Source organism: Indicator indicator, chromosome 5 (assembly GCF_027791375.1).
Source record: "Indicator indicator isolate 239-I01 chromosome 5, UM_Iind_1.1, whole genome shotgun sequence".
Lineage (NCBI taxonomy): Eukaryota > Metazoa > Chordata > Aves > Piciformes > Indicatoridae > Indicator > Indicator indicator.
In genome coordinates, this window is record NC_072014.1 from 25,105,014 (window position 1) to 25,165,961 (window position 60,948).

At 39.3% G+C, this 60,948-nt stretch overlaps 1 protein-coding gene across 1 annotated transcript; it reads left to right on the forward strand.

Annotated features, from left to right (window-relative positions):
• Positions 1–14,733: 14,733 nt before the first annotated feature.
• LY75 (lymphocyte antigen 75) lies at positions 14,734–60,099 on the forward strand. Its single transcript, XM_054381125.1, has 35 exons — positions 14,734–14,818; positions 17,012–17,386; positions 18,363–18,536; positions 18,818–18,982; positions 19,570–19,680; positions 21,920–22,060; positions 23,720–23,908; positions 24,511–24,668; positions 25,573–25,683; positions 26,709–26,797; positions 27,123–27,295; positions 27,454–27,650; positions 29,026–29,168; positions 35,217–35,298; positions 35,835–35,906; positions 37,300–37,423; positions 38,652–38,687; positions 38,951–39,126; positions 40,219–40,283; positions 41,507–41,583; positions 42,673–42,809; positions 43,782–43,887; positions 45,735–45,895; positions 46,565–46,698; positions 49,202–49,454; positions 51,147–51,315; positions 52,351–52,512; positions 53,436–53,558; positions 53,982–54,176; positions 54,835–55,055; positions 56,144–56,318; positions 56,835–57,002; positions 58,249–58,371; positions 58,787–58,954; positions 59,914–60,099. Exons 1-35 carry the CDS (start codon positions 14,734–14,736, stop codon positions 60,096–60,098), a joined length of 5,223 nt encoding a protein of 1,740 aa, XP_054237100.1. The 3' UTR covers position 60,099.
• Positions 60,100–60,948: the final 849 nt, after the last annotated feature.

The following is a 60,948-nucleotide window of genomic DNA, read 5'->3' on the forward strand; positions in this document are numbered from 1 at the left end:
TTCTCATGTGGACATTCTTCAGCATTTCTGCAACTGCTATTTGAACAAAGCCCTAACACAGCTAGGAGGTTTTCTGGAGACAGAGGAACATTCAGGGGATGCTGAAAAAAGCTGGAGCCCCAGAAAGTCCACATTGGAGCATGTTCCCAAATACAAGGACACTCAAAACAGATACAAGACTTAACCTAAGGTGCACAGTGCTATGTCAGTGCTAGTGTTTATTATTTTTATGATTGCATTTTAAAGCAATGGTTCTTTTGATCCATGCTAACTGCTGGTCAGGGAAAGAAAAATAAAGCTGACATAGAAAATAACAAAATTTTCTGGCTGGAGGCCAAAACTTCACAAATGAATACTGAAGCCTAATATGTTTTGTTTGACTTCTTTGTTTCTGATAGATGTTGACTGAATTCAGGAGGATGACGGCACTTTGAACAAAACCAGCTGGAGAAGTCAGTTTGCTAATTATTAACCCTCTAGGGAAGGGATTGAATTGTAAATGTGCATATGCAACATTCTGGGAAAATATAAAAAATAACACAGATCTCTTTGGAAAAGAAATACACTGTTCCTTGTATTTTTAGGAGAAAGGGAAGAGACAATTTGTAATAAATGACTGAATTCCTCAAAATGGATAGGAATTCATGTGAGACTCATTTTCTCCCTGTAGTACTACTCAGCAGTCATGAGGTTGAAATAAGTCTAACATTAAAGGATCAGTTTTGGGAATGTAGTTGCATACTTATTGTGACGTAAATCAGAATGGAGGGGGAGAGCAAGAAGGCTGTGGTCAGCCTCTTGACCACTTTGCAATAAGGAAAGGGGGAATTTTCAAAGCTGTAAAGAGGAGAGGAGCATCAAACTGCATACTGTGCCTTAGAAAATACTATTCAAAAGCTACTGTGATAAATATTCAGATACCTTATATAAAAAACAAACAACAAAAAAGGCATAATAGCCTCTGGATAGTAGGCTATGACATATTTAGATCTTGCTCTACCTGGATGCTCTAATGCTTCCTCTATAACCTGGACAGAGAGGTGACTATATAGTATGTGCAGGTATTTTTCCCACGTTTCAGGTGGTTTAAGGGTGGAAGAAAGGGTTAGATATGCATACTACAACAAATTTCAGTGCAGTTCAGTGTTTGACTTGTGGCCAGTCTTAACTATAATTATAGCATGAAATGGAAACAGAAAAAAGAGAGATTAAAGGAAAAAAAATATTTTGATACCAAAAAAAAAAAAAAGTCCAAAGATGAGAGAAGAAAATAAACTTAGGAAAAAAAGAAGTTAAGCACTCTTTGCTTAACATTGGAGTACTTTTCCTGCTTGATATGTTGGTTGCAGTACAGAGGCATCTGCTGTTAACAAGTAAATGCCAAAACAGATGTAGCAGAACGCATTATTGTTTAAAACAAATAGATCATGTGGGATGCTGAAGTGATTTTTGTTTTCTTCCCCATGATTCAGTGTGTAGTCATTTTAGGTGTCAGGTTGTTAGAGAAAAATACTGTTAGGCAAGCTTTTCAAAGTTGAATTGCTTGACAACTAATTTAGTATCAAAGATGTGCATATTTTTTACTGTTTTTCAGTAAGCAGTAAGCTTGTTGTAAGCAATTGCAGTAAGCAATACAGTAGCTGGCAATGTATCTTCTGAACTTGTCCATTCTCTGATTGCAACTCTGCTCTCTGATAGAACTTGTTTGTGTACTGACAGCTATTACAGATGATGAGCTGGAGTAATTATAAAGTGTGGCATTTCCAAAATTCTGTAATCCTACCCCTTCCCCCCACCCCCCCCACCCCGCTTCCTCTCTCCTTGATGGGGCTGATTTAAATTGCAACTGGTTATGTAAAGTGAACACTTACAGCATTTTTTTGACAGAGTGCATTAAACACAAGCATCCCAGGGTGACCACAAATGAGAGACTTAGTATGTTATCATATACTTCAATATTAAAGGGGAAGTCCACCCATTTGCGCAGGAATTAATGCAAGAGGGACCCAACCCTGACTGCTGCTGGTGAGGTGCCAGTTGTATGAGATGCCTTAGATTGTGGCAGCTTTCATGCTGCCCTTGTGAGAAAAAAAAACAAGCAAACCTCCAACCAAGCCGACAAATCCAGCAGTGGAATAATCAAGATGTGTGGGTATGCATCACTGCTTCTTTGCTTAGGCTGTTGCAACACTAATAACAAACAAGTAACCAAACGACATCAGAACAATGGTCAGCCACAGAGTCCATGAATCAACTAGTCCTTATTTTTCTACTTCAGAGAAAAAGTGGGCAAAGAGAAAGGAAAAGCTGTGCATTTTACTGTTATGCTCTTTAGTGGCAGGTACAGGCAAAAGGATTTGCCTGATGCTGAGGACCAGAGGAGAGGTCCAGGCTTTGTTTCTTGGTTTTACTAATATCATGGCATCATCTCGGCCAACTCACCTATTTTTTGCTTTGAGTATTCCAAATATAAAATGGGAAGGAAAAAATTATTCTTTGGTCATCTTCAAGGAGGAATGATTGCCAAGTATCATGCAAGTTGCAAAACCAACATATTATTACTAAAAGGAAACCCCTTTGCAGGTGCAGTCTGAAGTACCTCATTTCATTACTATTTCTGGACTGCTTCTGAGGCCAAACAGATACACGTTTTGCCGGAAGATTGGTGGTAAAATTTCATATCCAAAGCTGCTGTTTTTTGTTTCCCCCCAACTAAACTTGAAGTAACTTTTGTTCTCAGATCAGGCTAATAGCAGGAACAGGAAGAAGCTAAAACAACAATGTAATGAAATGTCTAAACCAAGTCTATTTTCAGTTACGCTTTGGGTTAAAAATGTGAGATTACCATCCCAAACTCATTTCATTACAGCGTTGTTTGGTGTTGTGTTGCAGCATAACAGTCTTTCAAAATCCATGATATTGTTCATAAAATTAAGCTAACCAAAAGCAACTTCTGTTTAAAGTATTTGTGTTTGTTCATGCTTTCTCTTTATGTCCAACATTTGTGTTTAAACATGTTTTGCCAGATGAATGAAATATACTCTGGCTTGGAGTCTCCACTAACTTTAGGGGTTTAAGTCAAGGCTCTTGGCTCCCCTTTAGCTTATTCCTACTTTGCCATGTCTGTCATGGCCTCTCTGGCAGGGCTTGTGGCTATAAAAGTGTGTGGGAGTAAAGGTTAAAGATAAATACTGGGTTTAATTAATATGGTTATTGTTGCCATAAGGATTCATTTCTGAAGTTAGTGGTTGGATCATTCTGGTTTTAAGGTAGGATTACAATCGCATTCCATGTCTGTGCCTGAGTTTAAGTTGAAATCAATATACTTAGCACTTTCTTTCTGAAGACTTCAGATTGTCAAGTCTAGTTAAGGGCTAGACTGATAAGGGGAACATAGTCTAACCATTGGACTTTATACCAATAATAAGTGTTCAACAGATCACAGTAAGAATGGGTGAGATTGTGCTTCAGTAGTAAGAGTGGGGAAAGGGAAGCAGGAGACCTAAATTATACTTTGTGTTCTAGTAAATATTTCAGTGCTTTGAATGAAGTGGATCAGCTCCAAAATGAGACACTGAGAACTTGTTTTAGCCTGGTAATTACTGAATTAATCTGGATCAATGTGGGTTCAGATTTTCAGATTCCTCTTAGAAAAAGGGATTGTATGTGAGTCTTTCGTAGCAAAGATGCCTAAACTGTGCATATATTTGTTAAAAGGGACAACAGCTCCTCTTTCTCTGTCTGGGAGTTTTCCTAGTGGACAAATTTGAGAGAAAACTGAGGAGCTGAAGTGCTCTGCACTGTCAAAACTTCTGTAAGTGTCTCAGCAGCAAAAGGAAGACTAGGGAATATGTGGGCCTGCTGCTTAGTGGGGTGTGGTAACAAAAGACATGGAAAAGGCAGAGGTACTCAATGCCACCTTCATCTCTGTCATTGCTAGTAAGATTTCAGGAATCCTAGGCCTCTGAGACCAGTGGGAGCATCTGGAGCAGTGGGCACTTATCTTCAGTAATGAAGATCAAAACATTTAAACAAATCAAACAAAAATGAGTTAATGGGACCCAATGGGCTGCATCCACAAGTGCCGAGGGAACTTGCAAATGTCTTTGAAAGGTCACAGTTATCAGAGGAAAGTGGGAAGTTCAAGGCAGCTGTCATGCCACATTTTCAAGAAGAAAAGGAGGAATGACGAGGGTGGTCACAGGGTAGTCAAGCTTACCTTGATACCCAGGGAGATGATGGAGCAAATAATTTTGAAACTATTGCCAAATACATTAAGAACTTGAAGATGATTGGGAGTCATCAGTATGGATTTATGAAGGGAATAATCATGACTGGCCAACCTGATAGCCTTCTATGGTGAAGTGACTAGTTTGGTGAGTGAGGAGAGAGCAGAGGATGTTAGTCATTGTAACTTTAACAAGGCTTTCATTGCTGGCTGTCATGGTATTCTCTTTAACAAACTGCTGATCAGACAAGTGGACAGTGAGGTGGATTGAAAATTGCCTGATATGCCAGACTCAAAAGATTATAATCAGTGGCACAAAGTCCAACTGGAGGCCAGTCACTAATGGTGTATTCCTGGGGTCAATAAGCGGGGCCAATACCATTTAACATCCTCATTAATGACAAAGTGTACCCTCAGCAAGTTTCCAGAGTTGAAGACTGGGAGTAGTGGCTGATTCACCAGGTGTTTGTGCTGCACTTCAAGGGATCTCAACAAACTGTAGAGTTCAGCCAAGAACAATCTCATGGAGTTTAGCAAAGGGAAATGCCAAATCCTGCGCTCTTGAGTAATGCTTCCACCCATTACTAGGGGCTGGGGACCAACCATCTGGAAAGTAGGTTTACAGAAAAGGAGCTAGGAGTCATACTGAACACCATCTTGAATATGAGCCATCAATATACCCTTGAGGCAAATATGGCCAACAGCATCCTGGACTGCATTAGAAATACTACCCACAGGTTGATGTGGGTTATCATTTCACCCTACTCAGCACTGATGAGACACGTAGACTGCTGGTTCCAATTCTGGAGTTCCCAGTGCAGGAAAGATGGAGTGAATCCAGCAAACAGCCACTAAGATGATAAAGGGACTAGAGCATTTTTCATATGAGGAGTAGCTGAGAGCTGAGAAGAGGATGGCTCGGAGAGATTTTATCAGTGTAGCTAAATACCTAAAATTGGGGAAAGTAAAAGAGATGGAGAAAGACTTTTCTCAGTGGCATTTAGGGAAGAGACAAGAAGCAATAGGCACAAAATGACACTTGGGAAATTACTTCTAAACAAATGAATAAGGTTTTTTACTGTGGTGGTGGTCAAACACTAGAGCAGATTGCCCAGTGAGGTTATGGAGTCACCATCCATTGAATGCAGCTAATGCATCCAAAATGCAGCTAAACACAGCTCTGGGCAACCATTTCTTGCCTATGAGTATTTCTTCCAGGTACACTGATTGTAAAGAGATTTCTGATGTGCATGCCCACGGGACCTAAATACCAGCCAGAGGTTCTTACTGGGGCTTGTAAATACTGCCTGTGATAGATACAGCACCAGGTTATTCTGCATGACTAGACTGTCTCAACACTGCAGTAACCACAAAGCTTAAGAAACTTAGGACTTCAGAGAGTGAAGTGCTGCTGTTTAATAGAATATATGTAACAATTGATGTTTTAGGGCTATGGGCATGTTATTTCCCTCTCCCCCCCCCCCTGTTTAATTCTTTACTGATTATACAGCATTACTATATTTTTCCTTTTTCAATTTAAAAGTATTGCTAGAGGTAATCATACAGTGTTGTAAAGTTTTACATAAGACACCATAAAGAGCAGACTTACTCTTTGCCAGCCTCAGCAAAGGAAGGAGAGTGGGCTCAAAATTAAAGCCAGGAACAGGTTCAGCTTGGACAAAACTGATGATCTCTACAATTGGGAGTATGTCATACAGAGAGGTGATCCCTGAAGCAACCAAATACTGAAGGCATTGTAGCCTAAAATCTACCCTGAAGTTCAGTCTAGGAGCTTAGTAATGATTAGTGCATGTGCAGAGCACCGCAGATCTGAGTCATAAGGGATCTGCGGTGTTTTGTACTATCTTAATCTTCCACATTCTCCCTGATACAATCTGCATCAAGCACATGAAAGCAGCTCACCAGCAGTACTTGTGCAGTGATGAAAAGCTGATAACAATGCTCTCATAGTTTCTCTCTAATTTATCCATGGTGTCAAGCACAGAGAGAAGTTCTATAAACTCATTTGTATGCACTGTCCACCCACAAACTTTATCTCAAGTTGTGTAAGTGTTGAGTCACAGACAGGTAGTTCTTGTTCAAACCCCAGCCTCATGTAAGCCCTGTACAATAACAAAAACTATTTCAGTCTCCCTTTCAGAATTAATAAGAGTAAGGTACAAATAATTTCTTTACAGCAAAACACCCTTAAAGCAATAGAAAAATGCAAACAGCAAGTTCCAGTTAGGAGTGCCTGCTGATTTGGTCACCTAGTAGGAGCTTTCATCCAGATCAAAAAACTACCAGTGCACCGTCTCAGCCACTGTTGTCTTCATGCTTGCTGACCTCACCAAAAAACTGTCTAGAGGCCTAGACAGCTATACTACATTTAGAGAGGATGTGTTGGCACTGCGCAACTTGATCATATTTATCCAAGTGCACGTTAATTCTATCCTTTATTGTAATTTCTACTGCTTCACCTGGCACTGATATTAGGCTTGCCAGCCTTTAGTATTTTCCATTTTTTCTACGCGTTTCACTCCTGGAATCTCTTTTAGAGATTGATGTCACATTTCCACCCTCCAGTCTCTGGGCACAAAGAAAGCATCAAGAAAAAGGTATGTCTATTAGTAGATCTGTTATTCCTTATCCACACTCCCTTGGAAAGTTTGGATGCCTGCAGATTTGTTACTCTACATACTTTGGATTACAGCTTTTCCCAGTTAGCACACGTTCAGGGCAGTTTCTCTTTACTCCCTCAGAAAGAAGGGTTCAAGTATAGGGATCATTTGCTTATTCCAATGAACACATGCAAAGACATTATTTAGCTTCTCTGGAAATGTTTTGGTTTCTCATCCTTTTTACTTTGCAGTTGTCATTTGCTCAATCAGATTCCAGTGGACTTCTTGATCTAATTTAATATTATCTTAGATTTCTTTTGCTAGCTGCTGCTCACACTTTTTTATTGTTCCCTGTTTATTGTGCTTTCCTTTAACATCAGTTTATGATCCTTCCTGAATTTTTCATTTGGAGATGATTTAATTTTGTTTCTAAGAACTTGTGCTGTGGTGAAATTATTTATGCCTATTTCCTTTTTTTCAGTTCTCAGAACTTTAGTAGATGGCATGCACTGATCCCAGTATGCTGTGCTGTACATCCTTGAGGAAATTCAGGTCCATTCTAAGAGTTTACTGTTCCTATCATCTCCTTCTTGGTTCCTCTTTACAAGCTTCCCCATTTCTACATATCTGTCCCTTTTGAAACTGGGTGCAACTGCTGTGAATGCTTGGCCTTTGCAAGCCTGTGGGAATGTTGAGTACAAACACAGGAACAGTAACTGTGAGCTGAAGATGTAGGACAAGATCTTTCATGTTAATGAGGAACAAAAGCAGAGCTGCATCTCTTTTGTGGCTTTGCTTCCCTGTCCAGCTGCTCTGTGACGTATTATTACCAATGGATTCTAATGTAGTCTGTGTTATATTCCAATGCTGCAGCATCCAGACAACATGGGGGTTACCTGAAGTACAGTTTTGGTTCTATTTTCTGTCCTCTTTGCCATCTTAGCTCTCTTAGCACAGCCCCTCTGTCATTCTGGTCAGGCAGGCAACCTGCAGACTCAGTATTACATATGCTTAAAGCTGGCATTTCAGCCCATGTGGATTGTGTCACCTGCTTGGTCCCTACTTTGTTAATTTGTTTTGATTATAAATTTCACTACTCCATTACCAGTAGAGGTGACTCTTACCTTTTCTGTACGTTTTACATTCTGGTACTGCAATGTCCTACACATTCGTGTAAGACCCTCAATTTATTAATTGGATTTTCAGCATTTGTGTAAAAGTATGTGTTGTTGCAGTGTGTTTTTCCTTCTTCATTTTCCATTTGAAAGGCACTCTGTAGGTTTTCCATTCCTTATTTCTGCTCTCAGGCCTCTCCACTCAAAAAAGGCACAATTTCTAAGCCTTTGCTGATGCCATGCTGAGCTGTGTGTTCCCCACACCTGCTGCTCTTTGGTTTAAAGCTTAATCAACTCCAACCTTTAAATGCCAGCAGTTTAGCCCACAGTGAGTCTACTCTTTTCACACAGGCTCTTTTAATTTCAGAGGTGCTCCCAAGTCCGATGTGAAATTTTACGCTTTATACTGTCCTATCAGCTGCACATTAAAAGTTTGCACCTTTCTGGTCCCATGTAAGTGAGGCCATTTTGGAGAGTGCTATTGAGGAAGATCCTATCTTCACTCTCCCTTCAACAAGCTGAATTTTGGCTCCAGAACATCATGTGAGTGTCGAAACCAAAGGCTCTTCCTCAGCACTTTTGCTTTGTACATTTCAAGAAGAAAACCAAAAAGCTGCTTCATTTAAATTTAAAAACTCTTCCACCTGAATTTTTATTTGCCTGAAAACATTTCCCAAATTATAACTGATGTTCTTTTAAGCCATTCCTCCAAAATACATTTTTTGCAACAAATGTAATGTGGTACAAAATATCAACTGAGTTGCCAGCTCCCACAATCATGATTTGAGTAATAATCCTACACTGGCATAGTGACAATAGAAAACAACTTTTGAGGAGACTAAACACGTTAACACTGGCAGGAAAGCTACTACACCAAGTCACAATTTCCATTAAAATTGCACAGTACAGGTGTCAGCGTCCCTTTTTTATAGTGACAGAAAACAGTATCATCTACCACTTACTTTATGATTTAAGCAGTTTTCAGAACGTTAAGTACTGCTTGTATTATTTTGTTGTTGTTCCAGGAACATGCAGAGATCCCAGCCGGAGTCAAAGCCAAACCAACACCCAGAGAAAAACTTTCCCTGCTATAACCAGACAATGATGCAGAGTAGATGTCCACACTCCATTTTATTTCTTGTTTCTTGAACCCATTTCCAGTATTTCAGCAGGCCTTGTCTAATCCAAGTTTGAATATGCAGCAGGACAGAGATAGAGGAAGCACTACAGCAGTGGCACTTCACATCTGAGTTAAAAAGGAGGCTGGTGCAAGAATAAATGTTTGTAATTCTTTTCATTGTTTTTGAAAGTTACCTACCATGTTTCCATGCAGTGGGAGAAACAGAACAAGTCTCTAAAATGCTATAATGATATCTAGCCTGTTTATTATGACACTTTAAAAGACTCAAATTTAAGGATCCCTGACAATAATAAACCCTTCAAATACAATGAAAGACTCAAAACCTTAGAACTTGTGACAAAAATTCATATAGAGATTGCTAAAGAGATGTAAGAAACACATAGAAGTTCAGCTGAGAGACTGTGTGATTGCATTGTAAGTTTACCATGCAATACGACAGTTTCATAATGTGCTAAAAGGTTAGGCTGCTGCCGCTGAAACAGGAAATCTAAAGCAACAACAGAGAAAAAGCCAATTTCCTTTGTGTTCCCTTTTTGCTAAAGGTGAAATATTCTTTAACATTTAAAAATAATTAAGTCTTCAACATTTAGTTAAAAAAGCAAGTCAGAAAATAATTTAAGTGTCCATGAAGAAAAAGGCCATCCAGTTGGAGTTCATGCAAAACCAAGTTAGTACCTAGGATCTTTCTGTATCAAAATCAGTTGCTGAATACTTTTCACCTTCCCTTTGAATTTTAGTGATTTTTTTTTTTTTTTTGCATGGCCATAAGTATGCCTAACTCAATCAAACCAAACTTGTGCATATGTCAAAAAATAATCATTTGGCTTTTAGCTATACTTACAGTAAGTGTCGCAATTGTCCAATTTTCCATTAAACTATCTTTAAATATGCCCAGGGCTGGTATTTTAAATGGCTTGCAGGCACTTTAATCAAAACAGTCATGTTCTAATATTAAACTTAGAAGCAGAGTTTAGGTAGGACTGAAGTCTTTATCTGCTGGCTGCTTTGTGGACACCATGACTTTCTCAGAGAAAGTTCTCTGCCTCAGGAAACACTGCTCCTGAAACTCTTGTAAGTCCTTTTTTTTTTTGGCTGTTGGTTGGGGGGGGTGGTGTTGTTTGTTTGTTTATTATTTTATATATTTATTTAGGTTGGTTGGTTTTGTCTTGTTTTGGTTTGGTTTATTTTTTCTGTAAGGGCCTGGGTATTGCAAGCACCAATGTTGCAAGGTGGAAAAAGTATTAAACAGATTACTGTCCCCTGTTGTCACAGTTTTAAAGTCACTGCTTGGGGGAATAGAGAAGAGTAGAAATTGCTGCCTCCTGAGCCTTTTACCACTCTTGGGAAATACTGGAGGTAGCAAATCCTTTTCCAGCATTTCCTTTGTTCTCACTGGCATGTGGATATGCTCAACCTAGCCAGTAAAACTGGATTACAATGTGTTGATTGTACAAAAGGGAGGAAGGTTGCTTATGCAAAGTATCTGTTTCATGTGGTGAGCAGAAGAGAGAGGGGGTGGAGATTTATGGATAGACAGGTGTTGACACTTTCTACAGGTAATGCTATTTTTACAAATGGGAATAAAAGCAAAGAAATTATCTGTTGATGAGCAAGAAAGAATCCTGCTAGAAATACAAGGCTCTTAGTCATGATTTTAGCACTTCAAAAGTGATTTTTGTTTTGTTTTGATTTGGTTTGGTTTGGTTTTATCTGGAAAAGCAAAGTAATCTGCTTGGAAGCAGGAGAAAAGGCTGCTGTGCATTATTGTCAGTTCTGTGGCTGAGTCCCTCCTGTATCTGAAATTCCGTATTCAGTTATCTCTGTAGGCATCGTTGGAGTTTGCTGTGCTATTAGTGCTGTTTTGCAGTGAGCTGCAAGCATTTGTGGAGACGTTTGTGATTTGCAATACAGAAATTGTTCACCAATTATGCTGTGAGTAACGCTGCTGCACAGCTCACACTAAATGCTGAAGTGTCATTGAAAAAGCTGAGAAAATTCCTTTAAGAAGCAGGCTTTGTATAATTTTGTTGAGTACGGACCCATTTTTTTCAACTAACAGAAAACTGTATTAAGAGTTCCATAGGTTATTATATGACATATACTGATTTAGATTTTTTTTTTCCTGCAGTTCTTTCCAAAATGCTGGTTGGTTGGTTTGGTTTTGTTTGTAGAGTGATTGCTTCCTTTACAGCAGTTCACCTCAAGGAAATATTTTTAATCCTCCTGTTTTAAATCTGATGTGATTAAAACATGAATGACAAGAAGAGGCTGAGGCTTTCACTGAGAGGTTGCTTAGTTCAGAGGATCAGCAAATGGAGCAGAGAAAAGATTGTTTGAGATATTGCCTTTCAAAGATAGTTACCTTAGGAAGAGATGTGTAGAACTCTTTACCATGTTGGGGTTGAGAAAGATGCCGCACCATTGTGAGGAGAGGAATGAGATGACTTTCCAAGTTCTACTCTGCAATTGCATGTAGCAGTGTAATGCAGAACTAATAGTAGAAGCAGGTAAGAGTAGTATAAATGTTGATGTGCACCAGCTCTTCAGAAAAACAGAAGCACATTGACTCTACTTAGGTTAGGAGCTGGTAGCCTATAAGTTACTGGTGGCAACAGGTAGTCTTATAATGGACATGGGGGCTGGCTTTTCTGAGTAGGTTGTGGAGATTTATGGTTGACCATAGTACACAAGATTATCCAAATATATTTTTGAGTGCCCAGATCCTTCTAATTTCTGTAGCACTGGTCTGTGTGTCAATGTGTCCTAAAGAGATCAGTGTTGCTGCAGTGGGTTTTGTCCTACATGGGCTGCCAGGTAGGGTGCCAGTCCTTTGCCCTACTCGGGGAACGGATGGCATCAGAGTGCACAGTTTGGTTAGATACTATACAAGCTCACTGAAGAGTTAATACCCACAATTTGCATAATAGCTTTTAATTGGTCATTTCTTTTACACAAAACATTGTCCTGCAACACATTTTATCACAGTAGAGTGGAAAAAAAAAAAGAACAACCCAAAAAAAGCAAGGATTTGTGTTCAGACTTTCTTTTTAAATACTCTTGATATCAAAACCAGTAAAATTACTGTTTACATGGGATTCTCAATAACATTCTATTATTTTTTGCCATTAAAACACTGACTTTTTGTGCGTAAAGCACTTCAACCAAACAGATGTACAGGTGTGAATCCATGTCCCTGTCTACTGCTTGGTTGGGGGCCGAGGGAAAGCATATTTTTGCTGGATTCACCAGGGCTGTACATTGTGTATCTCATCTTACACTAATGTATGACAAAGTTTAAGTGTAGAGCACACGAGTGCACATGAAACTGAAACTAAGAGGCACCAGAGCAAACAAGTCATCTTTCCTATCCTGGGATCCTGCACTATCCAGCATGGTATTTTATAAACAGATAAACAAAGAAAGACTTGGAATTGGAAGTGCATGTTAGAGAGCATGCTACATATTTTAAGATACCTCAAGACACCCTCCTCAATATTAATTCACATATTTGCTGATACATGTTCAGTAAATAGGATGCTGCTAATTTCAGAGTTGTTGATGTATGCTCAGTACCTATGTACTGCATGCTATTAGTTTCAAAGTTAAACTCTCCATACCAAAACTGGGACAGTTATTTATTACATTGAAAATAGCACACATTTGGAAAGGTTCATGGGGATGCAGGGTTCACACCTACTGCTTTTTGTAATGATGTTTTAGTTTAAAAGCGACATGCCATCCCACCACATATTTAATTTTAGTTTCAATAGCTTGCTTTTGTATCAGGCTCACCAGTGGGGAATTTCGGCCTCCCACTCTTTGCGTGGAGACTTTAAAGCTTCACACTTCCAGAAAATGAAACATTTTTGGTAGCACAGCTTCAATTTTGCTGCAGCTAAGGAACCCACTCTGCCTGAACCCGATTTCCGATTTTTCAAATAGCTCCTGCTTTGGCAGGCTGGTTTTGCTTTGTGGTTTCCAGCAGGAGAGAACATTTGCTCACTTACAGATGCCTGGTTTTGTTCACTGTCTTTCCACCCAATTCCCAGCCTGGCACACCCTCAACTCCTGTGTTCTCTCAGTGTCTAGATTCTTAAACGATGGGCACATTTGAAATGCATAAAACAGACTGCACATTGCACTTCCCATCTTGATGAAAATCCAATATTTTCCCTGAACTACTGTCCTTCCAAGTTTACTCAAAATACATTTTCCTAGTCAATTTTTGTTTTTCTTGACTTTGCAAGTGCTTTCTTGCACAGCTGGGGTTCGAGCTATACAACCTTTCCAGGCCAGTGCCAAATCACCCAATGCACAGCTACAGACACAAATTTGTTTTACATGATTTCTCTGAGCTTTCCTTCTTTCTCTTTTCCTCCTTTGTGACAACTGCTTTTCTGCATCTTTGGGGTTTTTTTGTGTGTGGGGGGGTTGTCTGTTTAAATTATTTTTTAAATTCTGTATCTTTCTGTAATCACTAACATAATTTTCTCTTCACTGTCTCAGTTATTTCAACTCCTTCCAATCTCATCCCCTCCTCCCATTCCCAGCAGAAACAGGTCAGACAATTGCAATGTTAGCTGCCAGCTCCAAAAACGCTGCCTGGCCTGCTTCTGCTCCCTCTTCAGCTTTACAAAGGTCCAATTAGAATCTACAGAAAAAATACCCGGAGGAAAGTCTGCAACAGGGAGGGAGAGAGAGAGGAAGAGAGGGTAAAAGGGAGGGAGGGAGGGGAAGGCTTTCAGACCCGCCATGGGAGTCCCTGACGCTCCCTGGGACCCGATGCAAACATTAGTGCAACGTGGAGGGACTGTAGGCTAACACCAGGCTCCCTGGGCTACCTCCCAACAGGGCAGTAACCCCTTGGCTGGGCCGTGTGGTGACAGCCACGCACCCCACAGTCCCTGGCCCGTGCCCTGTGGGGATGGTCACCTGCCCCGGGATGGGGGGTATGTGGCCCTGTGATGAGAGTGGGATGAGGATCCACTGGGTAATGTCCAGAAGTTTATTATTTGATAACATTTTTAGGTATTTTACTTCAGCATCTACTATTACTTATCAATTTTGGTTTAGATTCTCTTTACATTTTGCCCTAAGCTTTCCCTTTCCCAACTGAACTTCTAAAACGTTTTGTTTAGTTTAAACTAAAACTACCATGGGATAATTAGGTCTGGTTTTCTGTTCTTTCTTCTTTTTTCCTTGGGTTTTCCTATTTTTGTTTGTTTGTTGTTTTTTCCTTCGTTTCTTTCCTTCACTTTTCAGCTGCCTTTTCCACCCTCCCCCCCCCCCTTTTTTTTTTTCTATTGTTATTTTCCCTTCCTTTCCCCCATGCTTTCCTCGTCTTTACTCTTATTTTCAAACTTGCGACTCCCCTCCCCTTTCCTGCGTTTCTCTCCCCTTGGCGGTAACCTCCCTCTAGCCGGAGCAGTCCCGGCCAGCGCCCCGTCCCCGCCCCACACCTCTCGGCAAATTCAGCCGCCGGTCTTCTCCTGGCAACAAGTGACGCTCCCCGGGGTGGGCCAATCCGCCGGCTGCTCGCTGTCCCAGCCAGCCGGCGGCGGGCGAGACGCTCCGGCAGTGTGAGCCCGGCAGCGCGTCCGCTCCGCGCAGCCTGCGCCTGGCGGGAGGATGACGCGGGCGGTGGGGCTCTGCTTGGCCACCTGCGGCCTCGCCTGGCTCCTCGCCTGCTGCGCGGCCCGTCAGCACCCCTCAGGTAAGCCGGGTGGCCACTTTGGGAGTGGACAGGCGCTGCGCGGGCGCGGGGCGGCACACGGGGCGCGGAAGGCCCTTTTCTGCACCGGCGGGCGGCGGAGGTCGAAGACGGGACGGTGACGGGCCTTCCGCCCCGATAGTCCCCGGCACCTCCGGGTGTTGCGCTGGGTGGCAAAGTCCAGTTGCGGGGAAGCAACGTGGGAAAGTTAGAAGGAGGAGGGGAAAAGGGAGGAAAAGGTCCTCAAACCTCTCTCCCAGACTGCGCGCTTCGCCTGGGGCGTCACGAAACCAGCCGCTGCCCCGCCGCCCCCAAGTGCCACGTTCCCGGTGCCCTCGGTGTCGTGGGCGGCCCCCGAGCCGAGACACTGTCGGGCCGGTGCGGAGCGGTGGGGAGGGAGGCGGGCCTTTGGCCTGTTACCTCGAGAGGAGAAATAACTCGAACTCGGCCAGGTCCCCTGCAGGGCGTCAAGTCGTCACTTTTACTTGTAGAAAGAGGAGGAGGCTTACCCTACCCTCCAGAAACCAGGTGGAAAAATTCCACGTTGACCAAGTCTTGCAAGCCAAAGCCGCTAGTTTGATGACAGATGCTAGGAAACAAGGTTAGCTCTTTGCTAAATAGTTGCACCTCACACATTTTTACATCCTGTCGCGGTAACCAGGCTTGCTTTCGTGACTAGATGTCAGGTAAAACTTAATGGCAAGAGTATATGGATAAATTGCTGTACTTTTGGAGGGGTGGAGGTGGGGGGACACGAGACTTTTCTTCTTGATGCCAGAATGAGAGCTGTGTAGGAAGAATTGAAACAAGGAGGAGGAAGGGAGAGACCTGAGGAAAGGCAAAGGACCTAGTACATGAAACTGAAACTAACAAGCCCAGTGGAGACAATAGACAGCAGATACAGTGCTGAAAAAGTACAGGGCAAAAAGATGCCACAAAAGCTGGATTGGTTGTTAAAATTTCTTGTTTAGTTCACAGAGAGGATGAAACGGTTGAAATGTGCTATTTAGAAAAAGTCGCTCCAGTAGGTAGCTGATTTACAGATTCTGCCTCACAGTTTGGCCAGCTCAATACTATTTAGATACTATTTGGCACTTCAGCAGTGGAAAATTCGCAAGTATACAGGGAAGTAGTGGTAAAATTCCCAGCATAACATCACCAAATATTTTCCTTGCTGTTCAGCCAAACCTATTATTAAGTCATATTAAAAAAAACAACGCAGGAGGAATGTGATTGACAGTGCATTACTATTAAATGCAAAACACTACTCAGCAGATTCCTTATTTAAACAGTGTAATAGCCTTGTGGGTCTTGGACAGCTAAGATCCATTTCAGCCTGGTTAGTAGAAGTTTTATACTGTGGACCCATCTCTGTTGTGGCATAGAAATAATTTTAGGGTATATTTTTCTCTATTGGCTTAAACCTACTACTGCCACTTGTCAATGAGATGATGTACTGGCAGAGGTGTCAGCACATATCAGTAGGGTGATCCATATTTTTGTGTACTATGCTTTGTCTTTTTTTTTTTCTTTTTAATGACAAGCCACATCACAGCTGAAAATGAAACTAAAGTTCTGTATCGTTTCGAAAATTATACTCATGATCTTTGTGTGGTATCTTTTGTGGGATATTCATTATCTTCCAAAAGCAGTGCCAGTTACTTTAGTTATACTGCAGTTGCACCCACAAGCTGGTTCATTCATGAGCTTATCATGCTTGTATATTATAGATGATACACACTTTTAAAAAAATGAAATTACTTATGAAGTGAAAACTATTATTATATTTTATGATACCTACTGTATATTACTGCATTTGTAGATAAATGTGAAGACAAGACTCTTTACCCAGTAAGCTTGCAAATTAATTGAGGGTTGATCCAATCAGTATGGGTTAAAATTAAAGGAAGAGTTCTCATTGGTAGAATTTGACTTAGAAAACAGACTCATTTAATCTCCCTTCATTTTATAATAACTTGGAAAGAGACCTTTCCCTCCAGAAGCAAAGAATGTTCACTAAAGAGCAGGAAAATGTACTTAGTGTGGCATATACGGAAGAGATAATCTAACATATAAACAACACTTCCTGTACTTTTCTAGTAGTCTCGGAATGTGATTGCGCTTTTGAAAATGTACTTTCTGTAAAAGTGATACTGAATCATACCCATGTGTGGATATTTGTTTGTCTTTATACAGGCAATAATGCTTTTACCATTCGCCACGACACACTCAACAAGTGCATGCAAGTGAAATACTCACGGATAGTGATAGATGACTGCAAGGAGACAAGTGAAGCTTTATGGAAATGGGTATCCCAGAATCGCCTCTTTCATTTGGGATCCAAGCAGTGCCTGGGGCTTGATATATTCACCAAATCACTGTCTCGCCTGAAGATGGTTGATTGTAACTCAGAACTAATGCTGTGGTGGCGATGTGCTGATGCTTCCATCTTTGGTGCATCTCAGTACAAGGTGACTGTCAAGGGCAATTATGTAACTGCAAGCATAAATGCAACGGACCAGTGGAGAAGCAGCAGTTCCTCTGACGATATTTGTCGGTATCCTTACCATGGTAAGTTTGCACAGGGTTTGGGGGATCTCTTTTTCTTGGGGGGGGGGGTGTGTGTGTTAAGGGCCTTTTCAAATATGTCTGTGCCAATAAATTCTTAATGATATGAAAAAACTAAACAGTAAAGCAGTATCATATTCTGCTGTAGAGACATACTGAGAGTCGAGTACAAAAATTTAACTGTAATAATAGCCAAATATGCACAATCACAGAAGTTGTGTTATCAAGTGGCATTCTTGGCGTATTTAAATCCTTCCCTCCATATTTTAGTGAGAACCTATTAAGTGATGAAATATCAGCCACCTTCTATCAGAACTGACACTTTCTGCTTCGCAATGATACGAAGTTTGCTGTTAGGAGGGTTTGAGGATATTTTCTTTGCTGGTAGGCTGTACAATCAGCAGTGCATGCTGCTGGCTCGCAGCCTGGTAGACTGACAGGAACAATCCATTTGCTTTGGTCTCGTAGTCTGTCTGCTTGCCATGGAATCCAGTCTCATCTGAAATCTCATGCTTACTGGAAGAAGTGGTGAAAACTTGCTTTACTGTATTTAAAATCAGAATTTTCGTTTTATTTGAATTGTTTGAAGTGGCCAGTCTGACGAGCCCAGTAGGCTCTAGTTCGAAGTGTTTTCCTTCTCCTGTATGTGTTGATTATTAGAACCTTGTTCTGTAGTACTCTGTGTAAGCTACCTGGATTTCAATGGGGCAGTATGTTTATCCGTAACTTACCAGGGGACACAAATTTGTGCAGTGTCATGCCCCGCTTAGAAGAAAAAGTGCAGAAAAATGTTTCCTTCTCATTTCTTTCAGTTTTGGCATTGTTGTATATTATCTATAACAATAAGATAGGGAGTTTTAAGAGTGATTTGCATGTTTTTAAGTTAACTCTGTTTGTACAAGCAGTAATAGTGATTTGCCCATCCTTTCTTGCCCTTGACAACTTGTAACTGTGTCTTTAATATTTCTTTTTCCTGCAGAGGTTTATACCAAAGATGGGAACTCCTATGGAAAACCCTGTCAGTTTCCCTTTCTGTATAATAAGACATGGCATCATGACTGCATTCAGGATGAAATGCATATGGGTGGGAAATGGTGTGCTACGTCTGAAGATTATTCTCACGATGGAAAATGGGGAATCTGCTTACAACCAGGCACGTTTGGTTTCTAAATAGTTGTTCAAAAAGTTTCTGTCACTTCATGTATGTATGGCTCCACCTTGCTCCATCACGTTGCTGTTAACCTGGGTAAAAGCAGGTTCTTTTCTACTGCAGCATTACCAGGACAATCAGCACACACCTATTTTGCAGTATATGTCATTACCAAAATAAACATAAAAATTGATAGACCTACAATATTTTAATTTTTCTTTCAAAACTTTTATGATGTTTCAGTATAGTTGTAGTTACAAGTACCTTCTGCTTCCTTCCAACAGAAAGTGGTTGTCATGACATGTGGGAACATGATCCAGGATCTGAAAGTTGCTACCAGTTTAATACACAGTCTGCTCTTTCTTGGAAGGAAGCTTATATTTCATGTCAAAGGCAAGGGGGAGATTTACTTAGCATCCAGGATGCATCTGAATTAAGTTACATACAAGGTAGGTGAAATTACTCATGTATGTATATCAGGAAATCTTGACAAATTAACATAAAGTGAAGACATCATTTTGGCTTCTCTCATAAAATTTTGAATTAAAAGTTCATTGTCCTTAAAATGCATTGGTGCTTTCATTTGTGTATCAAAAATAAAATGCTAATCTCACTTCAGAGGTTATTTTTAAATGTATCTGTGTGATTTCATTAAAGTGGTTAACTGTTGCTCATATTTGCAATGAGAAATGTCCCAAAAATCTCAGATAGAGGCCATTCTGGCAGTTGATGTTTTAGCAGCCTGTCACCCACTTGTTGTTATGAAATCACCCTCACTGATGTTTACACTTGGCCTGAAGGAGCTATCAATGTGCCTTTGGGAATATAAAACCAAAGGACAAAGTTCTGAAGGCATTGGGAGGGAAGACTTGTGCGGGTGAATTCCTTCTCGGTTCAGCAAAGTTTGCATGTCTGATTATAGTAGCAATCTTTCTTTCCTGAAAAGATCCTTTCAGATCACAATTTTTATTTAAACAAGACCAGTAAAGGATAAGTATTTTATGTTAATTTTCTTTTTAAAAAATATTATCTCCAGCTAAGGATGGTGTTGCTGAGATCTTTTGGATTGGCTTAAATCAGTTGGATGTTTCTGGAGGTTGGCAGTGGTCAGATCACGAACCTTTGAATTTTCTCAACTGGCATCCAGGTAACAATTTTTCTGATAACAATACTCACAGCACTAAGTAGTATTTTACATTGGTTTTTTCTTGGTTTGTTTTTGTGGGGTTTTTAACCACTTTGTCATGGTTTAACACCAGCCAGCAGCTAAGCAGCAGCCAGCTGCTTGCTCATTTCCCTCAGGGGCATGGGGGAGAGAATTAGAGGAGTAAAAGTGAGAAAATTCATGGGTTGAAATAAAAACAGTTTAATAGGTAAAGCAAAATTCACCACTTCCCATTGGCAGACAGGTGTTCAGCCATCTCCAGGAAAGCAGGACTCCATCACTCATAACAGTTGTTTGAGAAGACAAACATCATCACTCTAAATGTCCTTTCCATCCTTCCTCTTATCCCAGCTTGGTGTGGAATATCCCTTTGGTCGTCTGGGGTCAGCTGTCCTGGCTCTGTCTTCTCCCAGCTTTTTGTGCACCCCTAGCCTGCTCTTGTGGGTTGTTGTGGGAAGCAGAAATGGCCTTCTCTGTGCAAGCACTTCTTAGCAACAAATGAAACATCCCTGTGTTATCAACACTGTTTCCAGAACAAGTCTAAAACGTAGCCCCATACTAGCTACTATGGAGAAGATTAGCTCAGTCCCAGCCAAAACCAGCACACCCTTCTCTATTGGACTTCATCAAAAGATCATTGTTCTATTCCTGTTAAAAGTTTGGGAGCATCTTTTTCTCTTAGCTGGTGAATCTTTCTGTTCTTGTTCTATATTTATGGATGATAAGATTAATTGCTAAAAAGGTGAAGTTTAAATACAGTATCGCAGAGGTCCATTTTAGTAAACAATCCACAGCTTTCCTCACTGCTAAATTTCAACTCCCACTGACAGAATGGCATTGATTTCCCTCAAATATTACAATTACTGATATATGTGGAATGACATTACTTAGAAGATTAACTGTGTTTTTAAACTTCCAATGTCATTTAAATTCCAAGATGAAGATTAAAGAAGTATAAAACCTTTGAAAAGTCTTTTCTAATTACTCCCAAGTTCCCAGTAAAATTGGTGAGAGTTGTTGGGAATTTTCAGTATTTGTTTCTAGTATTCTCATAAATATGCCATGAATGTGCATATATGAGAATCCTGGAGGAATAATAATCAGAATACTGAAGGTAATATTGTTCTGTTATTCAAGCTGCATTTGACCTTTTTGAAGTGGAATTCTTCTTTTCCTTTCAGTTTCTAGAATAGTGCTACAACTCTGAATTCTGGGAAACGATAAGAAGTGGTTTCTGTTACTTCTTTAAAAGCTTTTCTAAGAAATTTCTGTGAGGATTTCCAAATGTGGCCTTTCCTTTGGAAAGGCTAGGGCCTGTGCTGCTGCTTGCACTACTGGCTCTGCTTTCTGGAGCTGTGATAACACTGTATGACTCTTAATGCAGAGCTAAAGACGAGACTATCCGGAGTTAGAGTTGCGTAATTTAGTTTGCAGTCATGGCAGGCGTACCACCCTTCTTGTGAAAAATACTTCCTGGCACCTAACAGGAATTTTGTCAGCTGCAAGTTGTGCCCATGATTTCACTGTACATGTCTGAAAATCCTAGCTCTGTCTCTGTTACAGTCTCCCATGAAGAACTTAGACCCACCCCAAGCCTTTTTTATGTGAGACTAAACAAACTCAGTTCAGGAGGAGCTGCAGTGCTCTGTGTAGCACAAGGCTGAGGTTTGCACAGGATCTCAAAGAGAAAGCCAAAATGCACCATTGAAAAGGGGCTCCAAGGAAAGCTGGAGACTGAGTTGTTCTCTGTGATTTTTTTTTTTCCTCCATTTGGGCCCTTGTCTCCAGTTTCTGTTAAGGTGAGGGTTATGATTAACATTGAAAGAAAGAGTGCAGAGCTGTGTTTGGAATGGGACTGGAAAGGGACTGCGACAGGAAACTGAGGGATGCAAAAAGGGTTCTCCTCTGAGATATTTCTGGTCTGGGAAAGTGCTCAGCCAAGGGTTTGTTGTATTGTAAATAGAACGTTCCTCGTGGTTCTGTGATTAAACATTGGAAAAGAAGTCCAGATTCCTTGATTCTGAAACTTTCTGTCTTACAAGTAACTTTTGTGAGACGTATGGTAGGGCAGGTGTCTTTAATCAAAGCAAGTTATATTCTTCAAGGTGCTGTACCAAGCAAAGTATGTTATTCCTGTATTGAAAAGGAGTAGAAAAAAAGAAGCAGCCACTACCTTACTGCTTGATAACTTGTAATTTTCTATATTTGTGCCTGTCTATAGATATGCAGAGTTTGTCCCCACTGGATGGGACTAGCTGTGTGGTGATGAATGCTGCCTCAGGTCAGTGGCAGAGTTACCATTGTGGAACTCCACTTCCATATATTTGCAAGAAGTCCCTCAAGGAAGTTTCAAGCTTCCCAGGTAGGACAGCTTGTATTTTTTGGTTGTTTGTATGTTAATATGAATGTAATGCTCACTTATGGAGTCTTTTTTTTTTTCCCTCCCCAAGCCTTCTCAGGTATCTCTGCCAAAACGCTTTCATAAAAGCTTTGAGTTTTTTAGTAGAGCAGAAGCAAACTCTCTATCTTCAGTGTCAAGATGATGCATCACAAATAGCTTTAATTTTTTGCAGCTTTCTCATTCACACATAAAGCATTTCTCAGCATGGTCCTACCCTTTCCATCACATTTGTGCCTTCTTTTCGTGTGTAACTGAAAGTCTGGAACTGGCAGTTGCCCCTTAAACCTTCCCATCTCTCCTTTAAGCCCATTTCTCTCATTCTTGGTGCATATTGACATAAAATGTGACCTACCTGGGGCTTGGATAAAACTCTGTTGAATTCAGATAGAAGTACTGCCTTTGGAAACCAGGCCCAGTACTGGAAATCAGAGTGCAAGAGTTGGTAGCTTGCCCAGTGTGTAATCTTTACTGGATCTATAACAGCTCTTACAAGATATTTAATTTCCCCTCTCTACACACACATACACAGAGCCCTTCAGGTTTTACAGTGTTCAGCTGTGACATAAAACTGCTCCCATGCTCTTGGCTGTTTACCTATACCTGGATGTCCAACTCTTCACGCATGTGTGCCCTGTTCTTCCATGTGTGCTTTGGCCTTACTGAGTTTCCAGTGCTTATGTTTCTGGGGCTCTCATGGGACAACTTTTGCTGGAAGGTGATTGTCCTTGGCTGGGGGGAAGAACTAGGAAGTAAGAGGGATGAAGCACTGTTGTGGAAGTGGTGTCATAGAATGTCTCTGGCTAAGGCATGTTCTCTCCAGCTCCCTCAGGAGAGGTGTGTGCCTTTGAGGTAAAAAGAGAGTAAGCAGTTTAAATTCAAGTTGGTTCAAATTTTTAAATGATCCCTTGAAAACTAGTCATCAATTAATTATGCTTATCTGTTCTCTGGCTCCTCAGCAGGGTATCTGGAGTTGTTACCAGTGTTTATTCAATGCTGTATTAATTAACCCCCAAATTCCTTGGAGAATTTTATAGTGTGTTTTGAATTGGAAAGGCTATTAATAGATAATGTTGTTAGCATATATTAAAACCTGTTGAATTCTTGAGTATCTTCATTTTCAGAAAAAAGTATTTAAAACTAAGCATTTGTTTCATTGCAGGCTGTTCATTGCAGGTCTTATGTGTGGCTTTACAAAAGTGCAAACCCCTGCTAGAAGAGAACAAGCAACTTTATTTGAAGCTGCTGGCCTGCAATGAAATAACTTCATTTGCCTTTAACTGCTTTTGAAATCTTGCTTGCAATTACTTCTGAACCTTTCAGTTATGCTAGAACCAGCTTAATGTAATGCCTTCCAGCTTTTTATTTTCAATCCCTCCAATTTCTTTCTCCTTCTGTTTACCTCATGGCCCCAAAATGCTACAAATCCCCATAATGCTACTCTGTCAAGTCTATTTGCTTGACTAAGCTGTGACCCTTTCTTAAATCATTAGCCCTGAAGAGATGTGAATACATTCTGGCTGTTTTCAAGGTGCTGCCAGATTTAAAGCATGTACAAAATGCCACCTTGGTGCACTAACTAGTGTGAAACAAAAGACTAATTCTGTTTCTCTTCACTGTTAGAGTTTTGGAGACACTTGGATACTCGCTGTGATTCAGGCTGGCTTCCTCACAATGGTTTTTGCTACATGCTGTTAAACAACCAGGCATCTTGGAGTACAGCAGAGGAGTTGTGCAAAGCGAATAAGAGTAACCTCATCAGCATACATTCACTAGCAGATGTGGAACTGGTTGTTACAAAGCTTCATAATGGTGAGCTGAGATACTTGGACAAGTACCAAGTGCTGCACACGATAAGTTGCAAACTGCTTTCCATGTTCTCTATATGGTTATCATAACCTCTAGCTTTTAAATGAAGGTGCTAACACTGGGATTATACCCAGGCTGGTGCCGAGTGTTGCTGTTTTGGGTCCAGGTGCTTTGTGTTAGCCCTGTTTTGGTTTGATGTTTCTTATTTATTTACTGTAGTAACCTACTTCTAGTTGCAATATTTTGACTACTGAATCACTGAACTCATAAATGTTACCTGTACTCTTCAGTCTTTGTCTGCACTCTAAAAACTAAATTTGATTGAGTTTTTGTGCTCATGTACTCATCTTTTTCTGGATTTTTTTTGTTTGTTTGTTATCTTCTCTGTGAAACTTACTCCTCTTCATGGATATAAGTTAAGAAACAAAATAACAAGAATACATTGTACTTGTCTCAAATGCCCTTTCTTGCTGTAAGAAGAAACCTGTGGCATTTATGCTGTGCAATGTAGTGATAATAACCTAATTTTGCTGATTTCATATTGCTTTCCAATTAAGTTGAATTTTGTTTTGAAATTACAGCGTTGTCCTCGGTTTAAATTGCAGATGCTAAAGAAGAAATATGGATGGGTCTCAGGAATGAAGGTGTACCAACCTTGTTCAAATGGTCAGATCACTCAGCCGTGGATTTTACTTATTGGGATCAGAATGAACCAAAAGTTCCTTTCAACAGCACTCCGAACTGTGTGTCGTATTCAGGCAAGGTAGGAATACAGCGCTGAGTTTTGGTGTTTGGTTTTTTTTTTCCCATTGTGGTAGAGGCAACATTGATATGTGTGAAAGTCAAGAAGAGGAGTAAAGCAGATAACTGATTTTATTTCTGGAATAATCCTTAACACGCAGATGTTAATTATTCTACAAGCAAACTTCTTAACGTTATTTAGCTGACTCTTGGTAAATGTGTGCTGCAAAAAATGGACGAAATTGCTCACAGCTTTGACTGCCACTGCTGTTGGCCAGTCAGTTGTCCTTGTCAGTCTGCATTCTGGGTTACTGTATTTGTGCCTGTCTATGGCAGAGTGCTAGGAAGGATGTGGGCTGAACTGTTGAAAGGGAATGCTGTGTTTAGTCATCTCCAGGACCAGTTTGGGTTGCCCTGTCTGAGGATGGGGCGTGAGATACCTTGGTAAGAGAAGAAAGGACAAATGTTGGAATGATACATTTCAGAAGCTTGGGTGGCTGAGAGAGGTCACAAAAATGAGCAGAGATGGAAGTAGGCTGTGTCCCATCTCCCAGATTAAATAAAAAAATAGGACAAATGTCTGCCTGCTGTTCTGTCAGTGGACCTCATGTGCCCAATACCTCTGAGCTGCCTTGTCCCACCTCTGCAGTAAGCTGAGCATGCATGCTCCCTTCACCCATTTCCTCCATGATCTGAGAACTGGCACCACGCTGGCCTTTTCTTCCATTTTCAGATTTGATTCAGAATCTCAGCATTTGTCAGCTTTCTCTCTCCTTTCCAAACGTGCACCTATGCATATAACCCAGGGCATCCTGCCCCTAATATTTTTGCCTGAGGCATTTTAGCTTTCTCATGCAAACTCAGCCCCTGCACTATGGAAATTGAAAGATTTTTGTAATTTTAATATTTTTTTTTTCTTCTCACAGCTGGGACAGTGGAAAGTGAAATCCTGTGAAGAAGAATTGAAATATGTGTGCAAGAAGAAAGGAGAGATTTTGAATGAAACAAAATCAGATAAAAGTTGTTCATTGGAAGAGGTAATAGAAAGTCTGTATTTCTTTTACTTTCACATGGCCCAGAAACCTGAACAATCACTTATTTCCTCTGTGTCTCATTTCCTTTTTGCCCATGCAATAAATTCTGTGGAACATTTTATCTGGAAAGGACATTTATATAGCATGAGCCAAATTTCAGATTCTCCTAAGCAGGTTCTGGATGTTTCATTGTTTTGGGTTTTGTTCAGTTTGGTGTTTTGTTTGTTTTGGGTTTTGTTTTGGTTTTTTGTTTGCTTTAGGTTTTGGTTTGGTTTACAGTATAACACGTTACAGTATAAATAAGGCTTAAAAAGATGTCTTTTCTGGTTTGAACAATCTTGGGATGGTATTGCTAGCTACTTCTGAGTTATTTTGATTGAGTTTCATGTGGCATATTGCCTGAAGCACAAAACATGTCTACCCCTTATCTATGTTTCTGTACAACCTTGGGGTCTCTTCAGAGTCTGTCAGTCTGGACAGTTACAGCTTTCTGTGCTGTTCAGAAACCAGTGGCATTGCTAGGCTAGCAAAGAGGTAACACATGAATGTTCTTGAATTTTCGGTGTAAGTAGAGGGGAAAAGATTTGAATAAGAGAGAAATTTTCTAAGTTCACACATTCCCAGTTTAAAATATTTTTTCAGAAGTGAAAAAACACCAGTAATGCCCTCTAATTATTCCTCTGAATCCTGTTGCTGGTGGAACAGCATGAAAACTCGTATTGTTTTGAATGGGACTAAGCTCTCACCCTTGTGTTTCTCTCTCTGAATGCACATAAGCAGTCAGAAGACTCTGCACAGTCCAGCTAAAACAGTGGTGCATTTTATTCCTATGGTTGCATTCTTTCTTAGAACTGTGAATCAGAGAGTTGATGATACTGGACCTTGTATGTGATGCATTTAATTTCTTTCTTGTACATGCTGTGCCAGCTTGTGGGCAGCAATCAATGTTAGCAATGATTTGTTTTCTTCTATAGATAATGGCTTAATGAGGTTGTTATGTGCAAACATCTTTTTCATTATCTAACCAGGGATGGGAAAGACATGGAAACTACTGCTACAAGGTTTATAAAACAGAAGTTTCATTTGGAGCACAGTGCAATCTTACAGTGATGAACAGGTAAAGCACGTCTCTATGGACAGGTTTTACAGTACAATCCTGAAGATGGTCAGAGATGAAAACCTCTGTGTGCTAATTAGTGGTTTGTAAAGCAAAAATAGAGATATAATTGTTTTAGCAGAGAATTTGCAGACTATGTTTTCCATGTACATTGTAACACCTTGGAAATACGTGAATTCCCAGCCTGAGAACCCCATGTTGAAAATATGGCTACCTGGACAACCACTTGATCTTACTCATCTAATAATATGCTTGGTTTTCAAATTGTCTCTATAGTTTCAGATATATATCAAATATTGATTAAAATTAATCTGTGAATTTTCAGATTTGAGCAAGAATTTATAAACAGCCTAATTAGAAAACACACCAAAGTTGAAGAAAAATACTTCTGGACAGGTTTGCAGGATATTAGCCAATCGGGAATATATTCCTGGGGCTTGGTGGATGGAGAGAAAACTGAAGCTGTGACATACACTAACTGGAATTCCTTGCAACCAGGTAAATTTAACAATAAAAAAAATCAGTTTATAGTAAGCAAGTATTGGAATGCCATGTTACAGAACTCCAAGCACAAAATAAAATCATTTCAGAAATCTATGGATTTTTTAAAAACCAGACAGTTACTTTAAGTTTGTCTTTGGTGGCTTAAATCTTAGAGTTTTCGGGAGGATGCGTGGCCATGCCCAGTGCAAAGTCTCTTGGAAAGTGGGAAACTAAGGACTGTAAAACCACTAAAGCGTTTTCTGTCTGCAAAAAATACATTGGACTGCCTAAGGAGCCAGAAGTGCTCCCAAAGCCAACTGATCCCTGTCCTCCTGGGTGGCACAACGGATCTGGCCTTGCCTGCTACAAGGTAAAACGTTTTTCCTATTAGATGGCGATAATTCATTACTGTCTTGCAGCAAGTGTGTGATCAGATACTTCGTGACTTACAGCTGCTCTGAAGGGTTTTTCAAAGATGTTTGACACTAGGAGGAAGAATTCATGTTGACTGTCTCAGATATTCTCATGAATCCTCCTCTGCTAACTCCTGAAAGTCACAATACGCCTCTGCCTGCCCCTTCTGTGGTCAGCTTTGCACATCAGAGCTGAGCTGGTGACAGCATTCACCCTGTGCTGCATTCTTGGAAGCTGACAGAGGTTCTGTGTCTGTATGATAGCCTGCCTGCCATCATCTGGCATGCAGAGACACGTGAATAGGGGAGGAAAGTGTTTGCATCCTTTCTCTTTGTCCTTTTCCTTTCTGTACTCTTAGAATGTAGATAAGAGAGGTGATGTTTTCTCTGGTTTGAATATGGATATCATACTTGTCAAAAAAAAGTTCAGCCTCAGTTGTACTTTACTGTCTTTAAATTAAATAGTAGAAGTAAACAACTGTTAGCTGGGATGGCTTAAGCAAGTTTCTATTTAGAAGTGCAGTTTTTTCCCCTCCTGTTGACAGTCAAATCAGGTTAAAGCTGAGGCTATTCATTGGCTTGCTTATTCATTATGTCTGGACTCAGTATCTGCAATGAGACGTGTCTTGTAAACAGCTTATATGGCAAAGTGGGGAAACCCAGCTTGAGTAACAAGGCTGTGGGCAGGGATCCAAAAGGGATGGGTCTATCTGATGTGCAACATAGCTGTCCCATAGCTGATAAGATGTGACAGCTGGCCCTGGCACCTTCTCCAAAACTCTTGGTGGCCAAGTGCAGTGTGTGTGTTCAGAGAGATCCAGGTGATGGGAACTGACTTGGACTGAAGTGAAGGGGATCAAGTGGACATGTTAGCTGAGGTGTATGAGCCAAATATGCAACTCCTGGTATGCAGAGGCAGCAGAGGGTGTACTGAAGAACACCCTGCAGCACCCAGAGTCCTGGTTTTGTTGAACTTTGGGCTTTGCAGTTCATCATAAATTTGACAGAACAACATCTCTTAAAACTTATAAATTCGCTTGCAGGTTTGGAATGAGTTGAGTGTTGTTTCCTGCAGTCTTTCTGGTAAAAAGAAACAGAAAATCTGCCATATGGAATACGTTGCATTTCAAATAAATGTTGTGAGCTAAACTTCAGAGTCTGTCTGTTGTCCAACAAACTGAAAAAAAAATTGTTAAGAAGTCAAGTGCTCTCCCTATAGAAATACCAGTTATTCATTTCTACCTAGGGTGGCCATATTTGAGTATTTCAGGAGCGTTTTAAAAATGCTCTTGCGTGTGTAATTTTGTACTCTGATGTTTGGCTGTTGTGAAGTTCTTCCACAGTGAAAGAGTGCTGCGAACCAGGACTTGGGAAGAGGCAGAAAGGTTCTGTGAAGCACTTGGAGGCCATCTGCCTAGTTTTAGTCACTCGGAAGAAATCAAAGCACTTCATTCTATCCTGAGAAAAATAATCAGGTAACAAACTAGCCGTGCACTTAAATTTTTTATTTCTGTTGCATTCTGCAATAGATCGCAAATGCTGCTGCTGACCCCAAATGGCAACTATGAGACAGCATGTGGTGACTGTTTCCCACAGTAAAAACAGCTAGATGTGGCATTTGAACTGCTGGTCATGTCACTGCCTTCCTGGAAAATATCAAGGGAGTACAGCTTGGGCAAATGTTTTGCATTGCTAGAGGGAACGCAGGAAGAGAGAGATTTGCTTGAACATCTTTCCAATACTTGAATTAACCTAATAGGTTTGTGTTGTTACAGAGTTCCCTTCTTTACATTGAATTTTTGCACAACTAGATGGTAGTTGTTGCTGTGTAAAAATTCATAGATTCATAGAATGGTTTAGATTGGAAGGGACCTTAAAGATCATCTAGTTCCAACCTCCCTCCCGACGGCCGGGACACCTTCCACTAGACCAACTCACACAAGGCCTCATCCAACCTGGCCCTGAACACCTCCAGGGAGGGGTCATTCATGACTTCCTTAGGCAACCTGTTCTAGTGTCTCACCACCCTCACTGTAAAGAATTTTTTCCTAATATCCAATCTAAATCTATCCTCCTCAAGCTTAAAGCCACTCCTTGTTCTATCTCTGCAAGCCCTTGTAAAAAAGTCCCTTCCCAGCTTTCTTGTAGGGCCCCTTAAGGTAATGGAAAGATGCTCTATGGTCGGTCTCCCCAGAGCCTCCAGGCTGAACAGCCCCAACTCTCAGCCTGTCCCTACATTGGAGGTGCTCCAGCCCTCTGATCATCTTTGTGGCCCTCCTCTGGACCCACTGCAGCCGCTCCATGTCCCTCTTATGCTGGGGGCACCAGAACTGGACAACTCCAGGTGGGGTGTCACAAGAGCAGAGTGGGAGAATCACCACGCTCATCCTGCTGGTCACACTTCTTCTGATACAGCCCAGAACATGGTTGGCCTTCAGGGCTGTAAGCCCTTTACCTTATATTTATTTGTATTTACTGACACATTGTTTAGAGATGAGTTATTATTTCAGTTTTTCAGATAGGTCTCATCTTTATTCATGAAGTGCTTCCTGACTGAACTGCGTGCTGCCTTTTAAAAACATGAATAAAGTGGTGTCCAGCAATCTGGTTGGCACACCTCCCATTTGGCATAACTGCAATAACACTAGATGGGCATTAGATGGGTGTGTTGAGTTTTTTGGTATCAGCAAATTAAATGCTACATAAGTTATGAGTCTAAGGCTCTATTTTTAATCAAAGGAACTGTCACTGCAAAGCTTTATTAGGCATTGGTGTGGTGTCAGATCCTTGTGTCATATGTTGGGTTTTTTGATTGGCAGCCTGTTTTTTCAGTACTTTTGCCAGCTTAAACTCAAATGCTGACATTTACATGATCTAAATCTTTTTCCTCACTGAACTAAATCAGGATTTTTTCAGAAGTTGCCAATGCACAACACTGTGATTGAATTTAGATCTGATGACTGAAGAGGTGCCTTCTTGAAATCCCAGAGAACTTTTTTAGATGTGTACAAGTAATGAAAATTACTCAATGTTTATGTTAATAAGAGACAAAACCAAACATGTGTACTCTATATATAGTTGGCTTAGGTTGTATAAAAGCCACTCGTGATTCCTTTGCTAATGTGACTAAAGACCCTGAAATAAAAACTAGTGCAGAAATTATTTTTAGCTGTAGATCAGCTTTTGCAGTTAGAAATTTTGGTTTAGTATACCTAATATACAATGAAACATGAATAGGGGAGTAACTGATTTTATTTTCCTGCAAGTACTTGGGACTAATTTTCAGTTTGCAGACCTCTGACTTATTAGTCATAGTTAATGGCCATTTGTTTGTTAGGAGTTTCAAGGTGGAGACTTTTTCTGTCTTTCTGGAAAGTCAAATGACACACAATGCTGCTGCAGTTCCTGTATTTCAGAAGACTTAAACTTAGCCTGGAGGGAAAGTCCTGGTATTTCAGTATTACTCTACCAGAACTTAAATAAGGGGCAGTATAAGCCCAGTACCTAAATAAGGGTTAATATATTGAAAGTCAGTATAAACTGACTTTGCAGTCAGTGTTGCTGTGACTGCATATGTCAAATATAACCCATGCCACAGTGTTTTCATCAGGGTTAGCCCCTTCTCAAGCACTGCAGAACTTCTTGGACAGCAATATGACATTTAATATCACCCTAAGTCTTTTACATACTGCTTGTTTGTTTTGATAACATAATGAAGTGTTTAAGTTATGCTTTAAAATTACTTCAAGGGAGTATAATAGAGTATTTTGGAGATCAAAAGTGAAGGGTAGCTTGTCTCAAAATAAGCTTGTTTGAGAAAGGAAAGAAGAAACTGAGGGAATTATTTCACCAAGAACAAATAATTTAGATGACTGGGAGAAATCATCCTCAGATAACGTTAGATGTGATTAGCTGCTGAAGTGTGCTGGCATGCGGTTTGTCTGTGTTGCCTGTGCTTAGTGCAAACACTGACCTAAACTGTTCATTCAGTGCACTTACTTCAGCTTGGGGAAGGAGCCACACCTTGGCTTCTTTGGTTTTGGGTTTTTTTTCCCTTTGCACAGTTGTCTGGTGACTCATTGAGAACTGTTTGTTTTTAAATGTTAGCAAAAGTCAGTTTGGTTCACCAGGAAAAGGGCAGCTTGCCTAGTCCATTCTGTTCTTTACTCAGATTCCACCTTAGAGGCAAATGAGAGTTAGAGTTGCTCCAGCCAAGTTGGGCAATTGCCACTGGAAAGGAAAATAAAATTTGCCTGCCAACCTTCCCTGGCCTATAAGAAACAGGAGATAACCTCTTTTCACTTCAAAGAACATGATACAGGCAGAATAGATCCGGTACTGTTACTTCCATTCTCTTGGGGTTGTTTTTGTGAGCTTTCTGCAGCTTATAGCTGGCAGCAGTTTTGGACATGAGGAGACTAACAGCTTGGACTGGTTAGAAATAACATTTCAGTGAGGACACCTTACTGGAAAGAAATCAGTTGCCTTTTATATGCACAACTCTGCTGCTGTAATTGTTCTAAATCTAGAAAGCCTCACGGACGCTTGAGTTTGCAAGAAAAAAATGATCTTACTCTGAACACACTGGTCAAAACAGTTGTAAGTTGTAGTAATTCCATTAATACAGCTGCTTGTTTCTTCCACTAAACAGTAGGTGATTAGCTGGGTGGGGATTCATCTAGTGGAAGCAGCCTGCTCCAGAGGGAAGAGCAAGAGGTCAAATAGACTTCATATATGCTTTTAGGCCAGCACTGCTAGGAATTAAATGATGCCTTAAATTGCATGATTAAGGAGTTGATCCACATGTACATGTTGCTTCTTGTCCAGAACTAGGTTGAACTCCAAGTCACAGTAGCTTCACTTAGGCTCTTTATCATGTGTTGGAGCTGACATAAGGGACAGAAAAAAATCCTAGGTTTGATTTCAGCAGTAGGAATATTACAGTAGAAAAATTACTGGTTTCTATTCCCTTAACCTCGATCTAAACTGTAATTCTCTACTCCTGCACAACACTGGCTTTTTTAATGGAAGTTTTAGTTCTTTGTGAAGGAAAAGCCATTGGTATTCTGCAGGGATAACTGGAGATGTAGTCTTTCCTTGTTAATCAGCATGGATTCCACTGTAAACCACAAACTGGACCTATTTTTTAGGTTAAAACTCAGGATAATATAGATTTTTATACTAGTCCATAGGATGAATTTTAAACATTTTGCAATGAGGAGACAGATACTTAAAGTACAAGCAAATTCCTTCCTGCAAGCTTAGTTGCAGTAGAAAGTAAATTCATATTTATCTTAAATTCTTTTCTGTGATGAGATGATAGTATAATTTCAGAGGGCTCTCAAAGGGCTTTACATAAGGTTAAAAGGGCTATCAAGAATAGTGTAGCAGTTACTGAATTGCTCATCATCACATCTTAACAGTTTCAAAAGAAACAAAAATGTACATTGATGTCAGCTGGAAAATGTTGTTCTATTTGCAGGATGGTAATTGTAAATCAGGAGATAAGCAGGACAAATTCTTTACCTGGCTCACTTTATTTATTTATTACATAAAAGCCAACTACAAGTTCAAATAATTCTCAAAATTGTTCCAGTTCCTCAGATAATTACTGCAGATCCTTGTGAAATTAGTACCTCAAATTACCTTTTTAGTAGATACTCCTCTGTGGTGATCAGTTGCTTAAGCTACACTAAGTCTGTAGGTGACAATTAGGAGAGGAAGGTTGGGCAATGTCTGGTTCATAGTTTAAAAAAAAACAATCACAGGAAAATAAAACCCTAAAGGCAAATTGCCAAAAGCCACTTAGCTGCTTCATATCTGTGAATGTTGACTCACAGTTTTTCTTCCTCTGGAGTGATACAGGGTGTTTAGCCTCTTTAAAGTCTCCTTAGTGATATTAAAAGACTAAAGACTCATCAGTATGATCGGATACTGGGATCATGCTATCACATAAATGTCAGAAAATTAATACTGGAGTGGCAAAAAAACCCAGAATGGGAATTGTTAGTGCCTGATGCTTTTCTTCAAATGAGAACCTAACCGAATAAAATGCTCTTGGCGTTGGATTGCATGTACTTAGTCCGTGTGCTCTGGGCTGAGCTATTGTTTGTTGTTGCTGCACTGTCAGCTATTTTAGGCTCAATTTAGCATCTTTATGGTGATCTGTGTGGAAAAGTAGTGGCATAGACTTACTAAAGAATTTCTTAACTTTGGCCTCTGATTTCATAACATTGCTTATATAGGTAAGGTCTGAGTCCATCTCTCCATGTCATAAAGTTATTTTCATAAGCTTTCCAAATTCTGTCTTAAAATGACCTTGTCATCACTATTTTATTGGGAGCCTTTTCTAAACTCTGACCTCTGCTGGTCAGACATCACTGTTTCCTGGTGAGACATCACTTTTGTTTCCTTCAAACTTTTTGCTCAATTAGCTTCTCTTACTAGAGTGTAGTCTTCTGAGATATTATAAAGAATAATTATGCCCTTTCCCTGTCTTTTTTTTTGTCATGGCTAGACAAGAAATTCATTAATTCTTTTAATAACCTAAACTCCCATTTCCTCATATATTCAATCTTCGTTCTCTGTATTTGATACAACGTGAGTTTATGGATTAGTTTTACAAGAGCCCTGTGTTGTGGTGTCAGTACTTTAGTATTTCTGTTAGACAACCAGAAGTAGATGTTGCAGTACAAAACTAACTTGCAGTTTGATTTGCACATAATAATTTTTCTATAGAATCTTTCGACTGATAAGCAGTAGTAAAGATTACAGTAAAGGCTGCTACTGAAGATTATGTATGTACATTGTAAACCCATTTTAGGGGGCAACTTTGTATATTGGAACACAGCTGAAATTTTGAATTTGTGTCCTTTTCCAAGACTTTACTTCAGTTTTCATAAGCAAAAAATAGTTTTGACTTTCGTCCTGTAAAATGGAGTCACATTTCTATTGCCACTGTTTAATGCAAGCATTGGAGTCAATGCTGTTATATGCACATTTATTTTTATGCTTTTTATGAAGGTGAATAATTGAAATACACAGCCATGCTTGGTTCATTTATATCACTGACAAAATAGAAAGAAATATGAAGCTAGTTATTCTGTATGAGTAGAAGTTTTTGTGTGGTTTGAGCTGATGGTGTGGAGGGAGACCTGAGATGGGCAAGAGAAAGAGTAGCAAGCCAAATAAGCACTGTGTGTATGGTTCTGGAGTAAAAGTGTAGAAAAGAGACCTTCATATCGAGTGGAAACTGATAACTGATGATGCTGCAAGCAAAAAAAAAAAAATTATTTAATTAATTTTCTCTGTGGGTAGGGAAAAACAACCTACAGATCTTAGAGAAAAGTGGGGAAATTAACCTAGCTATTATGCCCATTTTTCTCTTTGAACTGCTACAACTTGCAGAAGTAAATCTTTGGTTTGCTGCTTCATCCTAAGTAATGTCATAACATAAATCGGTCTTTCTATAAAATTATCTGAGCTATATATATAGCTGAAGATTTTATCTCATTTATTTACAGCAATGACAGATGGGTATGGATTGGAATGAATAAGAGGAGTCCAGATTCTTTGGGAACATGGCAATGGAGTGATGATAAACCCGTAAGTTAACTTCTAACCAGGAAACATCCTGACCTGATTCGTTTCAGCTTGGATTAAATGTAAATTGATAAATATTTTAATTAAAATATAGCAGACCCTTCAACAGATTAATAAATCAGAGGAAGATGGTGCACTTAAGAGCTGCCATCCAGACAGGTTTCCAATTAAAAACATTTCTTTAGTAAGGTTAACCTGATTTTGTCTTTATTGCATTAAAATAGTTTAACAGAATTAGACTAGTAAACATCTAGGAGCTAGTGGAGAGAACAAAACGTTTTTGTGCCACCACAGAGGGTTTATCAGTTCGTCTCCTTGATATGTGAGACTTCTCCAAAAACATCTTATTCAATTGATTGATTTGCCTGAAATATCATACCAGTTATGTAGACTTAAAACTGATCCAGTAACTGGCGTTTAACACATATTTCAATAGTGACAAACATAATGGGGTCTCAGGTTTGAATGGTTCACTCTGGGGATTATCATAGCAAAAGTAGGTATAAAGTAACTGTTCTTTCATCCTGTCTGTCCTGTAGGTAACTAGTGTTGTTATGCCACTCGATTATATGGAAGATGAGTATGATACAAGAGACTGTGCTGCACTAAAGGTTAGTTTTCAAGATTTTTTTTAACAATGACATGCATATTTTACGTGGAAGTACTTGGAAAAACACAATTCTCCCAGACGTATATTGAATTAAGGTTGACTTCTGAGATGTTTTCTTTGCACAGTGAAAAAGGGGTGCTAGTGTTCCCTTTATCAGTCTACACTTACCAGTTTTCACTTATTCAGGCAGGTTTTTTTATGAACAGAATGCTGTGCTAATGATAAACTTCCATAAGACTTCTTTTGAACTATAAAGTATTTTACTAACAATGCTATTCTCTATTGCATAATACTATACTATGTATCTCTTGTATATTACACATAACACCTGAGGATATAACATAGTCTGAAATGAAAAAGCAGAGCTCTACCAGTAATGTAACATCTAGATTATATTTTCTGAACTGCAACTTAAGAAAGCATTTGAAACCTATAACAGAGGGATGCTGTAGACAAAATATAGCATGTGTTTGTGCTTATTGTGTGTATTTCTTTGCTTACCTGTGACATAGATTTGTATGTGCTTTGTTGGTTTCCAATTCAAAATGTTAGGCCTCTGTGTAATTCCTAATTGTGTTCTTTATTGCTTAATTTAGTCTTGAAGCATCACCTGACTTTTTATAAGATCATTCCAATACCATCCCTTCTTGTAACCTAATTAGAACTACCTCTGCTTTTAGGATTTACTGAAGAAAAGGATAGTTGCATTCCTTTGCTTTGGTTCATGGCTATTTCCCCTCGTTATCTTCTCCTGTGTTCATGACCCGAGGCTGAGCAGCTGTCAGCATTAAGCTACTAAAAATCTCAGACAAGAGGAGAGCAGTTGCAAGGGGTCACTGAATATAATAATCTCCATCCTCTACTTGCTAGGTATAGATATGTTCTTTCACAAAGTGATATTCCTTATCTGGAAGATCAGGAAGAGTGAAGTCAGATTTTAAGACTGGTTATAAGAAATAATCCTAAGAAAGATTATTTTTCTATCACTTCAGATAGTTTCTTCTACTGAGCAGAAATGAGAATCCTCTCAGGGCAAGAAGTTGCAGCAGGTAATTCGGTAATAAGCATTGATGAGATCCTGTATACTACAAAAAAAAAACCCAAACCAAACCTAAAAAACCCACAAAGAAACAACATTGAAAGAGAGACTTCTGTATGTGGACTGACCGTGAGCCCTTTACCTAAGTGCTTCACAAACTTGCCTAGCATGGAGAGTTACAGTTGAAGAGTTACAGTTGTGTTTGCTCATTTTTATATGAAATAAATTGTGGGACTAACACCACAGTGAAATATCCTGACTTTGCTACAGTACCTTTTAATACAGTTTCATTGCACGTTTCAGAGGCCTGTGCCATACCATACCAGCTCAGTTCTCTGCTTCTGCTTTTTTACAGACCTCTCAGTTTTCACGGAGATCATTTTGGAGATTATATTTCCATGAAGGCAGAGACCTGGAATTTTACTTCAAGCCTTTTGACTGTGAAGCTAAACTTGAATGGGTCTGCCAGATAACAAAAGGTAAACTGCAGTTACATCCATGGCCATTTCCCCTCATGTGAACGAGATTATGATTTATCACCACTGAGTTGCTCTTATTACCCAATATCAGAAGCTTTGCAAACAATATTTTACCATTTCTCTCTAAACTTATAGAGGACAGTGCATGAGATGTCTTACATGTGTCACATGCAAACACATGTGAGCTTGGAATATTCAAACATACATTGGAAAATAGAATAGAATCATAGAATCATAGAGTCAACCAGGTTGGAAGAGACCTCCAAGATCATCCAGTCCAACCTATCACCCAGGCCTAAGCAATGACCTAGACCATGGCACTAAGTGCCTCATCCAGTCTCCTCTTGAACGTCTCCAGCGATGGCGACTCCACCACCTCCCTGGGCAGCCCATTCCAATGTGCAATCACCCTCCCTGTGAAGAACTTCCTCCTAATATCCAGCCTATACCTCCCCTGGCACAACTTGAGACTGTGTCCTCTTGTTCTGCTGCTGGTTGCCTGGGAGAAGAGACCAAATAACTGTGAGGAAGAGGCAAAATCAACGCTCCCATGTTCTTTCTTGATCCATGAAGTAAGAAGTGGCTTCTCATTAGGGAAGTTGATTATAAGCTGCCAAGCTGCAGCACTTGTGGACTTTTCTTAATTTACCAACACAAGACAGTTCTGATTCTAGGATTTTTCTTAGTGATATTTATAGCTATGTGAACACAGATATCTTGGGTGCATGGTTTGTTTCGATTTTAGGTGAATTAGCCTTCTTCTGGTAAGATGCTGTATTCCCTCATTATATTGAGACAGAGAAGTAAGAATACAAAAGAATGGCATGGCCTATCTGCACAGAGCCAGGTTTTTCCATGTGGTATGAAAAGTGCTGCAATCTAGTAGGCTTTTACATTTTGGTTGTTTGTTAAAAGGCATTTCAGGAGATGAAACTTCATTGTGGTGGGAAGATACAGGTAAGTATATTACTCTGTCACTTGTATTCCGATTGTGAGGAAAAAACCCACAGATGTTTAAGACTGAGGTGTACAAAAGTTCTGTTTGTTTTTCATCACCTTATTTGAAACTATTAAACATGTAGAATTTCCTTCTGCTTTTATTTTATCCATCATGATAAGATGCATGAGTACAATTCATCGCTTTCATTATTGGTGATCACAGTCTTGTCAGAAGGTGAACTTGAAGTGACTATTCCTGTTTTTCTTTTTTTTTTCTTCCTCTGGACAGGCAGCACTCCAAAGACACCTGAGTGGTATATACCAGGTAAATGAACTTCTTGTGTACTCTTCCTCTATGTGAGTATAGTTGGTAATACTCCTTGTCTTTTGCTAGTTTTATTACTACTGTACCACTTGTATGATACCAACAAAGGTCATGACTGATAGAACTTGATTCTGAGAGAGCTTAGAATGTAAGGAGTGTTGGCTCTTCCCAGCATCAAACTGAAATTTCTTACTATGTTCAGAAAAATAAAGGATGAGTTTTTCAGAATTGATTTCTTATTCTGTGATATTTCTTTTGTATAGATGAAATTGGAATTCATGGAGCCCCACTTGTTGTTGATGGAGCTGAGCTGTGGTTTGTACCAGATAAAAACTTGAGCTACCAGGAAGCTATTTTCTACTGTCAAAACAATGATAGTGATCTAGCCTCTGTGGAGTCTTACCCAAAACTCAGGACAATACTGTCTCAAATAGAAAAGGTAAGGGGTGTAATGTGTCTAACAGACACTTCTTAGTATAGGGAAATTTTTTTGCCGGTTTTTCCAATATAAGAGATTGCTAATCTTTCATTTTTCTTTTTTCCTGTTGTCCTTAATAGTTTATAATTGTACTTGAAAAGAAGCATTGAAGGATAATTATTTTAATGTTAGTCCTGTAGAAGAATTTTTGTATTTAAAAGTAGCCTTAATAACATGAGAAAAAACTAAAAACACCCCAACTGAAAACTCTTCCAAAGGGAGAGAAAGTGTGGTAACAGGATCACCATGTAGGCATCCCATTATCTGCAATTCACTAAGAATTGTGCCAGTTCTGAATTTTGTGCATGGAACAGCACATTATTTTTCATTTGATGAGAGGATTTAATTAGAAATGCATGATGGTCTGGTAGCCTTTACTGAAAGGGCCTTGTGGTGTTGATAGTATGAAAGTACATTCTTCTAAGGAATCTTACAAAAATCAAGTTTCAGCACCTCTGTTACTACCTTTCTTAGTGCTACTGCTTCTGAGATGATACTTTCTGAAATTAGCAGCTTGAAAGCTCTACTCATGGAATTTCTCCTGACAAGAAGTTACCCATAAGGAAAAATTACAAGGGAGGAGAAATAGAGGATTTGATCTGCTGCACTTGTGATCTTTTCATTAAATATATGTTGATAAGATACCTGCTGGAAGAACAGGATTGTTCTAAAGCAGGAAGGTTCTATGGAACCACATCAGCTTTAGGCAGCTTGCAGCTATGTCCTGGTTGTGTGGTAGTGTTCCTGCTATGAGTTTTATGGGAATGATGAATCTAACACACGCTTACGACGGTGCTGCAAGTTACCCTGTAGCTTTGTCCAGCACAGTGGAAAAAAAAAGGCTTTATTTTTCTAGTAGATATAGGAGTCTGTATACTTGGTATATCAGTCTCAAATTGTATTCCATCCTATTGCTGAAGAACAGTAATTCCTGCACATTTTAGAAACATTTTAAATGAAAATTATTTTTTATCATTGGTTTATTCTTGGAAGTCTGGAGCTTTTTCTCTCTGGATTGTAAAATACTGAGGTATTTGTTCTTTATTTTTGCAGTTATCAAACAGCGAACAGAAGTGGTGGCTGAAGTTTATTGATTATGGCTACAGTTATCACTCACCGTATGTAGAATAATTATGGGATAATTTATTGTAAACTTTTTTTATGTGCTTTTTATGAGTATAGTTAACTAGAATGATTTATGAAGGGAAATATTTTATCAAATTTGTAAAAGGTTACTTCTTCTGTATCATCCCTAAGGAATAACATAAATAATTTGAACCAAGCTAGAAAAAGTACAGCATTATTCAGTGACTACTGTTCTCCACTTTCATTCGTATGTACCTGCACCTATTCATGCTGTGCTAAAACCACAAAGTACCTAAACCAGGGAGAGTAGAGTTGTGTAGTGCTCAGACAAAGCAACTGGTGGTTAAGACAGTGTGGGTGTACAATTAAAAAGTGGATATCTTTCAAAATATTATTGGAATGTTTACCTGCCAGATTCTGAGTTTGACTCCAACTGCAAGCATTATTGACATCAAAACTTTAATTCCTAATAACTAAATAATAACTGAATTCATAATCCATTTCTTATGCATCTATCAGAGTTCCAGATTTCAGGCTATTGGGCTTTGACATCTTAGTCCTGGGACATGAGTCCTTGAAATCTGTGGTATTTCATTGATCTTTAAAATGCTTTTTATTGGTTTTTTTTAAGACTACTTCTCTCTTCTAATTGCGGAACTGAAAAAAAGTTCTGAATAAATCCTCTCTGGCTCTGAGGATATATGAGAAATACCTGAGAACAGGGAGTGGGAAATTGTTTTAAGACATTTCTCTTCCAGTTAGGTAATGCCAAAACCTTGGAGGGCTTATATATAGTATAGCCCTGTAATTCTGAGATGACACACAACAAACCTTCCACCATGCCTTTCATGGCTGCAGCAAAGGATCATGGCCTCCTTACAAGGAAAATTTTTCACTTTTCAAAATATTAAAGCAGTATACCACTGAGAAAATAAAATGGGGGCTACTGCCCATTCTCATCACTTACCCTGACTGTGCTGTGGTTTGCAGCATGAGGATAAATAACCTCCTACCCTCATTCTCCACATGTCCTCAAAAAAAAAAAAAAGATTTGGCTATGGTATACAAATACCGAACCTACCACATATTTCTTCCCTGTTTAGTTTTCCCCCCTCTATCCTTTCTAGTGTTCTGGGGCATCTCCTAGAAACAGTTACAAGCCCACATTTTTGTTTGCACTGACTCTATTGCTATCAGACTTTCCACTTGAAGATCAGAATGGATTGGAGATTGACTCTGAAATGTTTATATCCAGTTTACAGTTATTTTCACGCTTCCATGATCGCTTCCTGAGAGATTGTTGGTATGTTTCTAGAAAGAACTGGTATAGAGGTAAGGCTGGTTTTATTTGTTCATGCCTCTCTGTCATTATTTTTTATTAAGAAAAAAAAAGTAATTACTGTTCTGCCTAAACTCTTATACTGAATGCAAATTGGTATTGAATTAGGAGTGAATGGCTTCTTGATGATAATCTGATTGAATTTTTAATCATTTATTTCTTCCTTCTGGTAGAAGCCATGGTAATACTTCCTGATGACCAGAGGCAAACCTGAATTTGGATGACAGTTGTTTATAATTTACTGTCACTCTTTTGCAACAGAAGTTGATTAGGTATAGGTAGTTACCTTTTTTGTTTTTATACTGAATACTCTGAGCTTAGGAAATAAACTGGTAGAGTTGTGTTAGGCAGAGGAGCTTGACTGAATATCTGCAACCATATGTGGATCTGGGAATGCAAATTTCATTGAGTAGTGGAAGAGATACACAAAGTAATGGAAATGCCACCTGATGGTACCTGAAGCTTCTTACTTCCTTTTTTAAATGTTTTATACTGGGGGTATGTGTAACCCCTGGAGAACAAATGGTTCCTCTTGTCTGCTATCATTTCCACTTTAAAGCACAATTTCCCCATTATTCTGTTTTATGCTGTTGACTGTTTTCATCCCTGTTAGCCAGAAATTCTCTTGACTAGAAAGCCAATCCAGTTATTGTAATAATCATGGAAAGCAGTACAGGCCAGATACTCTTTATATGGATATTAAAGGATTCCTTTTGTCTTTGATGACCTTTAGGTCACCTACCCTTTATGACAGAGTGTGAAATTAGTCCTCATATTCAAAATCTCCTTCTTTCGTGATTTTTCTTTTTTGAAGTTGATTGTGTCTATATGAAGTGTTAACTACTGAAAGCAAGAGATCAGGCTCTGGGTGTTTAGGGATATTATATTACTGTCTGATATAAATCATTTACATTTGTCTTTGCTTTGCTGTAACTTTTAAAGCTTTGGATTGCATAGTGTTTCGTCACAGTTGCACTGAAAAGGACTTCATACTGCTCTTTGTCATGTCATAAAGTAGGGATGGCAGTTGAAGCATAATGGGCATTACCATAGCTGTTTTTTTTAAACTTCTGTTTCTGCAGACTACCCAGTTAACTGTAACATGAAACTGCCCTTCATCTGTGAAAAAAATAATGCCTCCTTACTAGAGAAGCATGATCCCAGTTACCGTCCAGTCAGAGGAGGTTGCCCTAAAGGTTGGCATCAGTTCCGGAATAAGGTACGGAGACAATGCAAATCAGTCATCCTTAACCCTTTTTTCACAGTCTAGTAAACTGGAGTGCCTTGCTGAAAGAGGTGAGGAAATAGCCCCTGTGTTCAGAAATGAGCTGGGAAGTGGTTTTGAAAGTTATGTGTAGCAATTAAAATCTCCCCCACTTCTGTCCCTTATTCAGGATTGATGGTTTCTTAATTTTAAAGAACTAATTTTCACGTTTAGGTCCAAGAATATTGGCTGTATTGTCTTATTTTGTGCTTATTGTGTGAAGGAAGAGAGTGATTAGAAGGGGAGAAGATGAGGTTTCTGTGGCAGAAGCATCTCTCTCACTGAGTAATCATAGGCAGGCAGCAAGCTGGCAGACACTGCTTCCTAAGTTCTTTAAGGACTTAATTCAGTATCTAGGAGTAGCTTTTAGGAATGAACCAACAGATCAGAAGCCATAGAGCAGTGTATTCCAGTACTATATTTTAAGGCAGACATCTAAAGTCATAGTGAGACTGGTCTCTGTTATTTGGCACGCATTATTTTGTACCTAAGAAGGAGTGTGCATTGTGCCAAGGTTATCAGATCTACTTCACATCAGTGCAGCACACAGCTTTTGAGTTCCCATGTAGTTTCTCACAAAAGTTAGTGCATTACAATACAGGTTCCTGACTCTGCCCTATCTGAATTCAGAATTCCTGTGTGAATTCTTATTCTTAGAAACAGTACCTGATTAAAAATTGCTGAATTGTATTCATCAGTGAATGAGGAGTTAGTCAATGGGATCCTTTTATAGTTATCTCTTCTGCTGAATCTAATAAAAAATGCATACAGCTAGTATCTGTTCCTTTGCTTTCTGAGAAAAAGAACTGTATGGTATTGCAGGAAATTAGAAATGAGGTTTTAAGGTTGGCTTAACCTTTTTATATGGGTTATTTCGTAGGAAGCAGTGGTATGATGAAAATCAGTTTCATTATGTTTATTTTGCAGTGTTTTCTAAAGATGAAACCCGAATATTTAACATTTAATGCAGCTAACGAAAAATGTGTAACTTTTGGAGGCTCTCTTCCATCTATCTCAAATCAAGCTGAGCAAGGTACGATGGTGAACTGGGGACACTTTCAGTATTGCAGCTTCTTTTCCAAATTCAGTATAGTTCTGCTTAAGAACTTGAGCATAAAATCACTTAGTTATCTGCAGGCGTATTGGAAGCATTCTAAAAATCTATGACAGTAAAAAATGTGTTTTCATTGCTTTGATCACTGGAAATGTAGAGTGCAGTCGTCAAACATATGAGCCAGTTTGAGAAGCAGCTTCTTTATATGATTGTAACCTGCTAGAAAAAGAAAAGTTGTAAAACCTTGCATTAAGGGCTGAGGGTAGAAGGGTCACTACTGAATGAAGAATTCCCATGTTTTGCTTTGCAAGTTCAAACATAACTGAGACTGTAGATTTTGCACTGCAAAAAACACCTTAGGAGCTGCTTCTGTGTGCAAAGAGGGCAACAAGCACAACGCCTGCTGGAGTACGTAGGTCTAATAATGGTAGTGTGTCTAAACCAACCACCTGCAAGCTTTCAAGGACACTGGTAGGAGGATGGAAGGCAGGGAAACTGCAAAACAGAGTGATTCCACAACTGGGGCCTCCCTCTCAGCTGTCAGAGAAACTGGAGTCATTGAGGTAAATGCAAGTGAAGAAGAAATGTGTTCATACTGGGTCCAGGTGATGTTCTGCCATAAACTGCTGAATGAAGCAGCTGTGTTTGCATCAATATTCTTGTGGATGATTTATATCTGAAGTAGCTCAGTTGAACTGTGCAATGTGCATGGAGCATATTTTCTTTGTAAGCAAATAACCTCTTGGCAAATGGAATGTGGGAAGTGGACTAGGGAGGCCACTAGTGTACCTGCAGGCAGCAGCCGAATGGTGGCAGGGTTTTTTTACTGCTGTTCCTGGGGTGAAAGAGTTGTAATCATACAGGAATACACATCTGAGACCTTAAGACTGCAAAAGCATAGCCATTCTGGCAATGTTACATAGGAGGCTCTTTTGTCTGGTTTGGTGCATATGGAAATGTTTTTTCTTGTTTGTTTTTCTTTCCCCTTTGTAGTGGAGGCCTCTTACATGGAAAGAAGGCACAGTCCTCTTCAAGAGGCGTGACTCTTTCTGTAGGCTGCTGCTTCTCCTCCCAGTGGTAATAGGTGGCTGGTTAGCTCTGACATGTGTATCTTCAATGGCTTTGTCTAGCTCAGAAAATAGGCTCTGGCTAGTCTGGCATGTGGCCAATAGTTAAGACATGTCAGCAGTAGCTAATTGCATAGCTTTAATTTGTCTTCCTAATCTAGACAAGCTCAGTGAATACCTGGTGCCTGGGGGATACCCTCAGTAAGAGGGGTCGAATTAAGGTTTTCCATGCTGAATTTTTTTCCGACTAAACCTAACTTCCTTTGTCCTGTCCTGCTTTCTCTGATGGTGGGGCAGGAAAACTGCCAAAATCCAAGAAATGGTTCTGATTTATGGTATACATCAGCAGGAGAGGAGGATGGGGGAGATAGGATTTCCCCCATCAATTCAGAGAGGGCAGGAAGGAACTCTTCTGTTATCTCTGCAGGGAGACAGTAGAAGATTTTGCAGTCGTGTGGAAAAGCATCTACAGATGTTTGGATGTAAGTGCAAGAATACAAAGGTAGTGGGCAGAGAAACAGGTTAAATCCTCTACCTGATCCTCAGAGGAGAGTTTGGAGGGCAAATACCAACATTCTGCTCCTTTCAGATAAAATCAACATGAAAGATATTATCTTACGGGAGGAAGTGATGATAAGCATTTGGCAGTCATAAAGGGCTGAGAAAGTTAAGTTAACACAAAGGGGAGTTATGTGAAGTTTTTCAGATGTTTGCTGTTGTCTGAATCACAATATGTACATTTACTGTTCTGCCCAACAGATTATATAACATCCTTGCTGCCTGGTATGCCAAAGGATATTTGGATTGGCTTGCAGTTTCTGTTCAGCACAAGGGAAAACAAATGGATCGATGAGAGCAGACTGTTGTATAGTAACTTTCACCCTCTACTGACTGGAAGATTAAGGAAAATTCCACTGGATGTAAGTTCTTTCTTTTGACATATCTTGTCTGTTGAGTAATGAAATTTGGACTATTGACCCTATCAAAAGAAAAAACGGGGAGGAAAAAAAAGTAACAGATGAAATCCCCAATTTAGTGGTTTTAATTGGCAAACAGTGTGACTGACAGTAAAAGAGCTCTGTTTACCTTTATTTTGATGGCCACTTCTAGACTGAGTTATGAAACAATGAAGGGTGAAGGAGAAAAGTTGGAACAACTATTTAATAACTCTTCTGGAACTTGTTTATGTAATGTAAAAACTACATTAAAAAAGTCATCAAAAAAAATGTCATCAGTAATTCTTGGTTCAGTTACACTTGGAACCCATCTCTAAACCATTATACATTGGTATTTTGTGTGTTGCTCTACCCAAGGTGAAGCATAATAAATAGATCACACCCACAAACAAGATTTAAGTGTTAGATAATTTAATTTAATATTCTCCCCTCTATTTAAGTTATGATTTCTTTTTGAGTCCAGCCAACTGGTAGTGTTTGTAAAATAGGTAAGCTGTATTGCACCACTCCTTTGAAGCTTCTTCAACAAGTTCAGACAGCTCAGGTTCTCCTAGCCTCATGTTATTTCACCTTCTCTACACAAGTATGTTTATGTCTTTTTTTAAGTCTGATAAGCATATTTCTGTTTTTCAGCTTTTTGATGAAGAATTTAACAATCAGTGTGGTGTAATCCTCAATGGCCCCAAATCACAGTATGTTGGAACATGGAATTTCACTGCTTGTGCTGACAAGCACTACTTGGGTATATGCCAGCGGGCTATAGGTAAGTCTGAAGAGTCAAAATAATTGCAGCCAGAGTTTGCAGTTAAGATGCCAGGAGACCTTTTAATGCATGTAAATTGTTGCACTTCAAGAGCAAGATTCTTGTAGAGACTGAGCAGATAAATTTTGGAAAAGCAGAGTGTGAAGGGTCATCTGGGACCTATTTTCTCAGCCATTCGGAATACTTCCTTTCATTTTTCAGAGCCCAGTTCAGAGGAATTCTGTTTTCCTGGGAGACTGTATATGGTTTCAGTGCTACAGCAGATGGGGCTGTAATTTCTATGTGTAAAGATGTCATGTACATAAAGGGGTGGAACAAGTTCCTCTTTGGAACTGTGGAAGTGAGAACCTCACAGTATTTTCATCCTCCTTAGACATATCTGTGGGTTTTAGCACTGTCAGAAAAGAGCGTATGGTATCTCATAAACATTGAAATCAGTTCTCCCTAGAGCAAATCTTAAGGGCATACATGGAGGGTGATAATGTGAAGTGATGCAGTCTTCCCTAGCTTTGTACAGATCCATCAGTGTGAGTGGGTTTTCTTAATCTGAACTAAAAATAATATTCTGATGCAGCCACGTGGGTTGGTTGATGCCAGTTACTGGAAGCAGATCAAACGCATGGAGCTATTATATATATTTAACTACTGCTATCAGCTAATGTTCAGCATACCCACTTCTGAGTATGTTCCTTCATGTAAATAATCCTTTTAAGTAATTAACATGCTGTCATCTAAAAAAAAACCCACCCCCAAAACCAGGTGTGCAAAACACCCGAGAATATGCCCACCTTCATTCTCAAATAGACAAAGAGATTTCCCTGTCCTGCCCTCATTTAACAGAAGTACTCTTCTTCAGTGCCAGATACTTCAGAAATTGCAAATGTCCAGATTAGAATCCTGGATGGAAGAGATGTAGTCTTACAAGATCAAAAAGGGGATTTTCAGCAGTGTTGATCAATATAGTGTTAAGTGTGAGCTGACTAAAATGCTGAGCACTTCTTCCTTGCCACAGCTGTAGAGGGTGTAATGAGAAAGGTTTTCATACTGGCAAAGAATGTGTATTGGTATGCTCTGATCTTACATTATCATTGTATTAGAGCTCTAAGGGTAATTCAGCAGGTGTCAAGGACATCTGTGAGAGAATCCAGGTTGCCTAGGGCTTTATCCTAGGGAAAAAGATGATTCATATTCCTTGGAAATACTGATATGATTGTGATTTGAAGAACTTCCTGAGGTTTTAATCATCATCAATTGCTTCTTTCAGAAATGGACACTTACCCTTGGTTCCATGCCTCTATTTTGTAGCTGCTTACTAAATGAAAGCATGTGGCATCAGACACAAACCACTTGAAACAATCTGTTTCAGCCTTGTCACTTTTCATATCTATTGAAAGCTGTAAATATCAAATTAATATTTTGTTTCTGTCTTCCTGTGTTTTGGAAGATGGCCCTGCCAGCCTGTCAATCAGCCATTTATACCCTGTTATTTATAGAATGAGATTAAAAAAAAAAATTCACTCCTTTCTCAGTGAGCCTTTTTCTGCTTGGGAAATGTTAAATGTCAGGGGTTTTACTCCCTTTTAGAAAGCAAATTTAGTTTTTATTGCATATAAAATGTTGAGGGTTATTAGGCTTGCATGCTTTAGTTTACCATCCATGGGCATGTTCCCATCTTTTATTAACTGCATTTCACAGAATCATAGAATGGCTTAGATTGGAAGGGACCTTAGAGAGCTCTATCTACTCCAACCTCCCTGCCATGGGCAGGGACACCTCTCAGCTAGACTCAGCTGCTCATGGCCTCATCCACCCTGGCCTTGAACACTCCCAGGGAGGAGGCATCTGCTATAGATGCATTTGCTATGCATTACTGAGCTGTATGTCTTCAAGTATTGATGCTGATAACTGCAATAACAGCCAGTGCTTAGAGCACAAATAGCAAATGAAACCTCTTCCTGTGCAAGGTGGATTTTCTGCAATTAGTTAAGCACATACAGAGGCATAACCAGCTCCCACTATACCTGTGGATGGCAGTGAGGAATTCTGGGAATGTGCTGTACTAAGATCTGCATAGAAAAGTTTCATGCCCCATTAGATTTGCTTGAGAATAAATAAACAGGTTCTGGAGAGATAACTGAGTCAGGTTTAGCTGCTGCTGTACTGCAGCAGAGAGCAGTTACTCTCTCCCATTCATGTATTTGATTGTAAAAGTATTTTAAACTCAATAAACAGAATCCTTACTAGTCTTTTAGCAGTTTGTTAAAAATAGGTTCAGGTCTTTTTGTACTTGCTAAGTCAAAAGATAGGTGGAAATAGATTAACTGAAAATATATGTTTTAAAATATATCTATTTTCTACCTTAAGTGTAAAAACTACTTTATTCTAACTATTAATGTAATCAACTTTTGTAAGATTTCTTTTTTTTCCAGAGGGAATTCAAAGAGGGTTTTTCTCTTTGTTACAGAAAAATTGAGAGTTTAAAATGTATTCCAAGTTTAATCACCTAGTAATTGGATTTCTTTCTTACAAATAGGAGCTGCTGATAACCAGACAGAGCAATTTCTTAACGAAACATTGAGTTACCAAAATGTTCAATACATGGTAATTTCGAAGAATGTGTCCTGGAATGATGCAATGGCTGCATGCATAAATAACAAGATGCAGCTGGTTAGCATCACTGATCAGTTCCAGCAGGCTTTTCTTGCTGTTCAGGCTGCCCTTCGTAATTACCCACTGTGGATTGGACTCTTCAGCAGAGACGTAAGTTTTGTTTTCCCCTCAGACTCTGGCTGAAGGTCATTTTTACAGTTGTGCAAAATAGAACCTGGGATAATCAATGCAAAGAAATTAATTTCTTGGGTAACTGTTTTCATTTAGGGGTAGCCATCTGGAGGGTCTCTAGATTAATGTTCTAAATCTTTAGTTCTCCAAGCTGCATAGTTTTTGAACTCCAGTGGATGGACTGAGGATGATGAGACAATTGGGTTTTGAACAACTGTGGGAAGAAGAGAGATGTTGTATGGTGGCAGCAACATCCATCACTGAATCATTTTTGTCTCTTTTGTTAGAGAATGAGTAATTAGTGTTGACATTTAACGTCATCATCACTTTGTTTACAGTACCACTCTAGAAAGACAAAAAAAAAAAACCAAAAAGGGAGAAACCAGAAGTGGCAAATAAAATCCAAAATGAATCATTGAACACTTCTGCAGATATATTTCTAAAACTTAACTGAGACTCCATTGTTACTTCATGTTATTTGTACCTGTGCTTTGAGTTAGAGTGGGACATCCCTGAGACAATTCAGTGGGTTTTTCTTTTTTGTTCTGTTTGTTTTGTATTTGGAAAAGTCCATACAAGAGGTACTGCTTCACTTTTGTTAGCCAGAGGACCTCTTTAAGATCTTCATTGTGGATTGAAAGGTTGCTCAACTGTTAATGCAATGGCTTGGGCTTGCTTGCAGGGTTTAGCTTTTCTGTTAGGCACATGTGTCTTGAGATAATAGCAAGAAAAAAGTTATGACTTACTTGAGAAGTGCCTTTCCTACAAAGGTTAATGGTGCTCATTCTACATCTGTGGTGTTATGATCTTCCTGTGTTAATAGGCTACTGAGTACGCTAGGCAAAGTAGGGGGAAAATAGAAGTTTGAGTACATACTTTGTGGAGAATATTTTTAAAAGGAAACATGCACTTAATCTTAGTGAGGATGGGGACATTAGACCTCCTTTTGAATCTTTATCTCTAAGTGAAGATCAAATGATTAATTTTGCAGCATAAACTCAGGCAGGCATGTACTGGCTTTTCAATATTGCAACACTTTGGTCTTTGGGCACAATTAAAAAGTCACATGAAAAGAAATTATAACGAAACTGGTCAGCAGAACTTGTTACTCCAGTGCTGGAATCCTAGACACGAAAGAAAGATACAAGATAATTAAATTACAAAGCAGCAGGGGGATTTCCTGAAGAAAACTTGTAAATGTAAAATTCCTAAAGGATCGTGTGCTTGTTGTTTGTGGCTTTTGTCTTATTCCTCCTTCACGCCCCAGGGCAGAAACACATAAGATTTATTATATCAGTTAAGCATTTCATAGATTACTTTCAGCAGATTGTGGAGTAACTGAGTCTGAGCTGAGCCTTATTCTTGGCTATTACCACTTTTCCAAGACCAGGTAATCATCACCACCATTGATGTGCAGGTGCAAATGATGCAATTTGGACATCTCATTGCCAGGCCTTCTCGATGATTTGCCATCCACTTCAGCTTATACATATTTCTGCAACTCTAGAAGTTAAAATAACAATGCCTGTTGTACTGTAAGCAGCAGATCAGATAGTGAGGGCAGTGGCACACTTAACAGTTCTCACCAGAAACACTGCAAATGTGCAGCCAGTGTAAATATATTATCATGCTATTTTCTGTACCAAATATTTTTCACTTTTACAATGCTAGGGTGGAAAACATTATGGCTGGCTGGACGGGAAGCATGTTAGTTTTAGTCGCTGGTCTGAAGATGATGAAGAAACAGGTGAAGAATGTGTGGTTTTGGATACTGATGGCTTCTGGAAAACTTCTGACTGTTCCTCTGAAGATCGAGGTGCTATTTGCTACGCATCAGAAAGTATGTATCCTAGCACACTATATTTATAAAACGTAAATTTTGGTTTATTGTGAAGCATATTTGATAAATCCAGACTGTAACTTCAAAACGACAAGTTTATAAAACTCACGCCTCCTCAGGCAGGCTGATTTGCATGCCAAGAAAATAGAAACAAACTTCAAATAAGGGGGGCGTGCACCCATTTGTCTTAATCCACACAAAACTTGCAAATTAATTGGCCATGAGTGCATTGGTACAGACTGTGCCGTTCACATTGGCAAGTGATTCTACTTTTGCATTGTTTCTGCAAGATTGCTGCATACTAATCTCTCCCACTAGCATGTGGAAGAAGATTCAGCTACCTCATATGTTATTTACATCTTGGGACCTCCTGAAATTTCTTTTGACATGAAAGTCTATACAGGGAGCAGGTACATGACTACATGGAGAAGAAAGATAGCAGGTAGACAATGAGTTGAAAGGTGTAAATTAAAGTGACTTACAGTTCACAAAACCCTTCTAAATTTATACCAATTATAGCAAGACAGGTAGGGATACAGCAGGATACCTGTTTTGGGACACACATACATGTAGGCATGGCCCTTTGCTGAAAAATGAGAAAGGTTTTTCTGAGAAACCATCACAGATTTTTACCTATGAAACCATTATAATTTTTTTTCCCCACTGTGAGGGGACACACTTAAGCCATCCTCATACATACTGAGTCACAGTAAAGTGAATAGCTATACTGTACTTATTGGTACACACTTAACACTTCTACGTAGGGATTTTATTGTTATGCCTATATAACACAGCAATTGTGAAAAGTTGCAGCCATCTGCATTCTTCAATAATGCTTACTGCTGTTTTTGTTACTTTTTAAAAAAAAACACCATCAAGAGAAAACTGAAAGCAACACTGTCTTACACATTTCGAGGATGGTACATTATGTTTCTTGCATGATTTTAAATGGTACCTAAAAGTGATTTGTTGTGTGTCAGGTTAAATGTTGTTATTAATAAGTCATGTCCCAATTGTCTTCTTTCCTTTCCTTAGAGAAGATTGAAAAAGAACAAGTTACACAAGTTAAATGCCCACATAAGATTAAAAATACACCGTGGATATCGTTTAGAAACAATTGTTACACTTTTTTGGTAACAAAAAATAGATGGAGAGAACTGAAGTCTCAAGAAGCTCATCATTTATGCAAGAAAATGAGTAAGTACTTTGTCATATTACAGGTATTTACGGACTTTTACCAGCTTGAGAGAGATGAGTTTTAGATCTGAGTCACTGTCTTACAATGACAGCAAAGTGAGTGTTAAGAAAGGCTGAGCATTTGGAAATGTACATGAGTGTTGCACTGCCCAATGCTGTTTGCCCTTGTACTACTCTGATAAAACGTGCCATGGGTAAGAGAGTCTGAGAGAGAGAGATGGCTAGGAACCACTGCAAATACATCTCTGAAAAATTGGAAAGTTGTTGGCTGGTTGGTTTTTCTCTTTATAATTTGCAGATTTTAAATAGATTGGGTAACTGTTATCCCCTTGGCAACTTTCTGCCTTTACTGTCACATTTACTTTGTGCGGTTTTTTTTCCCCCTTGCTGTGTGGAACACTTAGGTTAACAAATTAAACCGAGAATAGTCCAATTCAGAAAAGCACATGGGATTTTTCTGACCAAACTGAACAAAGCATAAGCTTAGGAACAGCTTTCCTCTTTGTTAAACCATTGCTTCTGGCACTTCAGACCATGCCTCTTTCCAGAAACCATTTTTATTTTTCCTGTATTGATGTAAATTCAATCTTAATCCTGTTTCTCTGCTAGGCAGTTCAAGAAAATCAGGAAAGATTGCTGATATTTTTATGTTCCATGCAGGGAATTTTTATTACGTGCAACCTGAAGCAACAGTATTTCTGAAGCTGGTATCTTTCCCTTATCCACAAAACCAGGGGAAGAACTGTTGATAAAACCTTTGAAAATTGTTTTTGCACTGTTCATTTAATTATGATGGCATGAAAGGCTAGCCTTTACACGTTCTTGACCTATCTGTAATAAATATTAACAATAATAGGAAAAAAAATTATTTCACAACTGAAAATGAATTTCTAAGAAAGTAATTTAAGAAAATTTTTCAACAGACCCAGAAGCATTTGTTCTGAGCGTTCGAGATGAAGAAGAGAACAACTTCGTTACTGAGCAGCTTCATGCATTCAGTGGTCTGGCCATGTGGGTCTGGCTGGGTGTGATTTATGATGACAATGGTAAGATTTAAGGTTCCCTTTCTTAATAACTGGATTGGAGACAAAGTTTACAGCATGAAGTGCATGTTTCTTGCATGTTTCAGTGCAGAAATAGAACATCATTGTACATTTGCATTCACTTTATATTTCTTCCAGAGAGAGAATAACCGGACATACTTTCTGTTTGAGTGATAATTAGATCCAGGATGTTCTGTTTAGTCTAGATTTGATTTCCCTGAAAAGCAGCAAGGCTTAATGGATGAGTAATGGTAATGTATTTAGCATTGTGTATGGAACTGACTTATATATATATATAGTAACTTAAGAGTGTCACTGCTTTTTTTCCAAAGTGAGTATCTGTGAATGTCATAAATATATTTAGAGTTAAATGGTATTTGTACACATAATGCCAATGTTGTAATAAATATCAAATATTTTCCACAGATAAACTTCTCAAGTGGTATGATGAAACTCATCTGACTTACAATAACTGGAGGCTGGGACGACCTAACATAAAGAGGAACAGTTTTTTTGCTGGTGTAAACCTTGATGGGTTTTGGGATATTTATAATTATTCTCAAAGCTGGCATGCTCATCACTATAATGTGTACAGTATTCTCGCCTGTAAAATCGAAAGGGGTAAGTAATAAAGATGATGTATGTGTAGTATTGGATGAGGGTCATGATTTCAGTCATGGAATCACAGAATGATAGGAGTTGGAAGGGACTTGATTATCTGTTCAAATCACCCTGCTAAAGCAGATTTCCTAGGACAAGTTGCTGAGGACCATATGTCCAGGCAGATTTTGAGTATCTATAGAAGAGACTCCACAACACAGAGGGGCAGCCTGTTCCAGTGCTTTGCCACCCTCAAAGTGAAAAAAACCTTTCATCTTCAGATGAAACTTCTTGTGTTCCAGTTTGTGCCTGTCACCCCATGTCCTGTTGCTGGGCACTAATGAAAAGGTCTGAATTCTGCAGTACCTGCTATATAAGGCTTCAGTTTTGCTCCTAGTGAAAGAAGTGGCACAGCTGTCATGGGTTTCTGGGGATATGTGATCAGGCTGTGCATCACTGCTGTAGTATTCTGATCAGGAGGCAGGTGTTTGCTGTACTCCTCCCTCAACTGCTCAGTGTTCAAAGTAGCAAAAGGTGACTGACTTGATGTAAGTGGCTTGTGCCTGACACTTTAAGGCTTGAGTTGCATTGATACAGTTGGATTTTAATGATTTCTCTATGTTCCTAGTTACACAAATGAAGTTCACAGAACTTCTTGTATTCTTATTGTCTGAAATAGGACCCCAACAGCCCAAGCTTCCATTGCCTGAGTCTATTCCACATGGAAACAGAACATACAGAATCCTTCAGAAAAAGTTGACCTGGTATGAGGCATTGAGAGAATGCAAACAAAATAGGAGTGATTTAGCAAGTGTACACAGTGAGTCACAACAGTTATTCCTAGAAGATCTTGTCAAGCAGGATGGCTATCCTCTGTGGCTTGGGTTGTCAATTCATGATGTAAGTATATACTGTTGGTGGTGTCTGGAACAGAGCATGTAAATAATTTTGTGTACAGGACATGAAATATTTTCTGATGCTTTTTTCCAGTTTCTTGGGATCTCTATTCCACGTAGTACATTACTTTTTCAGCCCTGTGTAGTGTATGTTATAGTATATTCAATTTTAGTGTATATACCCACATGAAGATATTTTTTCAAATCCTTGGCATTTTAAAATAATTCCTTGCAGCACAAGGAAGTGCAGTTTGCAGCACTACCTTTTAGACGTTCAGATTTATGGCCTCTAGAATCAGATTCCATTAGCAAATAGAATCATACAAGGCTATATGTAACCTGTTTCGTCCAGGTCAGGACTGGCTCTCCAGGGCATTTCAGGAACTGGCTTTCTAGCAAAAATCGTGTCCCTTCTCCCAGGAGGCAGAGCAAGAGGCAGCTGCACATCTTCCTCCCCACTCTGTCTGCTGAATTTTGGAGCCAAAAGCTTGTGGCCCAAGCCCTGCTGCCCACACAAATTGCTAGACCTGGTTACAGTAGTTAATTGGCAGGAAGACACCTCTATGGAGGTGTGTGATTTCTCTGCATACTTTTGCTACCTCTTCCTGTTCTTTGGTCTGAGTGGGTCCCTCCACTTCCCACAACTGACTTACCGTTGTTGTGAGTTTCCAGCAGTAGGAGCTAGCACTGCAAACCATTCCTGAGTTGCCCTGAGGCCATCTTGACAGTTCAGCAGTTTGCAACTTATCTAGCAATGTTCACAGCAAGGAAGGCAGACTGCTCAAATGAAACAGCAGGACGAAATTAAGTCAAATGTTCCCCATAGTAAGAAACAAGGCAGAGTGCAGGTTTAAACTTCTGAACATGCTGCACTTCCTCAGCTCCCACAAATAATCAGGAATTAATGTTAATTGATTGGAAAATGCAAACTATGTTGTACGTTTATTTAGTATGGATTTAGGAAATGAGTCCACCTGCACTTTATCACTCCAGAAGGGATGAATATTTCTACATGACTTAGTAATGACTGACAAGATTTAAACCACAGCATATGGTTGTGGTTTAAAAGTTGTGGGTTTTTTCTTTAATTAGGGAAGTAAAGCTAATTTTGAATGGTCAGATGGAAGCGATTTTGACTACTATCCTTGGGAACTGGAAAACTCAAATACTACTGAGAACTGTGTTCTGCTGGATACTAAAGGATCTTGGAACCGTACAAAATGTACAAATGTTGCTGAAGGTGCCATTTGCTATAGCCCTCCAAACAGTAAGTGCTGTTTTTAATATTTAATGTAGCTGTCTTATGCATTCTACCTCCACATGTTGTAGTTAGAATTAGAAATGAAGGCTGAAATACACACAGTTCCCCATTTAAGAAGAGTTATCTGTCAGGAATGATGAAACACTTCTAAATACTCAGGGGAGATTCATTCTCTCTATTCCAGAGGTGAAAAGCTAAAACAAACCTGGTCACATTTTTTGATTGCCTGTGATATGAATATCAAACTGCATGTATCTTTTCTGAGTCAAAATCCTTATCAGTCACACACAATAAACTTCAAACCTCCTTAAAACCCAAGAAAAAACAGTCCCCAACCTTTGGGACTGGTCTTGTGCTCATTTTCAGATAAATTCATCTATAACAGGCGAAGAAGGAACATAAGCTAATTGAATCGTGGTTGTTGGTATGGCTAGTCCTTGTCACTTGTTAACTGTCCTGTTACTGCAGCAACTATGCACAAATTCTTGTAGCAGAAATCATGTCATTTTCTTGTCTTTGCAGAGAGACAATTACAGCCAAAGGAAGCAAGCAGAGCCCCAGGATGCCCGCAGATCAGTGACACCCTGCCGTGGATACAATACAAGGATCACTGCTATGCGTTTGACATGGCATTCTATAATTTTTCAGTGTATAGTGTGGAAGATGCTAAGAAAATCTGCCAGAAACTGAGTATGTTCACAACTTGTAATGTGATAAAGAGCATAATTAGTTCACTACTTGAAAAGAAATAAAACCGCACAAACAAAAGAAAAAAAACCTACACTGGTTAATAGTTCAGCTTTCAGCTCTTCTGGTTCTTTTCAGGAAAAGTAATGGCAAGCTTTGTCTTTTAACATCTATTAAAGGTTCTTGATAAAAACCTGCAGTGTGCTAACAGACTGTTTGGTACACAGCTCTGCAAGTGAAATGCAGATAGCCATTGATAGAGAATTTGGAAATTTAAGGCTTACAGTTTAGAGGAAACCATTGCATTTTCATACCATTAACTATTTATAACAAAGTTAGTGCTGTTGGCAGTGTTTTCTTATTGTATCCCTGCTTTAGCTGCTTGCTAATACAGAACCTGCTAACTTATCAAATTATTCAAAACATGAATGTTATAGATATTAAGGTACATAATATGACTAGAAAACTTAAAGGACTTTCTCTCTTTGATAAAATGTGTGGGGAATTGTATTATAGAAGATGATACTAAGCAGTCTCATGTACAGAGTTTTTAATCACTTTCTTAAGCCTGGAAGCTACTAGCTGTCATAACTTTCTTTTAGTGAATTATCTTTTGATGTGAAGTTGAGGTAGGATTAAAAAAAAAAAAGTTCAAGTAGTCCTAGTCCTGGATGCAGTTTAATATTGAGTTCTACATGGCCTGGTAGTTCAAAGAGAAAGCAATCTTTCTCTAAATTAAGCTTCTGGCTTATATTTGCATATGCCTGTAAAGAAGGGGTAATTCTGTGGCTACAGAATAACCTTTCCTCCCTCTTACTCCTTAATTGCTGTAACACGGTATATAAAAACCTGAGGCACAATGAGGGATTGAATCAGAAATTAACTTGACTCCACAAAATGCTGAGCTTTTCTTAAACTGGTATTTTTGAAAAGGGCTTATTCCTTGGACAAGACTAGTAACTCTAAATGTGGAATATCTTCTGATATCTTCCATGTGTGTAGGCCGTGGCTGCAGTAAGTTTACTCACGTTTTGTTTTGTATGGCCTGCTTGAACAACCAGTCACCTACAGCCATCTTGTATAACACAGTGTTGTAGGTAATGGGAGGTCTATATTCAGCAGATTACTTCCAGCTAATTTTACAAGCCCAGATCAGCAAATCTTTTTACATAGTAATTGTTCCCACAGAAAACTCAATGTACAAGCTCTGAAGCTGCAATTCTGACTGTTTTTTTCCTCTTCCCCTTAGATCCTTCAGCAACCCTGCTGACTATAGTGGATGCTGAAGAAAATGCATTTGTGAGCACACACATAAAGGAAAATGATCTCATCACCAAGAATGTATGGCTAGGCCTGGCTCAGAGCTCTAAGGGTAAGAAGTACCAACCTTGTGTGAGTGTTTCTGTGTGGTAAATAAAAATGCATAAATCCTCAAATAAGAAAACAGGTTGTAGTGCCGATAGCCTGCAGTAACTTCTGGCTGAGGTTCACATCCCTTATTTAGTGTTAGAAAGCCCTTTGGACTTCACTGTAGCTTAAGGAGTCACTGAAGTTAATTTTCCCCAACGCTGTCATTGCTGCCTAATGGTTAAGCTTCAAATGCATCAAATGCCAATGATTTGGCCAAGAGGTGGCCAGAAGTGATGGGTTCATATTTATTGCTTTTAATATGTGGGACAGATATTTACCCCTCTTTGTTTTAGCAGCGTAAAAAAGACACTAGATCGTGAATGTGTAGCATTACAGCATGTTTTGGGGTCTAAACTGAGCATTTTTTCCCCCAGCAGATCAGTCCCTGAATTGGCTTGATGGCTCATCAGTTAATTATGTCAACTGGGAAAACAAAACTGCAGAAGTCAATGAGAAATGCAGCGTTATCCTGTCCACAACTGGCACGTGGTCCAAAGTTGACTGCAGTCGTAGTCAAAGCAGAGTGGTTTGTAAAGCTCCTATAGGTATGGAAACACTGATTTTAGCAGGGCCTTAATTTTGTAGTGACTATATCCAGTATTTTCTTCTTCTTCCCCATTCTTGGGCAATGTCTGTTGAAATAAAATGCAATTCACAGAAGAATCTATCAAGTAATTCTACCTAAACAGGAGCCTTCTGTTGCTGTTTTGACATAAAATTGCATTCAGTATATTCTCTAGGAATTTACTTCTCCTGATTCCCACTATCCACTTAAAGGGTAAGGGAGAGAACTGAAACTTCCACTTAGAGCAGAGATTAGTTGGTATCACTTCTTACCATAGGATCTCTCTCATGGGTGAGTCTCTAGGTGGGAACAGAAAGACTACTGCTTGTAAGAGATGCTCAGTTAGCAGGTACTGCAGATTGTATTTTCAGTCTTGAGAAGGCTTCTGAAAACGGTGCCCTACAGCTCCAGGAAAAGACTCAGGCCTCATGTACTTCCTCATATTCTGCTCTGTACAGGAAATCAATCAGTTAACTGAGCATTAAGCAAGTGAGTTCCTGAGCAGCAGTGAATTCTTTCTGGTTTTCTATATGTTTTCACCTAAGTGGAAAGGCAGGAGCAGATACCAATTGCTGCTATGGAAGACCTCAGCAGTATCTGTGCAGTCCAAGGGATGCATAATTCCAAAGGAGTCCAGCATCTCATTAGATTCTGAACTCTCCTTGAAACGAGTGCAGCATTTACTAGTATGTTTTTTTGACCTCCTGAAGTCCCTTTCAGCCTAAACACGCTTAAGAAATTAACAACAGAATGATCAAGAGTAAACCAATAAATGCTATTTTATATGGAAACCTGAATTCCCGTGTGATGGAGACTTAGGGATACAATGAAACAGTTTGCATTACCTAAATACAAACAGTATTAGCATGTAACCACATGAGCAACAAAATATTCTCACCCAAACTCTAGAATAACTCTTTGTGTTTTGTTTTGTTACAGGTTCTAATCATACCGGGGTGGCTGTAGCATTTGCCCTGCTGATTATCTTAGTCTTCATTGTGGGATTAGTGTGGTATCTCTACAAAAAGCAGCATCTTCACTGGAGTGCCTTCTCTTCAGTACGCTACCAAAGAGGGATGAACGATGATGAAACAGATGATATATTCACAAAAGACAGCTATTGAGGGACTGTTCCTTCCGGGCAATTTAGCATAAACTTCACTGTGTGAAGCCATAAGGAATGAACTATTCGGTGTTTTATTACTTCTTTTTGGAAAAGTAATAAGAAGGTTATTAATGGGGGCTAAATTCTGGTCTTTTATAGAAGTGCAATTTTTACTCAAATCCACAGTAATTATTTACATTTGACCTTAGCCAGTTATAAGGTGCAAGGTTTCTAGAGTTCTATGGTATTTTTAAACTTAGAATAGTTTCTCTCTTTACCAGAAAGAGGTTTGTAATGAAATAATGAATGCCAACATTACTTCATGCAACATCACCTTAATGAATGCACTTAAAATTGCTACACGAATTCTGCGACTTTGTGCAATTATCCATTGATAACATCAAGCCAAATGATTTTCCATTTTGATATGCTATTAGGGGTTTGCTGCTAACTTTAGGTTACCCTGCAGAAGCAACTGTTGTAACAAGCAGTTATAAATTTTGATACAGCAGGGGTGAAGGGAGTTACCAGACAATTAAGGATTCATTCCCATCCATCCAGAATTGTAAATTTTCTTCTTATAGTAGAGGAAGATCATACTGTGATTTCCTCCCCAAAGTCACACAACCCACCTCCCCCCCCATGTATGTTTTTAATAAACACTCATGGGAAATACCTTCCACTAAAGCCATACTGTCTAGGAGAGTAAATTAAATAAACAGATTATTTGAAGCCTGAGACTATAGCAAGCTGGCAGATCACTACTCTTATCCCCTGAAGGTGGTAGTGAGGCTAACAAAAATACCCATTAAGGGCTAGCTGCAAACACAAGCAGAAGCCAAGATACAAGGAAAGCCTTAGCCCTCTAA

Excerpts from the sequence above, each read along its gene's own strand:
- LY75 (XM_054381125.1), top strand. The coding sequence starts at position 14,734 with ATGACGCGGGCGGTGGGGCTCTGCTTGGCCACCTGCGGCCTCGCCTGG. Across the intron at positions 35,299-35,834 it reads AATGGAGTGATGATAAACCC|GTAACTAGTGTTGTTATGCC; the intron begins GTAAGTTAACTT and ends TCTGTCCTGTAG. Across the intron at positions 37,424-38,651 it reads GGTCTGCCAGATAACAAAAG|GCAGCACTCCAAAGACACCT; the intron begins GTAAACTGCAGT and ends TCCTCTGGACAG.